This window comes from Benincasa hispida, chromosome 1, assembly GCF_009727055.1.
Source record: "Benincasa hispida cultivar B227 chromosome 1, ASM972705v1, whole genome shotgun sequence".
NCBI lineage: Eukaryota > Viridiplantae > Streptophyta > Magnoliopsida > Cucurbitales > Cucurbitaceae > Benincasa > Benincasa hispida.
In genome coordinates this window covers 64,473,247-64,535,220 of record NC_052349.1, presented here as the reverse complement: position 1 = coordinate 64,535,220, position 61,974 = coordinate 64,473,247, and the positions used below count along the sequence as shown (strand labels likewise).

The 61,974-nt window shown below is 32.1% G+C and overlaps 4 protein-coding genes across 5 annotated transcripts; 2 read left to right on the top strand and 2 right to left on the bottom strand.

Moving 5' to 3' along the window:
* Positions 1-10,153: 10,153 nt before the first annotated feature.
* On the top strand, positions 10,154-11,716 carry LOC120068575 (probable transcription factor MYB58). Its single transcript, XM_039020393.1, has 2 exons — positions 10,154-11,107; positions 11,275-11,716. The coding sequence occupies exons 1-2, from the start codon at positions 10,917-10,919 to the stop codon at positions 11,678-11,680; spliced, it is 597 nt and encodes a 198-aa protein (XP_038876321.1). The 5' UTR covers positions 10,154-10,916; the 3' UTR covers positions 11,681-11,716.
* Positions 11,717-12,976: 1,260 nt separating this feature from the next.
* On the bottom strand, positions 12,977-17,992 carry LOC120068547 (uncharacterized Rho GTPase-activating protein At5g61530). Of its 2 annotated transcripts, none has more exons than XM_039020374.1 (10): positions 17,895-17,992; positions 16,994-17,104; positions 16,641-16,903; positions 16,484-16,546; positions 16,387-16,405; positions 16,157-16,255; positions 15,956-16,033; positions 15,622-15,866; positions 14,242-14,407; positions 12,977-13,499 (listed from the first exon to the last, which is right to left on the bottom strand). In XM_039020374.1, the coding sequence occupies exons 2-10, from the start codon at positions 17,052-17,054 to the stop codon at positions 13,354-13,356; spliced, it is 1,140 nt and encodes a 379-aa protein (XP_038876302.1). In that variant the 5' UTR covers positions 17,055-17,104; positions 17,895-17,992; the 3' UTR covers positions 12,977-13,353. The 2 variants fall into 2 exon arrangements, with proteins under 2 accessions (XP_038876302.1, XP_038876295.1); XM_039020367.1 differs by having other exon boundaries at positions 17,905-17,992.
* Positions 17,993-20,056: 2,064 nt separating this feature from the next.
* On the bottom strand, positions 20,057-28,828 carry LOC120068538 (hexose carrier protein HEX6). Its single transcript, XM_039020356.1, has 3 exons — positions 28,491-28,828; positions 23,523-23,845; positions 20,057-21,310 (listed from the first exon to the last, which is right to left on the bottom strand). Exons 1-3 carry the CDS (start codon positions 28,615-28,617, stop codon positions 20,225-20,227), a joined length of 1,536 nt encoding a protein of 511 aa, XP_038876284.1. The 5' UTR covers positions 28,618-28,828; the 3' UTR covers positions 20,057-20,224.
* A 21,806-nt stretch (positions 28,829-50,634) lies between these two features.
* LOC120068566 (gibberellin 20-oxidase-like protein) lies at positions 50,635-55,298 on the top strand. The gene is made up of 2 exons (XM_039020383.1): positions 50,635-51,180; positions 54,565-55,298. Exons 1-2 carry the CDS (start codon positions 50,816-50,818, stop codon positions 55,148-55,150), a joined length of 951 nt encoding a protein of 316 aa, XP_038876311.1. The 5' UTR covers positions 50,635-50,815; the 3' UTR covers positions 55,151-55,298.
* Positions 55,299-61,974: the final 6,676 nt, after the last annotated feature.

Below are 61,974 nucleotides of genomic sequence, written 5' to 3'. Positions count from 1 at the left end.
TTGTTCTTCCCTTGTTTTTTTTTCCCATGCATGTCCCTCTGCCAACACCCCATAATTAGACAATGTCAATCGCAACAATCCTCTCTACTACACTCTTTTCCACAACTTCATCTATGGCTAGGTGATTCAACTTCTTGTTGCAATTTTTAGGGCCTTTTTTTATTCTCTTTACTTTGGTCGTGATTTGAAATTATTGTTCGGTTCAAGGTTTCGTGCAAGTTGGATAGGTAGATTGAGTTCTGTGTGCAGGAGATGTTATAGTGTAGTACTTGAATCAACAATGTGATATTGATTATAACTTGGAATCCAAAAAGTCATTCAATGCTCTGCATTTGATTTGGTTATTGCCAACCAGTTAATTTTTTCCGACTCTAGTGTACTTTTTGCTTTGAACTAACACCCAGTCCTTTCTCTTTTTCAGCCTGCAAAGTTTGTGGCTCGAACCTCAAAGTCCACTTTAAGGTTGTTTTATTCGACTTTGTAGTATTTGAATGTTGCATTTTTTATTTAAGATAAAAATCTTCTCTTAAAGAGTGATATAAATGAGAACACGTGTTGCTACACATGTAATTTTTTGTTTACTTTAATGTTTTGTTTACTGATCTTATTGAATGTCCTTGTAATAGTTTTTCTACTTCTATCTAATGTATAAAATGAAGGGAACTCGACATGAGGAGATCCTTGAGCGAAAGCGGAACGTCCAAATTCCATTAATTATTGAATATAAAATTTACAATAAACAAATAAATAGGCATGCATTCAAGATTAAATTATAGCATGCTTTTACAAAGAAAATAGGTTTCAAGAAATCTCACCTTTGAAGAAACTTTCTTTAAGTAATTCTTCGTACTATTCACGAATTGAACTCCTTTTTTGTGGATCTCCTTCACGCACGGACACTACCAGTCGAGAACCCTTTGTATTCTCTTTTAGGATTCAATGATTCAAGCAGGAGTTATGGGCTTTGCTTGAGTCCTAGGAAGAGGGAAGGAGATGGAGAGGATGAGAGGGAAGTTTTTTTTTTTTTTTTATTTATTCGGGGAACCTTTCTCTTAGATTGTGAAAATAAATTAATAAAATAGAATATATAATAACTACTTTATTATATATATACTATATGTTATATCAAATATAACTATATAACTTATAGTTTTATATTACATCAAATACAACATAAACTATAGATTTTATTCTCTCTTAACTATACATGGCATTTAATATAAATCATATTTATATTAAATCCACTTATATGAATCTCATTCATATAAATGATATTTGGATCATATCCAAATATTTTAATTTCTCTCAATATAAATCATATTTATATTTAATTACATGAATCTCATTCATATAATTGTATTTGAATCATATTCAAATTTCTCTCATAATGTATCAAATACATTATAATTAATTATACCATATATAATTAATTCCTTCAATTAATTTGAACACTTCAAATTAATCCAAAGATTAAACCCTTGTTGAGCTACTGTGGGGACCTTATGGGCCTGTAGATTGAAGCTCCAACGATACTCAGATAATTAATTAAACTCTTTAATTAAATTATCTAACATCCGTTAACTACCGATCACTCCACTAAAGACTAACAGCTACACTCTTCGCACTACAGATAAATTTTTGTGTCCATTGGATATAACCAATCAACAGTGTGATGACCCTTCACAATGTAAGTCTCTATTATTAACGGTATTATATAAAGAGACTAACAATTTCGTGGTCCGGTCTTAACAAACTCTTTGTATAGGATACCTCCATTCGCATATCTTCACATGAATGATCAGGATCAGATCATTTGTAGCACTTTACAATACTTGTAACACCTACAAAGCGGGTCGTATTCGTAGTGTCATCGGGATAAGATATCCAACCTTATCCATATACTACAGACCGTTTAGGTTATTTTTAAACAAGTTCCACTTGTATGTCTCTACTTTTTTCCCATCGGAATACGGATGAGATCAAAAAGGCCATCATTGGAGCAAACAATGCAATATACTTGTTTACATTACATGAAATAACCTCGGATCTTAGTTTATTGGATTGAGTATATGCTTATAAAATAACACTTATTTTATTAACAACAATATGTTTATACAGAGTTTACAAACTACGAGATTACAATGAGATTTAATACATCATTCCCAACATAAAATTGTTTGATTGAAAGCCATATTTCTTGATTGGTGAAAGAAATTCATTAGATTGTTAACAATATTATCGTAAAAGGTTTGTTTCTCGATCGAGGTTTTGTAATTTTTTGTTTACTTTAAAATCTCTCTTACTATTAACCTCTAGGCTTCATTGTCGAAGAGTTATGTATCAGTTATGAGTCTTATGATTTGGGATTCTATACGAAATTTTGGATAACTTCCTATTTCAAATAAGTTTCTTAGATTTGGATATGGCGTTTGTTTTTTGTTCATCAGTTAAGGATGATTCGTTCTTTTCAAGCTTTATTTTGAGTTTATATTTCCCTTGTTTTCAAGAGATGTATTTTTTAATTTTAATTCAATTTTGGTTAATGTGTGTGGTATTGGTGTGTGGCTAGTGGGACCATGAGTAGAGATTTGTGTAGGAGTTTGTTATGAAGGAGGTATGAATTTTTTCTTTACTTATCCGTTCTCTAGATTTCAATAATATTTATTTGAATGAGCTTGATTATTTGATCTCAATAGCGAGGCATGGGAGGCTTAAAACTTATTCCAGGTATGCCAAAATTTATTTCCATTTTTTATTCGGTTTCTTGCTAGCTTTTGTTCATATATGGTAGATTTTATTGACATATTCTCAAATCTCGAAAAGGCATCTAAAGTTATGAGACGTGAGTGGATGTGCCTTTTCTTTTATCTCTATATATGATTTGTATTATTTTAAAAACATCCCTACACGTAATTGATGTATTTGTTGTGGTTTTTTTTTTCCATATATGCTCATGATTACCCCTATGTATGATTTATATTCTCTAATGGTTGCTTTCATTCTATTTATTTTAATTTTGTCAAACGACTTAATGGCTTTGATTTGTCCTATAAACTAAATTATCTCAAATACAGCCAGTTTTGGCGGCTTTACTTGCCCCTTGGATGCCTATATATCTCCTTAGTGGTCCAGGTATTTTAGATAGTAGTTATTTTATGGCCAAGGAGGACCTACGATGATTCCTTCCCAAATAGGCTCATTCTATTTGCTTTAGAGACTTTGATGGTTGTGTTAATTTAATGCTTTTTCATCTGCATTTTTTTATGTGTTAGGATGTTCTTTGTTCAAAATTTGTGTATAGTATCTTCAATTACTAGTAGTCACTCGGTGGTGTTGAAGTGTTTTTGTTTTCCAATCTCGATGAATGGGTTCTTTCTTCATTTGGAAATTTATTTGAGTTATTAAAATAGTCGTGTTTAGGTTAGGTTTTGTCTTGCATTCAAGGTAATAGTTTTAACGTTTCTTAAAATTTTCTTTATTTAATTAATTTTCTATTGTTGGTATTCACATAATTATATAGTTATATATTTATTATAGGGAATTTATTTCAAATGGTAAAACTATTGAAAATATTTACAAAATATAGCAAAATTTTAGAACTATCAATGATAAACGTTGATAGAAACTAATAGACTTCTATCAGTGTTTATCAATGTCACTGAGAAATACTGATAGAAGTCTATCAGTGTCTATCAGCGTCTATCATTGATAATTATAAAATTTTGCTATATTTTGTAAATATTTTGGTTCATTTTTCTATATTTGAAAACAACTCTTTATTATATATATTTATGTAGGTGAATGGAATGCTATCTTACTCGAGTAAAGGAATCAAAGATGATAACTCAACTACACGATAATGAAAATTTGAATATTTGATGAATTTTTATTTTGTGAACAAATTTATGCCAGTGATTACATTTAGTAAATACTTTATTTTGTATCGTTTGGATAACTTCTTTTTTCTAGATAATTATTGACTACTTTATTTTGTAATGTTAATAGATTATGAATAAAAGTTCGTGTTATTTAATGTCTTATGAAGTATTTATTGTTTGTGGATTTAACTAAAAATGAGTACCTGGAGTAAAATTTATTAAAATTTAATTAATTTAAATGATATTTAAAAATAAAATGATTTTATTTTTAACATCAAAAATAAATTATAAATAAAATAATAATTGTTGAGAAAAAAATTAGACCTTTTATAGCCACGAGTAAAAGGTATAACAAAATTTATACAGCAAAAAAAAACTACTAAAAGGTTATTATAATAATTGTAGTAATTAGAAAAGAATAAAAAAAAAACTTATTATAACATAATATTAAAGCTCTAAATACAATATTATAGCGTTAAGAAAATTTTATTATAAGTCAACGATAGCATAGTATTTTAGCTATATAAACATACTATAGCTTTAATAAAAAAAAACTCTTTTAGATGTTTTTATAGCAATGTAAATAAGCTATACCTTTATACTCTATTATAGCACCCATTATAGCTTTACAAAAATGCTATAAAAAAGTTCTAGACTTTTAATAACATAAGCTGTTAGGACCTTCGAAAAAGATAAGAAAGTCCACCTCAATTCCCGTGGTGGAGAAGTCAGCTTTATCCTTTAGTTTCTCTTCCTTTTGCATAAACATCTCTTCCTCTCTGAAAGTGATATATCTACTGATAATGAATCTTTTCTCAGTTGGATGTCACATCTTAAATCCTCTGACTCCTTCAGTGAAGCCAACAAACATGCACTTAACAACCCTAGCCTTTAAGCTTTCCCTTGTTTTGGTGCACAAACCCCACACACCCAAATACATTAAGGTTATCTAGGTTAGGATGATGGTTAGACCACTTCTCTTCAGGGGTAAATAACTTTAGAGAAGTATGGGGGCACCTATTTAAGGTGTAGATTGTGTAAGCTGCAGCTTCTACCCAAAATTTTTCCCTTAAAATTGCATCACACAACAAACACCTCACTCTTTCTATTATTGTTCTATTTAACCTCTCGACAACCCCATTCTATTGAGGTGTGTACCTCACAGTCTTATGCCTTGTAATGTCATTCTCACTATAAAGCCTATTAAACTCCTTATTGTAGAATTCAAGCCTGTTATCTGTCTTAAAGTACTTTAGTTTCTTAGATGTTTGGGTCTCTATTAGCATCTTCCAATCTTTAAACTTTCCAACACCCGATCCTTGGTTTTTAGAAAGTATATCCAGTTTTTTTTTAGAAAAATCATCAATAAGAGTTAGAAAGTACCTTGAGCCACTTAGGCTTGGAGTGGTCAGAATGAACATAATCAAGTATGCCTTTGGTAGTATGTTGAGCTTTTGTGAAGCTTTGCTTAGTAACCTTTCCTATTATGCAGTGTTTACAAAAGGAAAGGTACTCATTGATTCCTTGGAGTAAAACTCCTTGCTTTGATAGAGCTTGCATTCCTTTAGCACTAATATGTGACTACCTTTTGTGTCACAAGTCTGCTTCTGTCAAGGCTGAAATAGCATAGGCTCCATTCAACATTTCTTGGAATCCTTTAAAACTTCTAGGACCTCATTCTTTCCTTTGCATTCACACGCTATGAAGTTTAATATACCCAAAGATATCAAATTTCTCGAGTAAAGATAAATATGTCTGACATTCCTAAGAAATTTGATTGATCCAACCTTCAACTTTAGAAATATTGAGCTAATTCCCTTGATCTTACAAGCTTCATTGTTGCCCATGTACACCAATTTTTCATCTAATTCTTTGTAAGTGTTGAACTAAGATCTAAAAGGTGGCATATGATAGGTACAACTAGAGTCTAGTACCCAATCAAGTTTCCCTAAAGGGTTAACTTGGTTGGATTTGTTACTTGTAGAGGTTAGAGCATCTAAGTAGAAGAATGAGCCTTCAACCACAGAAGCTTCAAATTGTTTTCCTTTCTATTTTTTCTCCTTTTCTTGATTCTTCCTCTTCAAACTATAGCAGTCTCTCATAAGATGTCCTTTCTTCTTACAGTAATTGCACCTCAGCCTAGTTTTAGGTTTACGTTCTTCACCAGGCTGCTACCACCTTTATAATGGTTTTGCTTGTTCTTGTTTTTCACAAACAACCCTTCTGCACTAGGTTGTTCTTTCTTGATGACTTGGAGCTTTGATTCTCTATTCCTTAATGTTGAAATAATAGCATCAATAGTTATTGACTATTTGCCATATTTCAAGGCATTTTCACCTCCTTATAGGCTTCGGGTAGTGAATTCAACAGGACATAGGCCTCATTTTCATCACTTATCTTCTCACCAAGGCTCTTGAACTTAGAAACTATCTTCTTAAACTCATCCAGATTGTCAGATAGTGCTTTAGCAGAATCTATTTTTAATGTGAAAAATTTTTCCTTAAAAACATTTTGTTAGGTAGATCTTATAAGTTGTGTATTGGTCAATTGTTTGTTTTAAGATACTATCACTGAGGTTGAGAACCAATGTTCCATAAGCTTCTAGTTCCATGTCTTCCTTTTCTTGAGCTGTAATCATAGTAGGTAGAGTGGATGGATCCAAGAGGGCCTTGTGGGTTTTCTGTTGTCCGAGAATTGCCCTGATTTTGGCTTTCCATAAGCCAAAATCACTCTTTCCATCAAATTTCTCTATCTCAGACTTTGTTATTGCCATTTGTAATATGAAACTTACTTGATCTTACAAAGATTTGTCTTCTTGATTATCTTGATGCTCTAAGAAAGCTTGCCAAATGATCTTTAACGCTCTGATACCAGTTTTGTTGGGCTTTCTTAATTTGTTTTCAGACCCAAAAAAGAATAAGTAGATGGAGGCCCAAGAAGGTTGGTGAAGAACTTGGTTGTGCAAACCACGTAAATAATCTGATCTTCACACACGTGTTGGGTAAGAAAATTATTTTCTTCTGATCAGATTTGAATAAGAGAATTCATTTTGGTAAAGTTACTCTCTCTCTCTACCCCCGAATGTTGTCTCTTATTTTTCTCTTGTTCTTGCTTTCTAAAACTAACAAATTAATGGTTATTTCTTGTTGTTTGAAGGGATGAAAGGAACATATATAGAAGTAAATATGAAGGGAAGGGGAAAGAAAAGTACAAATATATGTGGTTCAACTAAAACAGTGCCTACATCCACGAGAAGAAATCCTTTTTGAAGAATCACAGATAAGGGTTTACAACTTTTACAATTTTGTTTGACATATATAATAAAAATTGATTTGATATGATATTTATATCTTATATCAGTTGGAACAAACTCAGAATCCAAGAGGTACCTAAAGAAAAAGGAAACTCACCACTCACTGGTGAAAGAGGAGAAAAGATAATTGAAGGATATAAAGAAAAGAAGAGTCCTTGTTCTACCGATCAGGGCGGTTAGCTACGACGAGCCTGTTCCTCGTGTTGCTGTTCACCTTGTAGACGGAGGAGATATAGAAAGTGTGTCGTGCTTGATTCATAAGATTCTATAGTCAGTTACCTAAGTTTTGAAGAATAGATTTAAAAGATCCTCTAACTAATAAATCAATTAAAAATAAACATAAAATTAAGTAAATAGATGATGTGGCAAATGACTTGGAAAAACATATATTATTTTAATATTTATCACATCTCTCTTCTTCCTCTCCTATTTACTCCCTCTCTCTCCTCTTGTTCTCCCTCATCTCCCCGATCTCTTCTCTTCTCTCTAATTCTGACGAAGAAGATGCAAGTCGAATAAAACTTGAGTAGAATAAACAAAATTGTTCAAGTTTGATGTAGCCTCTACCTCAGATTGCCCACCTGATAGAAATTGTTCCACCACAAAAAAAAAAAAAAAAAAAAAAAAAAAACTCAGATTCAGTTCATCAAGGTAATTAACCCCAATGGGTCGTTTGTTTCATGGGCATCTGGATTACCGCGTTTATTTTGCAGTATTGTAAGGTACCCCATCATTTGAAGATTTCCCGAGCATCCTAGAATGCGCAGATGGTGGGCATCTAGAGAGTTTTAGATCTCTCCTGAAAGATGAGTTTTCTAGATTCTTGAGTTGAAAGCATCCCCATTTTCCATTTTTGTCATTCTTTTTTATTTTATTATATATATATATATATATATATCTTCATTTGCATTATATAATTAAAATAAATACTGTCAACCATATATATCATATATTTTTTATTATATCGTAATTATTATTATTTTTTGGTAATATATTTAATTTTAAATTTAAATAAATATTTATTTTATAAAAAATCTTAAATTATGATATATTATTTTGTTGAGGAAAATAACATATAAAAATAATATAAATTATACTAATTTTAAAAGAAATTCAAATTGATAAAAACAAATATGTTATATAAGTTCAAATTATATCAAATTGATTATAAATTACTAAATAGTCGTAAGGGCATTCTTGAAACATTATGTAAATTTAAGATATTTTCAAGTAGAAATCTTACGAAACAAATACAATTATCAAAATATTTTTAGATATCTGCAAAAATATTCTTACAAAACAAACATAGTAATCTAAAAAGTTCGGACATCTATAATTTCTAATATCTATAATTCTGGTTATCTACATTTCCAAAAGGTTTCCCTTAGGTAAAAAATCTTTAAGCTATGTTTTTAATGACTTGCCATAACTCCATTGTCCTGCAAATTGCAAAATTCCAATCCAAAATCAAAATCAAGAGACTTTACATTAGATGGGATTTCCCTTTTAAAGGGGTTTGATTTGTTGCTGCAAGATTGCAGCAAGAAAGGCCCTAGGAGCTTCCTTAATGGTGAGGGCTGATGGGCCATTGGGATGCTCACAACTGTGTACCAAAAAATTGCCATCGTTAGCGTTTTCAAGTTTTAAAATTTCAAAACAAAAGAATTTGATGAAGTAAAAGTAGGGTTGGCAACGGGGCCGGGGTGAGGTGGGGGGCGTCCCCCGTCCCCGGCCCCGTAGGGAAAATTCTCCCTCATCCCCGCCCCCGACCCCACCATTGGGGCGCATTCCTCATTTCCCCGTGGGGAATCCCCTACTAGTTCCCTGCGGATTCTCCATTTTTTTTTAATTAAAATTTGATTTCCCATTTTTTTGTAATTAAAATTTGATTTTATTTAAGTTTTTTAAGTTGACTGGCGGATCTCCACGAGAAATTTTACCTACCCTAAGTAAAAAATGAATTGTTAGTGTTTTCAATTGTGTGTTTGTGTAATGTTTACCCCTAATTTTGTTGATATGATCTATACTTATCATGAGGTATCATCTTTTCTTCTTATAATTGAGAGTAAAATCCATTTTAGAGAGAACTGGAGAAGAGAATAGAGATGGAGGGGCATGAGAGAGAATTGATTTATTAGTTGGCAGACTTTTTAAATCTATTCTTAAAAATTCAGGACTAAAATTATCCATTTTACCAAACACACCTATTCTTGAAAATCCAAGGACCAAAAAGGTATTTTTCACTAAAATTTTTAGAGGCTCAAAATTACGGATGTCTAACATTTTTAGATAACCATCTTTGTTCTACAGAAATATTTTTGTAAATATATAAAAATATTTAGATAATCACATTTGTTTATTATTATTTCTACTTGAAAATATCTTAAATTTACATAGAGTTTCAAAACTGCTCTGTGTGGTTATTTGTTATAAATTGAACTTATATAATACATTTGTTTTTATTAATTAGACTTTCTTTTCAAATTAATATAACTTTATAATTTTTACAGGTTCTTTTTCTCAACAAAATAATATATATTAATTTAAGATTCTTTATAAAATACATAATTTGAATTTGAATTTCTTTCTTAAAAAATAACCAAAAACGGTGAAATATATGGTTGATAACATTGACCTTAATTATATATTTATAATAATACTCTCAACATAAAAACCTGAAAAATCCATGTTTCAAAATGACATAAAAAACATAGAAGATGCATAAAAATCTCCAAATGTTAGAGCATTTAAAATTACAAATCCGATATTTACGTAAAAATCAAAATATATGATCTCCTATTGTAATTTAAATATTATTTGATAATATTTTCGCCACCAAAATTTCAATTTTATTTTCGAAGAAAGTTTACTCTACCTCTATTCTTATTATTATTATTATTATTTACTCTGTTCCAGATGTAAATCTTTCTTTGCTCTCCATTTTTGTCTGCCACTCTGATTTTTTGCTCTTTCAGATCAAATGTTATGCTATTCAATAATTTGATGATTAAATTCTAAAACAAGTATGTAATCATCTTTTTAAATATAATAAAATGAATCAAAATATTTACAATATCACTGTCTATCAATGATAGATACTAATAGACACCGATAGGCCAATGATAGATACTGATAGACACCGATAAGCCACTATCATCTAAGTATCTGTAGACTATGACATTTTACTATAACCTTGTAGATATTTTTAGTAGTTTTGTCATTTAAAACAATTTTCTCAAAAAAAAAATCTAATAATATCAAAATTTGATTTTTAAAGTTTTGAAAATGTAAATCCAAACATGAAACATGAAAGTTGAGGTTGAAGAAAAAAAAACTGTGATTAGAATGTAATATTCAGCCCAGAAGAAGGGTAGTAGAGTAATTTCGCAAATTTCAAAACCAATAACTCAAGCGGGCGGGCTTGTGGATCTTACCACTAACCGTCAAAACCGCTACTCATGTAAAGTGGGAAGAGGCAAATTCCAATGTTCGCTAGCGCACAGAAAGAGAAACTCATCAACTATTTGACTTCCAAAGTAACTAAGAAATGAAACACAATAACATCTCATCCACTCATCCAAAATCTAATGGCCAACCTTCTCAGACTTTCATGGAGCCAACCACAGATAAGCAGAAGCAAAAATAAAAGAAAGTTTCTTATTTGACGCCTGTTGAAGAAGAAAGTAAAAACAGAGTTGCAGAAAAAAGAGGGACCGTGTTTGAAAATGGAAAGACAAAGAGGAATTGTCATGAAGAAAGGGCCATGGACGGCTGAAGAAGATGAGATTCTGATTAACTATGTCAATAAGTTCGGTCCAAGAGACTGGAGCTCCCTTCGATCCAAAGGACTTCTTCCCAGGACCGGAAAATCGTGCCGCCTCCGTTGGGTTAATAGACTTCAACCTAATTTGAAGACGTAAGTAATGGGATTTGAATTTCAGTTGTTTCCTCAGTTTTCTGTTTCTGTATTGATTGTAATAAGTTGGGTACGATCATATTTCTTGGCTATGGCTTTTGGTGTTTTCTGAATTTTGGTTCTCTATCTAAGAAGTTGTGATGTAAAGAACATGCATATTTGTGCAGAGGATGCAAGTTTACAGCAGATGAAGAGAGGGTAGTGATTGAATTACAGGCACAATTCGGGAACAAATGGGCGAAAATTGCAACGTATTTGGAGGGAAGGACAGATAATGATGTGAAGAATTTCTGGAGTACAAGAAGGAAGAGATTGGAAAGGATTTTGCAAACCCCACCACAGAAATCTCAGAAAAACAAACGGAGTTTGGAACCTCAAAGACTCCATGAATTTCCTGCTTTAGAGGTAAATAAAACAGTTTTCTATTCAATGGAACATAATTGCTTTCTTAAGTTAATAGTTACCAATTTACAACTCAATCCTGTAGATGTCCAACCTTGGTCTGTAATGAAGATTGGACTGTCACTTTTGGTAATGTTTGGTAGTATGGATGATGTATTTGCAGGTTCCTAGCTCCAGCTCGTCTCGGCAGGATGAACAATCATCAACCTGGAAGGATCATTTCGAGAATGCTTTCCAATTAGGTAACTCAGAGATGCATAAAATGGCGTCACTATCAGTACAGTCAAATATGCTTACTATGGAAACTGAAAATCAAATATTTGGAACCCCAACCATACACATGCTAGCGCCCTTTGACCCTTTTTCTCATTGTTGTATCTCCCAATTTGCCCAATCCCCACAAGAGATCGGAATGTCTCCAGACTGCCACAGACTGGCACCAAATAACATTCCTTCCCATTTGCAAGATATGTTTGAGCCAGGCGAGACTTCAGAAACAAACAGTTCCCTGCAGTTCATGAACAGTTCAATACCTAAAGAACAAGAGATCAAAGCAGAAAGTAGTTTAGAAGTTCAGAATGAAAACCCTTACTATGCAACCGCAGATGATTGCTTTGATGATTTCACAGCTGATTTATTCGACTTCTTTGATGAATCTCCTCCTTCATTGAACTAGACATTTAATCATGACAAAACAAAACATTGTAACTGGAAACATTGATATCTTAACTCCACTAGCTCAAGAGGCAATACATCCATGTCTTAGATTATCAGTTTGCTATATTCCTGTGGTGGGCTTTGCTGATTTGTTTTGCTTATTTCCTGCACACTATTATTGGGGTATCTGGACTAAGGGTTCTACTAAATCAGCATAACTCAAGCATGGTAACTTATTCATATAAAACAAAGTCAACCTAGGAAATACTTTGAAACAATAGTTACAGGAGCCGACACCATATTTAGAAGGATCCATTGATGATAGTTGATGCACAACCACACCCAAAATCACTTCATCATCTCACATCAATATGGATTCTTGACTTGAAAGATAGTAGTCCAAACTCGGCCATAGAACATCAGAACTGGAAAAGAAGGAAATCACTCCCATTTGGTGCTATCTTCTAAACGTCTATATTATGCTAATATGCCTATCATCCTTATCAACGGTCTTCAAAAAGGACAATGTTGTTATATAATATGGTGGGTTAAATATGATTTTGAGATAAGAATACAGATGGTTAGATAAGACCAGTATTTTATTTAACTTCTAAGAATAACTAAATTCAGCTGAGGATCTAGTTACATTTTCTTCGGCATCTCAAAGAATTATTATGTTGACCATTAGGAAATTTCTATACCAAAAGCTTTCAGTAAGAATATTCTATACAAGTATGAACAGTTCAACGTAGTCAAGGGCCTCCCCCATTGGTCAATTACATAGATCCGATAGTGTGAAGAAGAGTAAAGTTATGTCAATCTTCAGTCGTAAATAGAATTATTATTCACACAATTAATATAATAGCAGTTTTAGTTGTATGTACAACTGAAATATCCATCTTCAGATCAATAAATTGAAACCCACGCAAATCCCGGTAGGTTATTACAAAAGAAAACTTGAAAACATTGACTAAAGCATCCTAAATGTGCTCCATTCTGTGCATCACAGTGTAGTTTCTCTCACTGTGCTAATTGTTCACATGCGAATAAATTTCGAGTTTAATTTACCTACCTGGTCAATCGAACTAAGAAAACAACTCTCAGATCTAAATCTTCCTCTAAGAGATAAACTTGTATCAGAATTCATCCAAGAATAATTGGTGCCTGAGGAAATAGGTGCTGCTGATTTATCTCCAAATTGTTTCATTAGCATCAGTAAAAATTTCATTATGATGTTCTATGAGGCACTGAATGACCTCGACGGCACTGAAGTCAACTGGTATGGCATCATCCAAAGGAATGTGAGAGGAAGCATCTGTATCATCACTCTCTTCTGCAGCCCAAAAAACAAAAATAGTGAGAACTGTCCTAGAGGACCATCATTCAATTCCGGCAGGCAACTTTGTTTGCTAATTATACTCAAACAAATTCAACTAACTAAAACTATTTTCCTTGTTAAAATTGTAAGTGTTGAGTGCTCAATTTTACAACATGAATAAGGCATAACGAACAGAAGGGCTAAGAGATTCAAAATGTCCTGACTCACTTCGTAAACTGATGAAGCCTAAAGATTCGCTGCAAGAATGCTCAAAGAGACCTTTATTCTATATATGAAAAGAGCTGGTTACAAAAAGAGAGCCATATTCTTTATAAGAAGTTCTAATTAACCACAAAGTACTAAAACAGTGCACTAACTAACGAATTAGCAGCAAACCCATGCAAAGTAACTACTCAAAACTCCTAAAATGCCGGGTCAAGATTGAAATTTGCCCAACCCTCACTATGTAATACACCCTTCACATTTTCTCAGTTGAAATATAAGACAATAATCATAATAAGTTTTTATTTACTAGGTTAAATCATTTGCATACAGAGGTGATAGGTCCTTTGCTACACTTCAGATTGTCTATCAAAGAGTAAATGGAAAATATAATTGATCACTATAGTTCTTGTTCCAAAGATAGTAATTGAAATTTCCATTCCAGAAAAGGAAAATTTGAGATCCATTTCCAGTTATGTGGTACTAAATTAAAGTACATTTCAAGAAATCAAACAGAAAGGATAGGCCTAGTTACCTGAAAGCATGTCCCATGCACTGTAAGTAGGTGGTGTATTATTTAAGGACTTTGCAGAAGAGCTTTTAGAATGATAATCCCAATATTCCCGATAAAACTCTGGCCGCTTGTCGTTTTGCCACATTATTATAGGAGTCATCTCCATAGAAAGGCTACGAGCATCCATCTATTGAAAGAACATAAAGATTAGCAACACAATTAAGAATGTGTTTAAGAACATTAGAAGATTAATGACTTTAAAAGTTGTGCAAAGAAATGCGTCAGATTTTCGGGGCAGAAAATTAGCAATTACACATCAGAAAGAAGTTAGCAATAGCTAAAAGCATACATATATCTAAATGGAAGTATAATGTGGATAATAATAGCCAAAACTCCCCAAACATCAAAGCCATACATCAATGGGTATGCATGACATTATGTCATCTTCATCACAAGAGAGGTTATGGATCTTGGCTACTGGCTAGCACCAAAATTTTATATTCCTGAAGGTTGCTTCTTACGATGTGAAATAGAGGCACATGACGTCATCAGCTTCCATAACTATAGAGGTTGCATTGTTGCAATAACAATGCATTTATTAGGTATCCAAACACCGAAAATACAAGTCAACACTAAAAAAAAAAAAAAAAAAAAAAACTACATTTCAATATCAATGAAGAAATTACAATATTGCCTTCCAAGAGGGCTACTCTCCCAAAGTCCTACAGTGGGAACTCTCACCAAAATGATCCCCCTCCCTTAAGGTTCTCAACTCCTCTTATTTATAACCAAGACATCACTTATTAACTACTCACAATACCCCTTACTGGTATCCTAGTAATCTATACCACTAACAGTACTCTCGCATCATTTTTGTGAAATATATGAAATTTGCAGCCTTACATAAAAGCTTTTCTATCTAAAATCTACATAGTGCTTAGATGCTGAGTATCATTAGCAAACAGTCTTTTTATGATGATAGTTAATTCTAGACAACCTCTGATAAAGCAGATATCATATCTGAGATCATCAAGTGACTTTTTCTAGGTTTGAAGTTCATAATAAAGCAGAGATCATCATATCAACTTCGTTCAAAAACTGCATGTTCTTTCATGCGTACTTAAAATCGTAAATTGACCTACATAAACATGAAGGCTCACATAGGTATGCATCCATATGAGAGAGAGCCTCTGCCTTGCTGAGGAACAGTAAACATAATATGTTCTTACATGCCAACACGAACTCAAAAACACTCCTAAATAAACAAGAGTGCACACAGGAACGCACACGAACATGTGTATGTGTATGTGAGAGAGAGAGAGAGAGATGCACTACTAAAAACTCATACATGGACCAATATAAACAAGAGTGCACAAACAGAGAGAGAGAGAGAGTCCCTGCCTTATTCAGCAGTGCTTTTTGGCTAATGCGGAGAAGTAGGGCAGTAGTAAACTCCAAGGTCATGTAGTTCACGTTTGGAAGTTTCTTAAAAACGTTTCGTAGGGCATTTATGCTTGTACGAGCACCCCTGATCTCATTATAAAGCTCAAACGTGACCAGTGGCTCAGGAAGACTGGCCAGGTAACATTTAGCTAGAGCTGCTACATCAACTGGATTTGTACCCTCAGGTAAGGGGGCATTGGGATCTGAAAAATGTACATCCAACACACATTTTGAAGTTATTCAAAGTAAATCATTAAAGACCGAATTTAATCATATAAACTAATTCCTTTACCTTGATTATACATTGACACCAACTGCTGAAGAACCCTTTTATCTCCGTCAGATTTGAACAAGCATGGTGAGTTTAACCCTAAAAGTGAAAATAAAGGGGAAGCAAAAAGGCAGACGTTAAATGGAAGCTTAGTTGCACGCAAAAAGTTGCATGTATAAACATGTACAGGTAGGGATATAATGTAATTGTGAAATTCAGTACCTGACAAGACGAGATAATCGGCACACCTAACCAAAATATGTGGAATGACCCTGCTTGACTGTTGTCTTTGTACAGTTACCTCAATTGAAACTCCAAACACTACAGTTCATAATAAAATAATAATAATAATTCAGAGTAGAACCAAGCAAGAAGATTTTGCAGAGAGCTCAAACGTGTAGAATACTCAATAAACATTAAATAAACCAAATGGACAAAATTCAGGAACTTACCATCAGTACTGGCTACCCCCTGCATAATTGTAAACAAATAGAAGTTAAAAATCGGGTATAATATATAAAGAGATGAACTGTATAGAAAGACTATTACCTTCTGCCATCGTTCAATATCTGTCAAAATTGTCTTGCTCTTTTGTGCAGTCTTTTTTGCAACCTAAAAACATACACAAGTTGGAAATGTAAGGTAATTATCTGCGAAGTAATATACAAAAAAAGAAAAAAAAATAGAGAAGTTTCACCAGAATTACCTCTTCAACTTTAACTTTCCCCACGACGACTTTGTCCTTCGTCTCTGACACGCCTTTTCTGAAGAATGTGCCAGTAGTAGCAGCAGCAGATATTAGACGTTCTTGCACAGCATGTCTTGTAGCTGGCTGCTGGAGGAGTGCCCAACGACTCTTGAACAAAGAACCAACCCGTTCAGCCACATCAGCAGCATTTCCTTTTGCATCCTTTGCAACTCCCTCAACAAAAGTTCCAGCTGATTGTCCAGCTTCTTTCAGCTTTACTCCTGGAATCGTATTGGATGGAAAACAGGACAGTTAGAACTGTAGGAGCGTGAACAGCAAAGACATGCTCATTTATATACTGAAAAGAGTACCTGATGAAGAAAAAAAACCACTAGCCTTCTCCTGCCACTGAGAAGAGTTAACAGAAGGCATTGAACCAATTATGAAACCAGAATCGTTTTAAAGATATGTATTGATTAAGCCTGTTACAGAACAATGCGCATCAAAGTTAAAAATAATTGCAGCTAGCAAGTAATATTATCAAATGATGTACTAAGTCAAAGATAAGCCAGTAAAAGCTCAACCAGACTTCGAATCAACCCATACTATCCCTTGCAACTATTCAATTCCATTCAACAGAAACTCCGATTGAGAAGAAATCCGGAATCCATCGGCTAAAATTTAATTACTGTAATTCAACCCATTTTCAGTTATACACAATCATCAATTATCTCGATAATCTCAGTCATGTTTCATTTGATATCCTTTATGCAAAAAATTAGAGGGAAATCTAATTTAGCCATCCGCCAAAACTGTTGATACATTTCACTTATATGTTCATCTCAGTAAAATTGATATTACAAACAACCTAGTCATATCCGCGACAGAAATCAAGGAACAATCCACTTTAAGTGGAAAACACAACTCAACCATAGCTATAAGAACTGACTACCCCACAAGATCATCCAATTATCATCACAAATTTAACAAGAAGTCTAATTCTCTGCTAAATTCCCTCACAGCAGAATACAAAAGAAAAGAATCATAGAGTAGCAGAATAACTAGAGATAACATCAAGACAATCTCACGAGCTCTGGAAAAGAAAACTAACGATAATCAATCACAGTTGTTTATATTGGTAAAACATGATGAAATTTCTAGCTGTATAGAATTATGACTGGCAGTCGTGATCGAATACGAAGAAAGCAGAAAAATCCCTAGAATTGCACAAGAATTTTATCGAGAAACACGAAGAAGAGAAGAGAATCGTACAAGAACCCACCGATTCCGAAAATCCAAAAACGCGCTCACCCTGCAGAAGCTGAAGAACAAACACAGAATGTTTCTCAAAGGCCAAAACTCTTTTAAATATAATTTTTAATAAAAAAAAAATTCAAAGTCAAGTGCTTAGAAAACTTAAAAAATTAATCGGACGGCTCTGATGTGATTGTTGTGGCAAACAAAAAGTCGGAGTTTAAACAAATAGAATCTTGCCACGTGGACAACTTAACTATTTCTAGAGCGTTCCAAAAAACAGTTGCCGAGTTGGGATTTCTAATTTCGCCCTTCCGAAATAATAAATTACCCTAAATAAATAGTTATTTGTAATTTTGTAAGATATTTTTTGGGTTTATTCTTTTAAATTTATTTTAAAAATTAATTCGCTAATTAAGTTTTATAATCTATAAATGCTTGCAAAAGTATTCTTATAATTTTATTTTCTATTTTTTTATTATTAATTAAAAAAATATTACACATTTCAATAAATTAAGCGTTGTATCATTAACTATATTCTTAAAAAAATACCATTAACTTAGAAAGAACGAGTCAAGGTAACCATAATAGTAATTGAAATACACTTTTTTTCATTCAAGTTGGAGATTTAGAGTGGATTTTGAATACATTTTTAAATGTTTAATTTAAAAAATAAGTCATTTTGAAAAAAAAAATTAGTACTTGACAATCGTTCAAAATAGTTTTGAAGTATATTTTAAGCCTTTTTATAAAAAATGTTTAAATAAAAATGGTTTTTTAAAAAAATATATTTTTTTTCAAGTTAATTCAAAATCACGATTAAAGTTTTGTTCCCTACCTTTGTTAAAATTTTGAAAGGTATAAAAGAAAAAGATAACAATTTTATCCAAATAAACTGCCGTACATAAAAATCTTTAAAAAAATGTACTTAATTTAGGAATTGAAATCCAAATAAACATTTTTTTTTCCGAAAATAAGTCCAATTAGACATTTTAACTATATGAAATTCATGTTAATTTTAAAGCTTATAAAATGAAATATTTTAAAACATTAATGCCCTATACTTCCATAACCTATTCTTGTACTTTAAATTTATTATTTTAAATATCATCCATCTCTTTTCTTATTTCGTTATATAATATAATTTTCATACATGTCATGCAAATGCTCTTCAAATGACTAGAGAAATATTTTGATTGTCAAGAATCACGTTGTTGATGACAAAGTTTAGAAAGGGAAGCATAATTGACGTTTACGTGGATCAATGATGAATTTGTAGTTTAAGAGGGTGAAATGACCTACAAAAGAAGAAGATTTATCCATCAATATGGTGTTTGTTACACACACTTCGATGCTTTAGTGAAAGAGTATAACAAATTTATGGTTTTGATAGTTTAGAATAGACTCACTTTCTTTTAGTCATAATAATGTATTTGTATGTAAATTGACCTATGGTTCTCGTTTCCTCTCGAACCTAGGTTAGATAATCAAATAGTACTGACCTTGAGATTCTCCAGACTAAAACATTCATTTTGCATGCCACAACTACTATTGTGCAATCCGAAGGCGAGACTATTGATTTGGGTCCAAACCTTTCTTTCCTAAAGTTTTCATCAAGGCAAGGGTATGCATTTGACATGCTGCATTTAGCACAGGGCTAGCCATGACCTTGAGTTTCATCCTCCATGCCCAGTTGGATCTTAAAAAGTAGTTCAAGCTCGATTTTCGTTCAATTTCTAGTCCAGTGTTCTTTGAATTGATTGAATCTTACTATTTTTCCTTAAGTCCAAAAGCACTACACACAGTAATTTGATTATATATGTAAAACAATGTCTTGTTTTTCAACAAATAAAACAATATCATTAACCATGATGTTCTTTTGTTAACGAATCACAAATATTTTTTAAAACATTAATATAAATAAAGGAGAGAAACATCAAACTTGCAATTGAAAAGGCACAAATTGACTATTTTAATTACACTATTAACTGTGAAAAAGGTACCTCGTATTTTAGAACTTTGTGAGTCTATTTACAATAATAAGATATCAAGACATCTTACTACTTTTCAATTCAAGTGGTATTAAAATGTGTTATATTAACGCGAGATTTGTGATTCAAATCTCCTATCCCTATAGTTTTGAATAGAGTGTATATATATTCAACCTGACTAAAATCATATAATCGTTCAATAGTAAAATCACAAATTTTAATTTATATCTCAGGCATCTTACTGTATAAAATCATTCTACATCATTCCACCATCTAATATAATGTTTGAACTCCTAGACTACCTTAGCTTTAAACGAAAACCCAATGGCAACCATGTGTGTGTGTGAAATTGAATCCTCAAAGTGAAGAATGAAAATCCCCCACCTTCCTCTCCTCCTCATCTTCCCCAACGATTCTCTTCCAAAACCAATGCTCTCTCCACACCCTCTCCACCTTCTCAATGGGCAAATTCTTAGTCTCAGGCAAAAAATAGTATACAAACACAGTCATCACCACCACCCACCCTCCAAAGAAGAAGAAAATACCTGCTTTTAAGTGGCACAACATTGTTAAAAAAGTCTGAGCAATAATAAATGTGAACACAAAACTAGTTGCGACTGTAATACTCTGCCCCGCCGACCTGATCTCCAATGGAAATATCTCACTCGGTACAAGCCACCCCAATGGCCCCCAAGACCACCCAAATCCAGCCACATACACACAAATCAACACCAAAAGCAAATAGCCATACCCTTTACTCACAGCCCCATGATCGCCCAACAGCGCTGCAAGCAGCCCACCAACAATGACCTGTGACACAAACATTTGCAAACCACCAGCTATGAACAGAACCCTCCGCCCCAGTTTGTCCACCACCAGCATTGATATGAAGGTAGTGACAAGCCCAACAGCACCCGTCATGATTGCGGAGAATAAAGACGCGCTTTCCCCCAATCCAATTGTCCTGAACAGGACTGGGGCATAGAAAGCGATTACGTTGATCCCAGTGACTTGTTGGAAGAAGGGTATGGCAATGGCCATCACTAATTGGGGTCTGTATTTTCTTCTCATGATGTTCTTGAATGGATTGTCGATGGATTTAGCAATTTCGCTGGCTTTGATGAGGTCAGCGAGCTCGGATTGGACATTGGGGGTGCCTCGGATTCGTTGGAGCATTTCATCGACCAGTTGGTGTGTATTGCCGCGCTGAATGAGGCTGTTGGGGGTTTCGGGAAGGAAAAGGGCACCAAGGGTTAAGATTGAAGCGGGGAAGGCGGCCAAGGCGAGGGAGATTCGCCAGCCATTGCCGGATTTAATCTTTTGGGTGCCGAAGTTGATTAAGTTGGCGGCTAGAGCTCCGATTCCGACGCTGAATTGGAAGCCATTGTTTATAGCTCCTCTGTAGTTTGATGGTGCCATTTCAGAGAGGTACAATGGCACAGCCTGCCAGTGTATGGATTGGAAAGGATTTGAGAATGGAAAAAAAAATTGTACTACACCCATCTACTAAAAAATTGTCACATGATAATTCCATTTTTTTAAAGAAATTATTTAAAAAATCTTTTTGTTTTATCGCACGCGAACGTTTGATAGATAAAGGATTAGCATGAAACTTAGACACAACTTAGAGAATTAGAACATTCAAAATATTTTCTCACCACAGACTTCGACAATCTAACCAAGATTCAAAATACTGATGTCAACGAAAATATCGAGTTAATTTTATAAAGATATTGATAAAATATCATTCATGATAGGTATTTTTGTAAAAATTATTAAAACAATAAATTCAAAACAAATACTTGAATATAAACATTTTTATGATTGTTAAACAAGCTAACATGTTTATCACTTATATTATATTTATATTAGTGACATTATGTTACTTATTTTTTATGTTTCGTGGATTTCTAAGATATAATGAAAATATTGATTCTACCTCATGTTGACGTCCAACTCAAGTAAATGTAAAATTTTTGATAAAAATATCGACATTTCGACAAAAAATTAACACCATGCATCTAACATATCATTGTTAGAGATAAATTCATAATTGTGGAGGGAATAAGTATACATATGATAGTGAAAAGATTTATAATAATAGAATTATGATTTCCATGGGTTACCCATCAATACAAAAAAGAAATCAACATTTTCATTATTTTATAAAAATAATCATAAAACATAAATAAATAAATAATAAAATATCATTAACGTGAATATAATATTTTATTCGTGGATAGTAAAGAATAAAAAACATAAAACAAAACAAAATTGTGATGACACCAAAATCATAACGATATTTACCTAATAATAAAAATATATTTTTTATTGATGTGGAAATTTTGAGTTATATATATATATAGATGTTTTTTTTTTCACTTATGTCATACTCTATTGTATGAATAAGCTATGTGATGACTCTATTTTATTTAATAATATAAACTCACATGGTTGGTCAAGACAAGAAAATCATTTTTCAAGAAAAAAAAATTGCAAAGCTAATGTGTACGATAAAAATAATAAAAAGATATTAATTATATATTTATAAATCAGTATCAATTTCAATCCTATAAATAAATCAGTATCAATTTCAAATCACAAGAAATGTCAACAAAGCAAAAAAGATATGACGATATGTTTCCTAATTTTTAAATAATTGAGTGTTGTGATTCATGCTTAGAAACTAATTTTTAATTAAAGCAGAAAATTTTATGGTAAATTTTTACCGATAAAAAAAGTCAAATTATTATAAAAATAGCAAAAAAAAAACATTCATAAATATTGATAGACTTGATAAGTTTCTATCACGGATAGATACTGACAGACTTCTATCAACTTTTATCAACCTGTATCAAAGAGATTAAATTTTGTTATTACGTGTAAATAATTTTTCTTATTTTTTTATTTTTAAATATAATTAAATTTTGTTATTCTCTGTAAATAATTTTTCTTATTTTTCTATTTTTGAAAATAACCAAATTTTATATTATTAGATTTTTAAAAGATAAATTTATCCAATAAGTACATGTGTTGAAAATCAAAAGTGTTGTTTGACTACTTCATGCATAAAAATGCGTGCTGTCTATGAAATCACTTCACTAATTTCAAAAGAATTTCATCTTATCTGAAAAAGAAAATCTTTTGTGAAAAGAAACCAAAGAATGAACCATCAAGTCAAATTTATTTCTTGAACATTCACAAACTACAATTTAACGTTGTCTCTTTTGTAGATTCCTACCATGTAAGATACTTGTTTAGATTCACGAATCAACTTGAATAGTCAAAAATTTATTCGATCTATAATCGAAAGTCCAAAAAACCAGTTAAATACTAAAAGCTTAGAAATCTATTAAATGCAACCCTTAATTTTATGGTGTATTTGGTCCAAGGAGTTTAAAAATAAGAGTTGTGAACTTCACTTCTTGTTTTTGTTTGGCTTAAAAACCTTGTGGATCCCACCACTAAAAGAAATTATATAGATCTCTAAGAGTTCACAACTCCCTATGTTTCATAACTCCTTAGAGTTCACTTATTCCACTCATAGACAAATGATTTTGAAATTTTGTGAACTAAATAGCTAATTCGAGAGTAAAATATATCTAATTAAACTTAATTAGGGCAAGTGAGATTCAAAATAAGAAAACAATTGTACCTGATTTGCGAAACCAACTCCGACTCCCAACAATACACGACCAAGTATGAGCATGTAAACATTCATAGCGGCACCGCCGAGCGCAGCCCCAGCGATAAAAACGACGCCGGAGAAGAGAATGGAAGGTCTACGTCCTAAAGATTTGGTCATAGACGAAGCAAAGAAGGAAGCTACAAGGCCTGCTAGGTACAAAGAAGATGTGAAGGATGTTAAAAGTTGGCTGTCAAATTTGCAATAGTTGCTTATATCTTTGTCTTCCTTCATTTTTCTATCCACTTCTGGAAAGAATTTCTTCAAAAATGATTCCATTGAAGTCACTCCACCTATATATAAATTATAATCATCATCAGTCGATTATTATGATTTTGTGATAACAAAATTTTGTACCTAAAATATTATTGTGTTCACTTTTCAAATGTGATTATAAAACAAACTAATATTGCTAGTAGCGAATATATTAATTAAATGTGACCAACATAGGTATGATATCATAACAAAAGGTTCAAAAGTTCAAATTCTAATTAATGGGAGTTGCAAAAAAAGGTATTAATTTACTTTGTTTATAAAAATAAGATACAATTATCGGTTTTTTTATGGGCTCACTTAAGTTTTTTAAGTCACATTCACATGACTTTTCCTCGTGCAAAAATCCAAAAAAAAAAAAAAAAACAGCCAAGAACTATACATCATTTTTATAATAAGGGGTTTCTACTCATATAGCTTTAATTCTTGACCAATATTACATTTTTGTCTTTAATATTTAATTTATTTAAAAAATAGGCCAATAGAATACAAATTTTCACTAAAGTTAGTATGTATTTACCATTTAGGTCTCATCCATGTTTTTTTATAAAATAAAAAAATTTTAAAAAATATTTGATTCTCTCTCTCCATGCATAATTTAAGGCTTCACGTCCGTTGATGTTGTTTTTTAAAAAAGAAAAATAAGTTGGAATCTTTTTCCACTTCCCTCATCCCTATTCTTTCTTCCTCCTTCTCCCTCCAACCTATTTTTCTTCTTCCTCCTTCCTCTCTCTTTGTCCTTCCTAACAATGTGGTTGTAGATGGATGCTCTGCATGGCCTCGCACAAGGCGAAACTTCCCGCGTCAGCCACAAGCAAATTCGATGCGGGCTTGAGTAGACGACGACGCGGTTGTAGATGGACAGTGTGAGACGATGTGGTGTGGGGTGAAGCTTCCGGCACCGAGTACAAGCAAATTCGATGCGAACTCGAGCAGATCCAGTCAAGAGTGGCGCAGACTCGAGCAAACGGACGACGTGAGATGATGTGGCGAAGCTTCTGGCACCAGATGTGAGTAGCTCCATGCGCAGACTCGGGCAAGATGGTTTTTTATTTAGATTTCTTGTTTTGTGATGTATACGCTTATATATATATATTAAATGTTGAACCTCAAGTCCATCTATGATTTATATACTACGGTGATATTTTTATTAGTTTTTGACTACTTTGAATTTATGATATATGATATATACACATTTGTATATATGTTCTGAAATTTATGTTCTAAGGTATATTTAAAAATCACCATAAATATTTGAGTAAATATCAAATATATTTATCAATATATTTTATATATTTTTTAAAATGTTTCCAAATAAACAATTGAATATATTATATGAAGTGAACAAATAATGGAACGTTTCACATAATATCAAAAATCAACATGAAAAAAGAAATGGTGATTTATGTCCAGAATTGAATCAATCTTTAATTTATATAAAGTGGTATATTTCATATGTTTGTTAGAATATTTTCAAATACCTAACAAAATGTTCTGGAGTATATTTTAAATAACCATGAATTCGAAGAAAAAATAAATACGTGGAACCAACCAAAATAGAAAATAAAATTTCATTAAATGCATTTTCTCCCTCCAATTAAACTAAATAAAGAGAACAATCTCAATAAATAAATGCATGAGGATGAGTATAGGGATGCATATTTATTTAGTATAGTTATCTTATGGTATGTTGTTGTTATTATTATATAAATATTATATTTAAATTTCAAATTTGATTATTTATTGGAAAAGATAATGAGTATGTTTAAATTGAATATTTAAATTTAGATTATATAATGTGAATAGTTTGATTTATATTTATTTCTTTCTACTAAAAAAATTAATTAGCTTTTTTAGGTCAAAATTTGAGTAATTTATCTTCAAATTCAAATTGTCATAATAAACAATTTAGTGATAAAGTTAATTATTTAATTAAAATTTAGCCAGGTTAGTGATTTAAATTAATTAGTTTTTTTTACAAGAAAAAAAAATAATGGGAAAAATTTCCTATAAAGAATTTTACGGGATAAGGAATGAAATGGGAAGCAGAGACGGTGATGAAGAATGACATCTCCGACCCTGCCCCGTGGGCATTTCTATTAATCCAAATGTGTGATGGAGTCCTTTGCCCACTATTATAGCCTCAACCATCCAACCAACTACCTTCACAATAATTATTTCTTCAATTTTTCATGATGAGAAAAAAATCATATCATGTGTGTGTGTTTTTAAAATAAAATAAAAAAAAAAACTAAAAACAAAATTGATTTATGAAAGAAAAAATTATTAAAAACATGTTTTGAAGTAGCCTATTTTCTTTTAGTTTGTTTTCATGTAAGGCAGGTTGAAATATAAATCGAACTTTTCCAAGCCAACAAGGCTAATTAACAATCAATAATATCATCAAAAAATATTCGACCCACAACGGTGGAAGAAGGAGAATTTTTCTAATAGTACCATACTCCCTTTGTAGTTTATTCATACTATAAAAATTAAATTTGTCTTATAAATATTAATAAACTCTACAATAATATTGTTGGATATATATATAGTAAAAGAAAGTGAAAAAATTGAATATTGAAACATAAAATTAGATTTAATTGTGTAGATTAAATTCATTGTTAAAAACTTTCAAATTGGATTGAAACTTTCAATTAATATGATGTTTTGTGTACAAATTCAATATGTATAAAAGTTAAATTTGTAGTTTCTTCAATTTGAGTAAGTTATGTTCGGTTTTTGTCAAGTAACAACTCAATTGAGTTAAAATTGATAAATGCTTCGATTTTTGTATTTATTTGATTTTATTTTGTATTTTGGAGAGTTATTAAGTCGCTAGCCTATAAATAATAACTCGGTTTTTTATTTGTAGTATCTCATTCCAAAGTGAAAAGTTCTCTCATTTCTTTCTTTCTTTATTTTGTTTTTGAGTTGAGTTGAGAGCAAGTATCCAAGAGTTCTACTAGATCCGAGTAGTTCGAGGTTGTAATTTTACCAGAGTTAGTCGTTCTATCCTGCTGAAATGATCGTTGTAGTCTGCTTGCAACCCGTGCAGAGCGAATAAATTGTCTTCAAGACAACGTTTATCAGAAGCGTGTCTCGACTATGTTTTGGAGTCTCCAAAGGTTTTGAGGTTATTTAACTCTTTGGTTATTTTCATATCCAAGCCTTGTTACATCATCTAACTTAAGTTTGAGTTTGAATACTATACAATTGTTTCTAGTTGTGGTATAAACAGCTTATTAGTGTATTCAGTTCATATATATTCCATTTCCCCCAACAAATGTCAGCAGGTCTCATCCTATTTCTAAAAGCATGTTAATGTGATACACAATAAATGAAAGGAATATGAAAACTTTTTCTTACTATCGTAGTATAAGAAATTTTCTCGTGGAGAAAAGTACGTAATCCAACAATAAAAGCATGGGAGAGAAAGAACCTAACTACAACTACAAGAGTTACAAAATTAAATAACTACTTTTCCAACATGATAAAGATAAAGAAAGATGTTTCAACTTTTCAAAAGAAAAAAAATCAAACTCTTTTTTCCTTTTCTAACTTTATGAGCTCTCAAAATAAACTATGATACGCAAATCAAAATAGTATTTAAACTTATAAAAGCGTAACTATCCTAGCAAGTCTTAATACCATAAATAAGTTTAGGGAAACAAGAAAAAGCTAGAAAACCAAAAGTAGTTTGATTTGGAAGATAAAAAGATGATTAATGGAAAGAGATACATATATATGGATAATGAATGGAACTAGAAAATTGGTTAGATTAGAAGTTTAATGAAAATTAATTTTGTATCTCTAGATACTTATAGGTCTACCGGATGGATGACCTAAAAATTAGGTTAAAAAAAAAGTGAAATGACCCGATTTTTTCAAAAAAAATGTCGAATGACCCTTTGCTAACGTCAAATTCAAGTGAAATTACCAAAATATATTCACGCACGCGGAAAAGCAGTCTTGTTCTCACTCTCGCTCGCCTTACTCTCTTTTCTTTTTTCATTCACAAATCACTATGTCTCTCGTTCTCACTCATCTCGCTCTCTTCTTTTTTTCACTCACAAATCACTATGTCTTGCATTCACTCTTTTCATTTTTCCACTTACAAAATCACTCCTCTCTCTCGTCTTTTGCTCACCGAAGTTGGTCGTGTCGAAGCTGCTCGCGTGGATTTTTCGTGTCAGAGAAGAAGAAGAAAACGTACAGAAGAGAAGAAGTCGGAGAAAAGAAAACGACGTACAAAGGAAGATTTCTCGCACCGAAGAAGAAGAGGAAAAACAAAAAAGATTGGCAATACCGTAATTTCATGTAGTCATGAAATCAGCAAAAGGACATTTGACATTTTTTTCAAAAACTGAATCATATACTATTTTAGAGCTTTAAAATTGGTCTTTTGGGTAATTATCTCCTGAAAATATCATTCCTAACTTTTATGTATTGAAAGATTAGACACAGTTGAAAAATCTAAAAAGATTATTATTAAACACAAAATTAAAAATTTTTTAGAAATCTAGACAATACTTTCTAAAGTTAAGAAGTATATTGACAGCGAGTACTTCAACCTATAACTAGAGATGGCAAGATTAAATTTATAATTTAACCGAGAAAATTATAAGGGTAAAAATAACCATAAATGAGATAGAGAGAGAGGGGAACCTGAAATTCCAATGTCATAGCCAAAAAGAACACCTCCCATGGCAGCCATCATGCAAGAAAACACCACAAATGGAGTCATCTTTCCATTGTATTGCCCTCCATTTTCTATTCCAATTCCCACTGCCATAACTCTTTAAATTTCTCTCTTTCTTCTTCTTCCTTCCTCCTTCCTCCTTAAACCTCTGGTTATTAAAATCTCTCCCTAATTATAACATAGCTGTATATATATTTATAAAGAAAGAAAAGAGAGAAAGAGAGAGTTTCTTCAAGCTCTCACAACTTTGATAATTTTACTTGAAAAAAAACAAACACAAGAAGAGAAGAGAGAGAATATAAAATTAAAGGAGCAGACTTGGTTGACTCTAAAAGGGAGTGGGGAGTGGAAAATCTTGTACAAGAGAATTGTGAAGATTATGGGCCATTCATTCATTCATTCATTTCAATTTTTTTTTTTTTAAAAAAAAATCAAAACTATTATTCCTTTTTCGACTTGTATTATTATGGTAATTTCCTTTTCTTTTTGCTTATTTTCCTTTTTTTTTTTTTTATTCTTATCAATTCATGAGTTTATTTTGGGAAATTAATGAGGTAGTATTAGTGAATAGATATCCAAACAAATCTTTCATTTTTATCCTTTGAATTAATTGCTAGGATTTATCTGAAGGAGAAACAATTAGTTTTACATTTTTATATATTAAATTTGAAAAAGAAATAAATATACAAGCTTTTAATATGATAGGCCACTTCATTATTTTTTTTTTCTAAATTATATCTAGTGACCTTGAACTTTCTCATTTATTTTAAAATTACTCATATACTTTTAAAAATTGTAATATTACATCTAAACTATTTTCATAAATATTTCAAATCTACCCTTCAGATACAAATCCTTGAAAAATTGTATAGAAATCGAGGCTTAAACTGTGTGACGATGTCCTATAAAACTATATAATGATCCAAGTTTTCATTCTATGTCACTACTACATCATTTCATGTCTCAATATCCATCCAAAATTTTAAAAAATTTATACTCAAAAAATACTTTGAAACATTTGTAAAATTTTAGGGGAATGTTGCAACCTTTTAAACAAATTACAATATTCAAGGTATTTTTTAAAATAAAATAAAAGAGAACAGGTTTTAAAAATGCAAATGGGCAGCAAATTATTAAATCCAATACATTTTATTTTAAGAGATAAAATAACATTTTTTTTTTACAAAGTTTACGATTTCTTGAAACGAAAATATTAATTTTCATTTTATTACCATTATTATTTTGTGTTGTCAATATTTCTTCAAAAAAAAAAAAAAAGCCTAAAAAAGGAAAAAGAAAATAGACACGTGGCACATTTAATTCGTAGAAGAGTGTAATGTAAATATGTAATTAAATACTTGATTTGGAATTGAAAAATAAACGGAAATTTTGTTTTTTTTAGTACAATATTAAACACAAATCATTAGTAATAAAAATAATAATAAATCATTAGTTTTCCGTATAATAAAAAGTCTAAAAATTATTTTTTAAAAAAAGGAGCAAACAAAGAGTAATGATAATTTATTATATGACCATCTGTAATGCAAAATAATTAAATATATAAATAATGGTACCCGTGAGACCTGGGATGTGGGATCCATTAAATAGTCACAATTACAAGTATCTTATCCATTGAGGACAAAAACATGATGTTGAAAATCAAGATGGTGTCCCCATTTTGTTTATTTATACTTCTCTAAAAAGAAAAGTATTTTGTTTATTTATATTTTATTGTTTAAGTTTAACACGTAAATTTTGACTTTTTTTCTTCTTTTGAGTACCGTAAAATTTGAAAATTTGATTTCTGATGCGTGTGCAACAGACTTTTCCTCTGATCTTCCATCCAATAATATATATGTTCACTTGCTCCGGAGTTTTTTTTTTTTTTTTTAATATTGTGAATATGAAAACAATTTAAGAAATATAGTGGTTCTGAAACTATTTAGAAATCTATAATTGTTTTGGAGTTTTCGAGGCGGGATTTTGTGTAAAATATTTTATCGAGGGTTCAACCCTCAACCTGTCGAAAATTAAAAAGAGATCGAGGGTTTGACCCTCGACGTAAAAAAAATTGAAGAGGACGAGGGTTCAACCTTCAACCTGTTGAAAATTAAAGAAGAGTCGACCTAAAGGAAATTAAGGGAAGAGGACAAAAAATTTGAAAAAGAGGTCGAGGGTTGGAAAATTAAAGAAGAAACCCTCGACCTAAAGAAAAATAAAGAAGAAACCCTCGACCTAAAGAAAATTAAAGAATTGTTTAGTAATTATACACGATCGCACACAATCGTTTAGTAAATTACAATGCGATCGTTTAGTAATTATACACGATCGCACATAATCTTTTAGTAAAATTACTATGCGATCGTTTAGTAATTCTTTATTAATGTAACAATAGGTGCAAACTTCTAGAAAGAATAAGTGAACGATGAACAACTTCTTTATTAGACGATAGGAATCAATCAAGATTAATCGATCGCTTATGAGACGCTAAACAATCGTTTACAATCTCTCCACGATCACTCAGTATGACTAAACGATTGCTTACTAAATCCTCTGCAATCGACCATAAACTCCTAGACGATCGCTTAACTATTATTATTACATGATCGCCTTCTCAGAACCTATACGATCACATACCTTTTACTATACGATCGTATACCAAATGGTACACGATCGTTGAGCTTTACTACACAATCACCTAGTGGAAGTAGACGATGAGCGGCATGCTACGATGGCCTCTCCACGACAGCGTCTTCCGAACTCCCACTCTCGAGAGTTCTCTTTCCTCACTACACGATCGCCCAAAAACTCCTACACGATCGCTTAGCTATTACAATTAGACGATTGCCTTCTCAAAACTTATACAATCGCCTACCTTTTACTATATGATCATCTACCAAGTGCTACACAATCGCTGAGCTTTACTACACGATCGCCTAGTGGAAGTAGACGATGAGCGGCACGCTGCGATGGCCTCTCCACGACAGCGTCTTCCAAACTCCCACTCTCGAGAGCTCTCTTTCCTCACTATACAATTGCCCACAAACTCCTACATGATCGCTTAGCTATTACAACTAGATGATCGCCTTCTCAAATCCTATACGATCGCCTACCTTTTACTATACGATCGTCTACTAAGTGCTAAACGATTGCTAAGCTTTATTACACGATCATTGAGCTTTACTACACGATCACCTAGTGGAAGTACACGATGAGCGACACGTTGCGATGGCCTCTCGAGAGCTCTCTTTTCTCATTACACGATCGCCCAAAACTCCTACACGATCGCTTAGCTATTACAATTAGACGACCGCCTTCTCAAAACCTATACGATCGTCTACCAAGTGCTACATGATCGTTAAGCTTTACTACACGATCGCTGAGCTTTACTACACAATCGCCTAGCGGAAGTACATGATGAGCGGCACGCTGTGATGGCCTCTCGAGAGCTCTCTTTCTTCACTACACGATCACCCACAAACTCCTACACGATCGCTTAGCTATTACAATTAGACGATCGACTTCTCAAAACCTATACGATCGCCTACCTTTTACTATACGATCGTCTACCAAGTGCTACACGATCGCTAAGCTTTACTACACGATCACTGAGCTTTACTACATGATCGCCTAGTGGAAGTACACGATGAGCGACACGCTGCGATGGCCTCTCGAGAGCTCTCTTTCCTCATTACACGATCACCCACAAATTCCTAAGCAATCGCTTAGCTATTATAATTAGACGCTGCGATTTCTTTAAAAACGAATCCGAATCTCTACAGCGCACGTCAAAGTGATTTGAACCATCGATCTCTTTTAAAACGAATCTGAATCTCTGCAATCTGTCAGCGTCTCGTCGTCCCATCCATATTATTTTTCCAACACTGAACTCGTGGGTCAAGTTTTGAAAACTCAACCTTTAAGCTTATAACCCCCTCCTCTCCTCTCATTTTCTCACTGCCTTCACCCTCTCATTTTTTTCACATTTTCTCACTGGCCTTGTTCTCTCATTCTCACTGCCTTCAGCCTTTGTTCTCTCATTCTTACTGTCTTCAGCCTTTATTCTCTCATTCTCACTACCTTTAACAAATCTTCTTCTTCTCCCACATTCTTCCATTAAATTGTGAGGTTTGTACCTCTACTATACAAAATTTCATTTTTTTAAAGAACTATACATTTTGTTCCTATTCTCATACTATTATATTTTTTTTAATAGTTTTTGTTGCTGTTTGGGAAACAAAGAACTAAAAAGGTAAGTTAAATTTGTGAGTTTACTATTTATTTATTACTAGTTTTATTATATTTAGTAGATCTATCCGGTTGAATTCAATAATATTTACATATTGATGTTAGTAGTTCTTTCTCTATTAGTGTTAATCTTAGTAGTTGTTATTAGTATTAATCTTATGGTTGGGATGTTATACTAACATGTTAATCTTATTTATATTTTGTTTGTTTTTATTTATATTTAAGTATAGTTTATTGTTATGTTTAAAAAGTTGATGTTTATGCTTTAATATTTTTAGTTTAATACAAAATTATTATGATTTTTTGAAATATATTTCTTATGATATTTGATTTTTCTAGTATTAACTTTGAAAATATAGTTTAAAATAGTTTGAAAAAGTTCAATTTGTTGTTATGTTTAAAAATGGTTATAAAAAGTTCAATTTATTGTTATGTTTAAAAATTTGATGTTCATAAACCTTAAAAAGTTGATGTTTATAAATTAAAAATTTAATATTTTTAGTTTAACACAAATTATTGTGATTTTTTAATATACTTCTTATAATATATATTTTTTTTGTATTAAACTTGAAAAAATAGTTTTAAAAGTTTACCTCATTGTAATGTTTAAAAAGTTGATGTTTATAGTTTAAAATTTTTAATTTTTTTAGTTTAATACAAAATTATTGTGATTTTTTTGTATAAATTTCTTATGATATTTAAAAAGTTTAATTTTTGTTATGTTTAAAAATAGTTTATAAAAAGTTTAATTTATTGTTATGTTTAAAAAGTTGATGTTCATAAACCTTAAAAAGTTAATGTTTATAAATTAAAAGTTTAATATTTTAGTTTAACACAAAATTATTGTGATTTTTTAATATACTTCTTATAATATATTTATTTTATTTTATTTTGTATTAAATTTGAAAAAATAGTTTAAAAAGTTTACCTCATTGTAGTGTTTAAAAAATTGATGTTGTAGTTTAAAAACTTTAATATTTTTAGTTTAATACAAAATTATTATGATTTTTTGTATAAATTTTTATGAAATTTGTTTACCCACAAACTTCTTATATTTCTTATACATATTTCTTATTATGATTTTTATTGTGGTTTGTTTTTGTTTAAGTTTGATAATTAGTAAGAACAATTAGTAATGTATTGTTTTTTGTTTGTTTTGTTTTTTTTTTTTTTTTTTTAGAAAATTGCAGACAAATGCTTGGGAAGTTTTAGCATAAATGTGAACAGTAGAATTGTATTTGAACAATTTATTGAAATGGTTGGGATGTCACTTAGTGTAGATATGAGAACAAATCAGTTAGAAATAAAATATAGACATCCCAACCTAGAACCATCATGATCAATAAGGTTTATATCATTCCCTATTTCGAATGCACAAGCTATGAACTTGATGTTCTCAATCGCAACGCTACTGCCGAATTTAGTGCATTTGTATGTAAATGTAAATAGGATAGGGGTGGATATAAACTTGAATACACCATTTAGTTTGTTGGAGAGTGCACTATTACTCTACAAGACATAGAAGTGTTGTTGAGGTTACCTGTTGACGATGAGCTGGTCACTAGAGTAATGTACGATGAATGATCACAAGTTTGTCAACTTACTTCAGTGTGACCCCACCTACCGAAAAAATTAAATGATCGAGGTTAAGTTTGATATGGTTAGGAACACAATTCCGTGAGCTCGCAGATGATGCAGACGAGGAAACCGTCATAAGATATGCGCGAGAATATATACTACAAATGATGGGTGGAAGTCTGTTTTCTGACAAATCAAGTCATTTTGTTTACTTGATATTCCTACCACTATTAGCTAACCTCTATGATGCGAGGTGGTATTCGTGGGGTGGAGCATGTTTGGCATGGTTGTATTGACAACTATGCAAAGCAACAAGACCTGAGGTTCATGAAATAGCCGGGCCTCTCATACTTTTGTAACTATGGGCTTGGGAGTGATTTCCAACAATGACTCCACAGCTACAACATGTCAATGACGCTCAGTTAGTTGGACGAGCCTACAGTTCTTGGTATGTTATTTTAATTCAATTTAATTTTTATATTACTGGTCTAGTTAATTTAGAATCTATATTATCAATTTAAAAATTTAGGTGGAGAGACAAATTTTGTATGACTAGGATAGCCACACATGTAGTCAGCCAGTACAGATACATGTTTGATCTGCTTAACCTGATCAGGTACATTATACTGTACCAAATTGATTATTTTATATACATTTTTATTGTATTTGTCTTTAATGTTCTCCAATATAATATTTTGTGTTTCGGGTTATTTGAGAGTCGTACAAAATTATTATGCATACTTTGCCCAATTTTTGTATGAATGGTCAAAACATATGGCGGATGATGAGTCCTCTCTTATGTTTTCACATTGGTGAGTGGCATCTTCCTGATAGGGTGATGAGACAATTCGGTTTTCAGCAGGAAGTCCCATCGCCTTGCAATACTAAACCCCTACTGCATGATATCGACTTAAGGACTGTAAATTGGTTAAAAAAAGTTGCACATTTGGTAGTGCGATGACACTATAGTGCAAGGTTTATTGTAGTGGGGGTGTTTCTTTTGACAGAGATGTCACTCAAGACTACATTCATTGGTATAATAATATCACAAGACGCTACGTCACTCGTCCAGGAGCAGTTGTGGGCCATCTGGTAAATGAATGAATATTATCTAATTATTTTAAATTTAAATTTATTTTAAATATTATCTAATTGTTTTATAATTCACAGAGATCGAACAACAGTTAGACTCCGTGATGTTGCAAATGATCCGAACCAGGTCTTGTTATATATAGTGACAACCAAGGCTATATGGTGGAGATACATATATGTACGATATAACTATTGTTCTTCCACCAGCTCCTAGACGTAGAGGACCTGTTCGGGAAGAGGATGAGTTTGATGAGGTTGTCCATAATGTGGAAGAGTTGCCCTATGATGCAGACGCAGAATCAAACTGATTATGTTAGTTCGATAATGATGATTTCAACATTTGGTTCAAATTGGTCCTTCGTCTTTATATGTGCATGGACATGGTTGAGGTCGTGGAGAGCATAATGAATATTTATATTATGAAGCGCCTGCAGAGGTACCAGAGCAATATCAAGAAGAACCAGAGCAACATCAAGAAGAACTAGAGCAATCTCAAGTTTGAAGTCGACGACGACCAGCTCGAAATCGACGACGTCCGCCTTGTGGGACAAATTGATTTTTGTAATTATTTTTATATAAATGAGATATTTTAATTTACACTTTTTTATTTTTATGAGATATTATTTTTTAATTTGTTCTTTTTAGATTAAGTTAAATAAAATAATAAAATAATAAAAATTATTTTAGAATTTTTTTTTTTAATAAAATGGAAACTTAAAAAAAAAAGCAAAGATTGAATGTTGTCGAATTTTCAACCTCGACATATTAAAATATATTATATATATATTTGTAAATAGTTTCAATATTTTTATAAATTGTTTTGAAAACTACAATATTATTTTAATTTTTCCCGCTTGCTCCATCTTCCATAGGTTTTTTTAATTGTATTTTCTTTGGTTTCAGCTTCGGCAAAAATATTGGATGGAAAGTCTGTTGATACAGATGTTCGTGTTCAAGATGAAGCTTTACATCCATCATGTTCCTGGACTAATCAAATTGGATGTGTTTTTAATTTAGTTTTGTCACTTCTGAAAATTATTGAAAATTTTGAATTGTTTGATTTGATGACTTTTTTCCCTGAAATTGTTATTTGAAACTTCATGTTTTGTTTTAAATATTTTTGAATGATTTGATTGAAGCTATTCGGATATGCCAATTTCTGTATTTTGATGATTGTATGTTATTTTGTTGTAGTCAAATTTGGACTTTACGGTATATGATCTAATTGAAGCTTTTTTTTTTGTGAGAAGATACATTTTTGTGGTTTGACATTATTTGGAATGAAGATTTATGTGTGTTGCAATCACATGGTCTCATACTTTAGTAATTTGACTGTTGTTTTGGTCAATTGTTAATAGACATCTCTAACAGAATGAATGACGGGTTTAAGACGGATAACCATATATGTTGAACTACTTCAACTATGCATCTTTCCTACTTTGAAACAAAAAAGGTGTGACTAAAAGACTGTTTTAGTGGGAGTTTGACTTTTGTCCAACGTTGGATAAAGAGAAAGCAAATGTTTTGCTTATTTGCGACATGTTTTTGTTTTGAAGAGAATGTATTATGAATTTGTTGTGGAAATTTCTTGTTGAATATTTTTGTACTCATCTTTGTTTTTTAAAATGTTTTCAGAAAAAGTGCTAGCGATAGCTTTGACAATGATCGAAGGGTTAGCATTCTGACTTAACATAAGGAATTTTATTATGACCTCAAGAATTTAAACTTCTGCTGAACTTTTGTTGGATTTGGTTGTTCTTAGTCCATCAGGATATGGTTGTTCATGTTTTCGAGATGAAGCTTTGCATCCACCATGTTCGTAGACTAATCATGGTATCTATTGCAGACAATAATCTAATTGTCTACCTTTAGAAAGAATTTATTCAAGAATGGCTCCATCAAAGTTACACCGCCTGAACAATGATGAATTGTTGAAGAAAGCTAATGAAACATCAAACTAAAATCAATGGCTTCAGATATGACTTGTATATTCTGATTACAGAGAGTTCAAGTTTTCTGCACAATCGTCATAACTTTCTTGAAGGAATAAGAGAAACTATATTTGCAATATAATCATAAGACGCCATGTTCCATAATTTTGGTCGACAATACCTGAATTTCCGATGTCATAGTCGAAGATAACACCTCCCATGGTGCCATCATGCAAGATAGAACGACAAAATGGGTCATTCTGCCATTGTATTCTCAAACAAACCACGGTAAATTTGTATGGATGACTCAATTTTTGTGTCCAAAATGTCAAATGACCAATTTTTAAAAAATAATGTCAATTGACCCTTTGCTGACATCATCGCCATACCAAATTACGTAAATTGCCCTTATACCAACCTCACGAGGTAAATCTCGCTCTTTTCTGATTAAATGCTCTCGCTCTCGCTTGAAATTCCCTGGTTTGATGTGATTGCTCGTTAGTGTACGAATGATTTGACAATATTCACGACAGAGGCCACAAATCAAATCAATAATACCTAAACACAATATTATAATGGTGATTTCACCTCTAAACTCCATTTCAAAGGTGATTACTTCTCTGGTTTTCGACGGTGTTTTGTTGAACGGAGATTTTTCGAACGGGGATTTTCAAGACGAGGCTTTTTCAGAACAGAACAAGTTTTTCAAAAAAGTGTTTCATTATTTTGAGTCTGTTTAATTATTTTTGTTGTGTTATTTTTGGAAAGGTAGCATTACGAAAATTTGTATTGGGAGAGAGTAAGAAAGAGCAAGAGTAAGAGAGAGAGCAAGAGTGAGAGAGAGCGAGATTACGAGAGAGAACCAGATTTTGAGAGAGAGCGAGATTATGAGAAAAAGCGAGATTTTGAGAGAAAGCGAGTTTACTGGGTTGTTAATGCAGATAAAGGTTAAAGAGGGTACTACTCTTTTCATTGTATCACTGTATCAATGGTATACATGTATCGGTCTTTAGGCCATCCAGTGTCCTCCCCCTATAAAGAAGTAAGGGCGAGATTGAGAGAGCAAGATTAAGAGAGGGAGCGAGATTGAGAGCGAGAGTACACTTCAATTGCTTGTACAATTTAATGACAAGTGTTCTCTTGCTTTGTAGGATGATAGAAAAGTGTCTACTTATTCAATATGAAGGTGATTGGGATGAGAATGAAAAAGTTCGTATATTTGGGGACAATTGACAGGAATCATTGTTCCTCATATATTGAAGTATGAAGAACTTAAATCTCACATTTACAGGGTTACAAATGTCAATTCTTCAGAGTTTGATCTTATATTGAAAATTAAATATAAGCTTGAATTTGAAGCCCCTCCACAGTATATAAGGAATTATGATGATGTTCGCTTCCTTCTTTTGTGAGAAAGCTTAGTAGACTTCAGTTAGCTGTAACGTTGAAATCGAAACAGGATGAAAATATTGGAATGGGGTTTGGAAATGTGAGTTATGATGATATGATTGTGGACAGATAATACGAGGAATCATATCAGTTTCGTCGGGAAGAGGATGATATTCCATTGTCTACCAACACTGTACCATCAACATTATCTAGATAATGATCGCACTTAACCAGCAAGATTGAATTCAGAATTGGGCGGTACTTCAGTTGTTGGTAATGAGAGACCATCTACATTTGATTATATGGATTGTGGTTCTTCAATGGATGTGAATGAGCAATCAACAGGATTGAATGAAATGGATCATGATCATGGAGATGTGCGTCGTTCTACAGCAGCTTCAGTGGTTCCACCATCTGTGTCTTCAAGTCATAGGACAGAGTTGATTATGTCTGGCATCTCTCCATCTGACGTTGAAGTTGATCAACTATTTTTTGAGCAAAAAGGACTTGAAAATGAGATTATCTATTCTGTCCATCAACAAAAATTTTGAATTTAAGGCCAGAAAGTCAACCAAATTTTGTTCACTGTCAAATGTATTGGGGAGACATGTAAGTGGAGCCTTCTTGCAATCAAAATGGAAGGGTCTAATACATTCAAGATCACAAAGTATTGCAGTTCGCACACATGTTCCATTGGAATTCTGAATCACGACCATAAACATACAACTGCTACGATTGTTGGTTAGCTCATTAAAGATAAGTTCACAGGAATAGGACGTATTTATAAACCTTGTCATATCGTTGAGGATATGAGGAGAGATTATGACGTGAACATAAGTTATGATAAAGCATGGCATGCAAGGGAAGCTGCGTATGATCTCACTAGAAGTACTCTAGAATACTCATACTCCATACTACATGCTTATGGAGAAGCGTTAAAAATAGAGAATCCAGGTACAGTCTTTGAGATCGAACTTGAAGATGAGGTGCATTTTAAGTATATGTTTATGGCATTAAGGCCTTGTATTAGAGGTTTCGCAAGCTGTCGGCCTTGTATTATTATTGATGGGTCGCACTTGAAAGAAAAATACAAAGGCACCATGTTGGTTGCGATTTCTATGGACGGGAACAATCAATTATACCCATTAGCATATGCATTAGTGGACAATGAAACTGATCGATCATGGAAATGGTTTATGTCAAACCTGAAATGTAGTATCCGAGAACCCGATCGACAATGCTATTCGTGCATTTTTTTTCCATCGCATTTCATGGATTGTGCACATGGCATATAGAACAAAATCTTGTTACAAACTTTAAGGATAGCATGGTTGTGATATTTAGAGATGCATCAAGACATTTCGCATGACAGAGTTTCAGATAAAATGGGACGAACTTCGTAGTTTTTGAGACGGTGCTGTCATGAAATATCGGGAAGACATCAGGTTTAGTTAGAGTTTTTTTCCCCTTAATCAATGAAACCAAAATGTTGGGGAGATAAAAGGAAGAGAAATGATAATCTGAAAGATGAAGAGATATAGATTAAAGATTTGAGTAAACTATGCAAAAAAAAATACATATGAAGAAAGAAGTTGAAACTATAATCTTCCTAATTTTAGATTATATTGTATTCATTGTCCCTTTATTTTTAAAGGAAATTTGTTTGAAAAGTTTTAAAATATAATTAAATCAGTTTTATGAAAATAAAATGGTATTTACTAAAGGGCTGTTTTTAAATATAGGAAAATTAACTAAATTCTTTACAAATCAAAATATCACATTCTATATGTGATAGACATATAATAGTTTTGTTGGATAAATTGTGATGTTTTACCATTAGTTGTAAATATTTTTAGCATTTTTGTCATTTAAAATAATTTTTCTTCATTAAAAACATAATAATAAGAATAACGATAATGTTTTTATTTCAAACAAAAGATACAATAAAATTATAAAAATAGGAATTCATGTAATATGTGAAGCAAAAAAAATTACTGTATTTTTTGTTAAATAACTTATACATGAAAATTATATTTCATAATTTTAAATATAAGACATAATATCCTTTTATGGAAACAAGGAATAATATTTATTTATAACATAAATAAACTTTAAACAATAACTAAACATTTCTAAGTTACTTGAATCAAAATCACAAGATTTCATATGTTTTTTTTTAAACATAACTTTCGAGAAAAGTAGTTATTTTTCTAATTTTTGAAGATCGATGTCTTCCAGATATTTCGTGACAGCACCGTCTCGAAAACTACGAAGTTCGTCCTATTTTGTCTGGAACCCTGTCATGCAAAATGCCCTTGCTGCATCTCTAAATATTCCAACAACTGTGCTATCCTTAGAGTTTGTAACAAGATTTTATTCTATATGCCATGTGCACAATACATGAAATGTCGTGGAAAAAAATGCACGAATAGCATTGGCGATAGATACCGTCCGATCAGACACAAATACCAGATTATCGAGTTCTCCAATACTACATTTCAAGTTTGACATAAACCATTTCCATGATCGATCGATTTCATTGTCCACTATTGCATATGCTAGTGGGTATAATTGATTGTTCCTGTCTATAGAAATCGCAACCAACATGGTGCCTTTGTATTTTCCTTTCAAGTGCGATCCACCAACAATAATACAAGGTCGACAGCTTGCAAAACATCTAATACAAGGCTCTAATGTCATAAACATATAGTTGAAATGCACCCCATCTTTAAGTCGATCTCAAAGACTGTACCCGGATTATCTATTTTTAACGCTTCTCCATAAGCATGTAGTATGGAGTATGAGTATTCTGAAGTACCTCTAGTGAGATCATACGCGGCTTCCCTTCTACGCCACGCTTTATCATAACTTATGTTCACGCCACAATCTCTCCTCATATCTTCAACGATATGACAAGGTTTATAAATACGTCCTATTCCCGTGAACTTATCTCTAATGAACTGACCAACAACCGTAGCAGTTTCTTGTTTATGGTCGTGATTCACAATTCCAATTGAACATGTGTGCGAACTACAGTATTTTGTGATCTTGAATATATTAGACCCTTCCATTTTGACTGCACAAAGGCTCCACTTACATGTCTCCTCAATGTTAGATTTTATGTCCTAAAACTCGTGGTTTGTAAATATTAGAACTTATTCTGAGAATTCAATAAAGTTGTTGTTGAATATATTGTTTTTTTTAGAAATCCAATAAACCTAAGTCCCTTGACTATTATATGTGTAACTTGAACTTTATGTGGAGACATACAAGTGGATCAGATTCGAGTAAATAGTCAAAATGATCTATAGTAACACTATTGGATATGGCCTACTCTGCAGTTGTTACAAAGAGTTGTAAAGTGCTACATATGAAGTGATCCTAATTCGTGCATGTTGAGACATGAGGAGTGAGGGTGTCCTGTGCAAATGAGTTTTGTGCAAGATCGGACCACGAAACTAGTCACTCTTACTTTATAACGATGTTTACTGTTTAAGACTGACTATTTCAAAGCGATGACCTAGGTAACTTAACCTTAATCCTGAGCTAAGTATGAAATATTATTTGTTCGGGATTATACTTTGATCTGCAAACGACGAGAGTAGACTAATTGCCTCTACTCAATAAGCTTACCATTTTGGGATAAGACCAAATGAATAGCTGGGAACATAGGGTGCAAGAGGGAATTCACTCCTACCCGATTAGGGTTAGTAGAGAGGTTGTTCCTTTCAAGTGTTGATTATAGGTCTTGAACAAAAGGCCTCACCCTCTCATTGGTCTGAGAGGGATTTGATTTGATGATAGGATTACAAATCAATTGTTCATTAGAGGATCGGTGGAACTTAAGAAACAAGAGGTAATTTCGGGGGTAAAACAAAGATTCGACCCAACCGTTATTACAAGCAATCTGTGAAAGGTTAACTTACTAATTATGGTTATATCGAGTGGATATAATATATCTACAGTGAGATGAGTTCAGCTATGAGCTTTAGTGAAATCACCCGTTAGTTAACGAATGTGGGTTAGATCGATCTAATGAGTTTAGCCGATTAATCTTGGATCGTTGGAGCCCATGATCTGTGGGTTTGCAAGGTACCCCTACTAGCTCGTATATGGATAAGCTTTAGAAATAGCGTGATAAGTTAATTTGAAGTGTTCAAATTAGAATTAAATGAATTTGGAGAAATAATATTTAAATATGATTTAAATATTTGAAGATGGAATTGTGTTAAAAATTAATTTAATATTTGATATTAAATTAATTAGAATTATTTAAATTGTTTAAATAATTATTTATTAATTTTATTAAAGAAAATTAATTTATGAAATTAATTTTTTAAAATTAATAATATTTTCAGTTTTATTAAATAAAATTGAAAAAGAAAACAAAAACACAAAGTTGGAAAAATTGATTCTCCATTTACTTCATGAACTAGCTCACCAACAACCCACTTTAACTCTTCATTAACTCTAAGCATGAGCTGCATCTCATGCAACAAACTTCTTTGCATGAATGTCTGCAATATATAGAAGAATTTGGAGTATTTTGAAGTGATTGCAACTGAACAAAATTTTGGAGAAAAATTTGAGAGAAGAAGGGTGTTTTTCTACTTGGTTGCTGTTGTGAGCTTATCTAAATTCTCTTAATTCCAGCCTTTTTTGAGTCTCACTACTCAATCTTGAGCTCCAAGAGGATAGTAGGGAAGATTTTGGGGTGGTCTACAACAAGATTTTGTGGAGATTTGCAGCTGAATCAAAACTTAGAGGAAGTTCTTCAAAGGTATGTTATGAAACATTTATTTCTGTTGAAGCATGTTTTCTTTTCTACCAAAATTAATGAATTAAAGTGCTTATAGATCCTGTTTTCTTCCATTGCACATTGGTACCTTCCAACACCGAATACATTTGATAGTGAACAGAGATTTGGTTGACTTCCTGACCTTAAATTCAAAATTTTTGTTGATGGGTAGAATAGATAATCTCATTTTCAAGTCCTTTTTGCTCAAAAATAGTTGACAAACTTCAACGTCCTCTGTCCCAGATGAAGAGGTGCCAGACATAATCAGCTCTGTCCTATAACTTGAAGACACACATGGTGGAACCACTGAAGCTGCTGTAGAACGACACACATCTCCATGATCATAATCTATTTCATTCAATCCTGTTGGTTGCTCATTCACATCCACTGAAGGACCACAATCCATATAATCGAATCTAGATGGTCTCTCATTACCAATAACTAAAGTACCACCCAATTCTAAATTCAATTTTGTTGGATTAGTGTGGTCGTTGTCTAGTGATAATGTTGATGGTACAACGTTGGTAGACAATGGAATATCATCCTCTTCCTGACGAAACTGATATGATTCCTCGTATTGTCTGTCCATAATCGTATCATCATAACTCATATTTCCAAACCCCATTCCAATATTTTCGTCCTGTTTCAATTTCAACGTTACAGCTAACTGAAGTCTACTAAGCTCTTCTCGCAAAAGAAGGAGCGAACATCATCATCATTCCTTATATATTGTGGAGTGGTTTCAAATTCAAGCTAATATTTAACTTTCAGTATAAGATCAAACTCTGAAGAATCGACATTTGTAACCCTGTAAATGTGAGATTTAAGTTCTTCATACTTCAATGTATGAGACATAATGATTCCTGTCAACTGTCCCCCAATATACGAACTTTCATTCTCATCCCAATCACCTCCATATCGAATAAGTAGACATTTTTCTGTCATCCTACAAAGCAAGAGAACATTTGTCATTAAGTTGTACAAGCAATTGAAGTGTACTCTTGCTCTCAATCTCGCTCCCTTTCTTAATCTCGCTCTCTCAATTTCGCCCTTACTTCTTTGTAGGGAGAGGACACTAGATGGCCTAAAGACTGATACATGTATACCATTGATACAATGATACAATAAAAAAGAGCAATACCTTATTTAATCTTTATCTGCATTAACAACCCAGTAAACTCGCTCTCTCTCATAATCCCGCTCTCTCTCGTAATCTCACTCTCCCTCAAAATCTTGTTCTCTCTTAATCTCTCTCTTACTCTTTCTCTTTCTTACTCTCTCCCAATACAAATTTTCGTAATGCTACCTTTCCAGAAATAACACAGCAAAAATAATTAAACAAACTCAAAATAATAAAACACCTTTCTGAAAAACCTGTTCCGTTTTAAAAAAGTCTCATCTTAGAAATCTCCGTTCAACAAAACACCATCGAAAACCAAAGAAGTAATCACCTTTGAAATAGAGTTTAGAGTTAGCGAGAGCGTTTAATCAGACGAGAGCGAGATTTACCTCGTGAGGCTGGTCTAAGGTAATTTATGTAATTTGGTATGACGATGATGTCAGCAGAGGGTCAATTGACATTATTTTTTAAAAAATGGATCATTTGACATATTGGACCTAAAAATTGGGTCATCCGTACAAATTTCCCGAATCTGCAGTAGTTGCTTATTTTTGTATCTTCTTTCATCTTTCTATTTACTTCGGGGAAAAATTTCTTCAGAAATGGCTCAATTGATGTCACTCCACCTTCATGAAATAGGTTTGTTCATCACACACAAATTTTGTGTGAAACTCGGAAATAATTTGTGTTTTGTTTTTTCATTCCTACAATGTTGTTTTTTTACTCACTTTAATCAAAATTAATATAATCGAAATAAAATTTCATTGATCAATTAAAATAAATCTGAATAAAAAATATAATTAGATTGCTTTGAATCGTGTTTATCTAAAATTATGAATCCTTCACATTTATTGTTACCAATACTACTTGATTCTAAAGTAATAGTAAATATAACGATAAAGGTGGCAAATTCATAATTTTCATACTAACAACGATGATGGTAAAGGTAGTGAGTCCTCCATAATTTTCAACGACGATCCCATCACTCTCCATTCTATAATTAGATCGGAAGATTTGATTATAGATTTTGAAGCAGATCCCACAACTCATTACGATTAGAAACGCATATAAATAACAAAAATAATCTACTAAGGGCCATTTTTTATATTATTATTGATGAATTACCTTTCCTTTGATATAAACGTGACCTAAATTCTACTTTCATATTATCCTTCGTAAATATCTTGATCAAATAGGGGATTACGTGGACAATTTTTGTAACCCCACTTATTATAAGAATATTGTATGATACCAATTGTTCGTGGATGTGACAATATGAAACATGTGACATAAGTAAAAGAGTATGAAACACATGTGATGCCAGGAAAATTATGAAAATTGAGAGAAATGGTAAATCCAGTTAATGAGGAAATAATACAGTTCATAAACAATGAATGTAGCCACAACTATTATTATTATATAACAACTTTTATTATTATTAGTAGTGGGCAAGATTTAAAATGGCAATCACGCTCTCTAGATCTCAATTTTATGGCATGATGATAAAAAAATATTGATTAACAAAACAAATAAATGAATGATTTAATTTAATAAATAAACCTTTTATATTTTTTAAACCAATTAAAATATTTATTATTTATAATATTCACATAGCTGACATTTTGTTGATTATTTTTTATGTTTCATGGATTTTTTTACAATATAATAGAAATATCGATTCATCCCTCATGTTAATATCGAACTCATAAAATGTGAAAATATAGAGATGTCAAGAAAAATTTAATACCATGGTAGCGAGAGAGTTAAACCTCTAGTCTCAAGTCGTAATCATATCTTGGTCATTTGAATTTTATTCATATTGTTAACAATGTTTTTTTTTTTTAATACTTGAATTTACATTTTTAGTTAATGAATTTTTAATAATTTGTTTGCTCCCTCGAGTTTTAAAATATAAGTTTTCCGATTTTAAAGAATAGGTTAAAATGTTCAATGTAACTTCTTTTTTTTTTTTTTTTTTTTTTTTTTTTTTTTAATGTTTACATGACATTTTAAATTTAAAAATGCATTTTTTTTCTCTCTTGTCCCTCCCACTCTTTGTGATCCATTTTCTTCTTTAATTATTATTTTTAATTTACAATGGCATGTCAACGTTTAAAATAAGGTACAAAATGTTACTCAATGACTTTTTAAATTTATTATAAAAAATTCAAGAATTAGAAAGGTATATTTTGAAACATTAGGAATCAAATATGTGTGTTATGTAATCAACTTGATCTTAACTCAATTAATTAAAGTAAGAGATATTCATCAAAATATTAGAGATTCGATCTTTCATTCCTACGTACATATTTAAACTCAGAAGATGAGAAAAATATCCACATGGATAATTTATGATTAACCATTATATGCATAGTTGTTTGTCATGCATGATAGCTTTTAAATCTATCTTGTGAGATTCTATTAGCACAATCTTTTACGAAGTTTTAAAGTTTTTAAAAGCTCGTCCACCTAAGTTAAAAAAAATTTAGAACTTAGAATTTGAAAACAATAGATTAAAAAAAAAAAGAGTTTTATTTCATGTTTTTAGATATATATTTGATAGCAGATTCAAAAATTTGATTTTAATTTAAACAATTGTTTAAAATATATTTGATATTATATATTTATAAATCATAAAACTAGTTGTAGTTACCCAATAATATTTAGTTGACAAAAAATAATTTATAAACTTATTTATGAATATGATTTATGTTAAAAAAAATTGTGTAATTATTATTTTATAATATAATATAATTTATAAGAAAATTTTCACAGATAGAAAAAAATGTCAAACTATTTATATAAATAGTAAAAAAAAACTTATAGACACGGATATCTATCAACATCTATTACAAAGCTTCTATTAGCCTCTATCGGTCTCTATAAAAAAAGATTAAAATTTTCTATTTTGTGTAAATAGTTTCCCTTATTTTTCTATTTTTGAAAATTTTCCTAATTTATAATACATTACACAATACATATTATATTTTTTAAAAATGAATTGAGTTTATAAGACGACATATTGTATTTTTACATGCTTTATTTCTATTTTAAAATTTAAAATAAAAAAAAAACTTGATACAAAATTTGCCCTATATAGATCATGAAATCCAAAAATAATTTTCAGTCTGCCAAACATATATTTGCTAAACTCAATAAATCTGAAAATATAAAATAGAATCTGGATTTTTTACTAAACAAACACAAGCACTTAACTTTTAAGAACAACTATCCAAACTTATATTATTCAAAACTACTACAAAAGAACTTCTTATGATAAGATGCTAAAACGAGCATAACTCAATTATGTTAATGACTAAGAGCATGTTTGGGAGTGATGATGAGATGACTAAAATCACTTTTATCATTTTCAAAATTACTCTTAAATATGTTTTAATTGTTCAAAACTAATTTTGATAATATGAAAATTGTATTTAAAAGTGTAAAATTAAATATCAAATTAATTTTGAGTGATTAAAAGTATGTTTTATAATGATTTTGAACATGATAGAAATGATTTTAACCATTTAAAAATCACTCCCAAACAATCTTATCACACTTAAAAAAAATAATAAATAAAATAAAAATGAAAGGAGAGGCCTGAAATTCCAATGTCATAGACAAAAATAAGGCCTCCCATGGCAGCCACCATACAAGAGAACACCACAAATAAGGTCACCTTGCCCTTATAATCCTCAAGACCTTCTCTGCCCTCCACAAATCCACCACCTGCCATTTTTAGAATTTTTCAAAGGAAAAAAAAAGGAACTATATATAGAATTAATAAATCTAAGAAGATGTCCATAATAAGCTTTTAACAGCCTTTATTGACTTGTATTTTCAAATATCAACATCAATATGTTAGTCAATGAAAGCTACTATTATATTTCATTCATTCATTTGGAAAAAGTAATGTAGTTACGTTGAATGTTGAAATTTGGTGACAGGGCCTTTGATTCTTTTAGTCACTCACGAGAGCAAGGTGTGTTGCTTTAGTTTTTTTTTTCTAATGAAAAAAATTAGTTTGTGAGGAAAAAAGAAAGAAAGACAGACAAATATCAATTACGGTGTTACACTAATAATTGTGTTGGTGCTTGGATTTTGTATGTGTTTCTTGTTGCTACAAGATTGTTGAGGGATTGACTCCCCCTTCTCTTAGTCTTATTTCATTTTTCAAGTCGACCTGCATAAAAAATCATTGTACAATTGTGGTATCGAGCCTAACTGACTCTGATATCTAAGTTAGTACCGTGTACAGTTCAACTAAATACATCTTTTCATTGGAGGTTACCTACTATTTATTTAGAAATATTTAACCTAACAAATTTTAAAGGATTGCTAAAGATATGCTCATTTTTGCTAAAAAGAATTGATATTTACTACTTATACTAACAAACACGTCTTCATTTTTTGTGATTCGATCATAAGAATTCTAAAAAGTATATTAGACTTGAAAAAATCATATGTTGAGTAACTTACCGGGAATGTGAGCCTATTAAGTGTCAAATTCATATCAATTTTTGAAAACACACCCAAACAAAATAAATTAGTGTTTGTAAATTTAATTCTAAAAAAAAAAAAATTGGTTATTATGTGAGACATCAAATCATTACAAATCAAGGTTTAGAAATTAAAATGGTAAGTTAACTAAATCTAATATCTTTTCAAATTAAAGGTGTATTTTGTTTAATTTGTCAAGTTCTTAATTTTGAAAAAAAAGTTATTTTGATTAGAATTGAACTGCTCGACAACTACCCAAAATAACTTTTGAGGGTATATTTTAAAGAATTTTTATCAAAAGAGTTTTAATAAATATGATTTTAAAATATATATATATATATTTTTTATTAGTCCAAACAAGTCCTAAAGTTGGTTAAAAACACTTTTAATCTTAAACTTATATAAAAGTAACAATTTAATTTTTTAATTTTAGATTATAAAGATTTAGTTTCTATACAAACTTTACTTTTGGTCATAAACTTGTATAGAAGTAATAATTTAGTTCTTATACTTTAAAATTTATAATAATTTAGTCTTTATCTTGATTTTTTTTCAAAATTAAGTGTCAAATTTCACGACGTAGTGACTTAATTTTCATAGTTTATATAAAAAAACTTATTATTGAACAATTTATTGATCTACTTATGTAATAAATTTCATTAAATCATCACAAAATGCAAATTATAGAGTCAAAATTATTATTGGTTTAAATACTACTTTCGTTGATTCATGTAATTAACTTTGGTTCATTTTGATTTACTTTTAAAAAATGACCATTTTGATTCATTCGCTCTCATTTTTAAGGGATTAAAGACCAAAATAAACCAAAGTTAAAAGTATATAATAAAAAACAAACATTTGGAAAATACAATGATCAAAATAAACAAAATCAAAAGTATAGAGACCAAAAAGTAATATTTAAACCATTGTTATTTATTAAAGTTCAAAAAGTAAATTGTTATAAATCATAAAGCCCCGTTTTTTGTTTATAAAAATTAAGCATATTTTATCACATTTTCTTAGAAGGGTTTTCATCTTTCAAGGTACAATAATGGAATTATTTGTCAATTTTTTTTAAAAAAAACATACTTTTTTTTTCTTTTCAAAATTTAGCTTAGTTTTTGAAAATACAGGTAAAAAGTAAATAACAAAACAACAAATTTAGGCCACATTTAGTAAACATTTGGTTTGTTGTTTTTGTTTTTTAAAATTAAGTCTATCTATTTCATCCACATATCAATGATTGAATTTTTAACAAAATTCTAAAAATAAAAACAACCTTTTAAATGATAACAATCAGAAAAAATTTGGAAAGGGAAGTAATGTTCATAAATTTAATTTTTAAAAATAAAAATAAAAAATTAAATAGTTACTTGTCCGTATCTGGACTAAATTGTTAGTTTGCTTCTAAATACAAAGTATTTTTAAAGTTTTAACCCACCATTAGTGGTCGAGCTTCACGGCCGCAATTGTTGAAAGTAAAAAGATAAAAAGAAAACCCGACCATCAATCACATGTCGTACGGTTTCAGATCAGCATTATATATCTTCAAAATCAGAATCGGTTTAATACACACATATCGCATAGAGACACAAACAAAGTGAGTTCAATCCCCAAATTCTAGGGTTTGCAGAAATGTCAGAAGAATCAATTGAGATGTATGAGGAATTACCAGTAATGGACATACATTGTTGCGATGATCTGAGCGAATCAAGTCGATCGTGTCTGTACAAGGCGTGCAATGAATGGGGGCATTTCTACATCAGAAACCATGGCGTCTCGAAGGAGCTTTACCTGAAATTGAGAGCCGTCACCGATGAACTGTTGACGGAAGAGAGGAAAGAGGGGAAACTGAAAGAAGGAGTTTCTTGGTATACTCCAAGATTTATATTGTCGCCTTACATTGAGAGCTTCAAGTTTTTGGGACCAAATTTCTCTGCTTCTGCCTCCGATTTAGGGTTTACGGAACAAGTCTTCGGTCAACGCGTCACTCAACTCAGGTAGGTCCACTTTATGGTCCTTAACTCTATTTGGAACGATTTCAAATCATAAATTATGTTCATTTTTAAGATAAGAATTAGTGGTTTTGCTTTTACATATTGTTTTTTAGGTAAAGAATTAAGGTTAAATAATTTACCCGAAATAATTTAGTTGATGGTTTATAATTATAATTTGATTATAAAACTTCTAAGGTTTGTTTGTTTTGGATTGGGATTAGATGAGTTAGACATCTTTAAGCTTAATCCTTATTTGGGATAAGAATTCCGAAAGTATTGACTCCCTACATCTTCTTCTCGTGGGTTTGAATAGTAAATGCCCACTTTTTTTTTTCTCTAATTTAATCTATGAAGTACAACTTTTAGACACTACCTTCGATGACCACCGCGACCAACTCCGGTTGCCTCCCTTCGACGATTGCTGTCGGTCAACTCCAGTAGCTACCTCCGATGAATGTCATTGGCCAACTCCGGCTGCCACCTTCTACCATCACCACCGGCCAACTTCGATCGCCACCTCGGCGATCGTTGTCGGCCCACCTCCGACTACCATTAGCCAACTCTGAGCACCATCGACCAACTTTTAGCAACCCCTTTTCCCATACTAAACTTGAAAAACATTAGTAAAAACACTATGTAACAAACTAGATAAATTTGTATATAAAAATATTGCAATACATGTGTGTTTTTTTATTTTAATGAGTTTTTATTAAAGGTGTTTAAAGAAAAATGAATTTTTGAAATATATTTTTTCTAAGTCATTCCAAACACGCCAGCATAATGCAATTGTATAATTATATTTATTTAGGCTATATGTGTAGAACTATATGTGTAGAAAGCTTTAATTTAATTTAATAACATTTTGATTTTTTGTGTTGGTCAATTTAACTAGCTCGAAGACTTAGGATCTTTTTCTAAAAGTAAAGGTTTAAAATGTTTAAAATAGCTTAGCGACCAAATAAGAACTAAAACTCAAAATTTATGATGTTTTATTCCTCAAATATAATTTGATAAAAAAAAGAGTATAGTTTTTCATAATTGAATTTAATATTAAAATACTAGTTTATTTCAATTTTAAGTTAGCGTATTATGGTAAAAAAATGAACATTTTCCAATTAGTTAAATGACAAAAGTTTAAAAAATTTATATTTCAAAATCTAGTAATATTAAAATATCAAATTATTAAAACAATAGATTAAATAAAATTATAATTTTAGTCAAAATCTCTATTTCAATATTTTTTTAAAAAAAATATTCTTCTAAATTTCTTTGGTTTATTTTAAGCTTAACTATATTAAAATAATTAAGATGACAAATTTAAAATAATCTAAAACCTAACAAGTGATTAAATACAATAATAGTATATATATATATATTATATTGTCACCAAATTAAATATTTATAAATTTAGACTTCATTCAAACACTCCAAACACAGACTTCTTAAACCCAGACTTCCATAACCTACATTCCAAACACAACTTTTTTTAACTTATACTACCTAAACCTTCCCGCCTAATCCCTAGACTTTGAAGATTCCAAACATGGGCACCAAATATCCCTGCTTAGTGTCACAAATTTTACTATTAAATTTCAGATAGAGATAACGTCTAATATCTTTGTTTGTTTCACATGATTTTACTCTTTAAAATATAAAGTATTATTATTCAAGGAACTTTGACATGACTTTTCTAATATCCTCTATATTAGTGAGATTTTTATACTTGGAAGATGGGCAATAAAAACATAGTCTCATTAATTAATAACTTAATGTCAATTAATCATTACTATTAGTTATTAAATATAAATATATTAGAAAATTTTTCACATATAAAAAAAACGTCAAACTATTTACAAAATAATATATATATATATATAAACATTGATAGACTCTATCAAAGAAGATTAAAATTTTGTTTTCATAGACACTAAAGTGATAGACTTAATCAAAGAAGATTAAAATATTGTTTTCTCGTGGAAATAGTTTATCTTATTTTTCTATTTTTAAATATCCCCCCATATATCATTCAAACTAAATAAATTTCAACCAATGCATTTGCAATTGGTATTTTATCATCTAACTATTTAATATGGTTGTTATTAATTATTAACATTCTAATTAATTAAATAAAATAATTTAATTAATGTTTAATTAAAAAATATTAATTAAACATTATATTAAATAATGTTTTAAGTGATTAAATAATTAATTAATATGATAATATATTAAATAATGCTAAATTTAAGTTATGACTTGTTTTCTTATATTCAAGTAAAATTATTTAGTTTTGGTTTCTATGTACAAAATTGATAAATTAGAGTTGATTATCTTGCATATTCAAATAGACATTCTTTTAGTGACTAGTGTGAAAGACTACTTACAAAGATCTTATCAAGTGATAAGGACTATTTATAAGGTTTCATCAAAACTTATAAACCAAACTATGACTTTCTCTAAATTATAGGGATCAAATTTGTAATTTAACCATGGTGGCTAGCTACCTATGATTTTAATATTCTACAAGTTTCCTTGACTCCCAAATATTATAAGGTCAAACAGATTGTTTTGTGAGATTAGTCGAGGTGTGTGTAAACTGACTCAGACACTCATAGATAAAAAAAAAGAATTGTAATTTAACCATTTTTTAATTTTTCTAACTAAAATTGTAGATAATTTTAAAAATATTTTTTTTTGAATAAATAATGACGATTACCTATATGATAATATTGAGGGTGTTTTCAAATATAGGAAAATGAACCATAATATTTACAAGTAATAGTGAAATCACAATCTATCTATGATAAACCGCGACTACTTCTATGTCTATCATGATATAGACATAGATATGGTATTTGGTAATTGGACAATTTTTTCTCTTAGAAACCACAAGGGAAAGCTCATATTTTCTCTTCTCTTAAGAATAATATGGTAAGTGGACGGTTCGATCTGTTTGAGCCTCTCCAACTAATCACTTATAGCCTACCAACCGAAGTTGGTTTAGTTTGTCGGCTTAGTTTGTCACTCCTAACTTTATGGTTAACTAAGAAAGACATTTTTTTTAATTTATTTTTTTTAAGTAGGTCTAAAGAATATATTATGGAGGAGTTCGATAAATTTTATTTGAAAATGTAATAGAACAGTGAACGAAGTTAACCTCTAAAAAAAGTTAATCAAAGTTATCTAGTAAAAAGAATTTAAAATTAATTTGGCCAATTACATTCTAACTTTGTAAGTTTAAAAATAAATGAGAGATTATTAAATACAAATTCGAAAGTTAGTTCGTAAATTTATTATACGATACAACTAAATGAAAGTATAAGAACTTACCAAAATGTTTGAATTGTTCTATTTTCTTATTTCCTAATAAACTAATATCTTTATTTGTAGCAATCTACTTGATGAATATGGGAGTATAATGATAGAACTATCGAGGAAAATAATGAAGCTATTACTAAAGATCATGGGAGATAATTTGGAGAACAAATTCTATGAGTCTGAGTTCAGTAAGTGCAATGGTTATATAAGGATAAATAGGTACGCTCCTCGAAACTCTAACGAAGAAATCGAAGCATTTGGAAAGCACACCGACATCAGCTGTGTGACGATTTTATTCCAAGACGAAATCGGGGGACTTCAAATGAAATCAAAACAAGGAGATGAGTGGATAGATGTAAAACCTTTGGAGGATGCTCTTTTGGTGAACATTGGGGATTTTATGCAAGCTTGGAGTAATGAGAGGTTGAGATCAGCCGAACATAGAGTTGTTTTGAAGCAAAATGTGAAGAGATTTTCTTTGGCTTTCTTTTTGATATTTGGGGATGATGATAGGGAAATATATGCCCCAAGTGAGGTTGTTGGAGAAGGAAATACAAGGCTTTATAAGCCATTTTCAACTAAAGAATATAGGGCGTTTAGGGAATATAATTATGGGAAAGTTGTTGGAACCCCATTGAGAGAATTTGCTGGATTTTAGAATGATATCTTATCTCTAGAATCATGAAGTATTGAATAATCGATATTTGAAATGGTAATAGTGTTTCATTCTTGTATTAGTACTGATTGGCTGATAATAGCCACTCTATCTAATATCATTAAATATCTATTTTAGTCTTTGGACTTTTAACATGTCTATTTTAGTTCATTAATTTCTAAAATGTCTAGCTATATTGTACCTTTTATGTTGGTCTATTTTAGTCTTCGAGAGATAGTCGAACAAGCGACTCATGAATGCTACTGGGTTGGACAAGCCAATAATTCAAACGCCTTTAATCTATTTTTTGAGCTAGACTCACAACGTTACTTTACCTTCGTATAATACGTACTCTAAGTTCTTATGGCGAAGCATGAGGATATATATGTATGGATGTATGTAAGTAAGTAAGTATGTGTGTGTGTATATATTTGTTAAATGCTCGTCTTTAATATTTTTTTTAATACAATAGGAGTGGGAGAATTTGAATCACGGCTCTCTTGATAGGTAATCCATATATATTGTATTCCAGTTAAGTTATGCTTATTTTGGCATGCTTGTCTCTACTTGATGTGACATAAAATAATAAATAAACAAATAAAATATTTAAGTATCTAAGATATTGAAAGTTCTTCTCAAGAAAATATTTAAATTAATACATATGCATTATATATATTTTTTAAAAAAATATATATTTTTCATCCGTACAAAAAACTCTTAGCAATTTGCATGGACTGTTTGGGAAAATTTCACAAAATGACCCAAGACCCAAGACCCAAAACTTTTCTATCAATGACCTCTTTCTAAAAATTTTTCTACCACTGACCTTTTCCGTATGCAAAATATCAAAATTACCCCTAATTTTTAAAAAGCCTTCAGACCGCCACCTTTTTCTTCTTCCTTCTACGATTCCTCAGCTTTTCATTCAATGTGCATTCAATACACCACCAACATTCCACCAAAACATTTATTCCCAACTAATATTCTGAAGAGAATGGAACTTCTCTCTCATTATTCACTTTCTGAGTAGTAATTATACACCATCGTTTAGTAAATTAGAATGATCATTTAGTAATTACTATGCGATTGTTTAGTAAATTATAGACGATTGTTTAGTAATTTACTATGCGATCATTTAGTAATTTACAATGCGATCGTTTAGTAAATTACTATGCGATCGCTTAGTAATTTATACATGATCGCTTACTTATCAATGATTTGTTTATCCAATTGTAGATCAATGCCACTACTTCGCATCTTTGTATGATTTGGTGGGAATTGGGGTGAGTCCATAAGAAATTATGTTTGTGGTTAGATGAAAGGTCTGAAAGTCCGAAATGATATAACAGTCCGTGAATTAGTGAGTAAGATGCATCAACGACTGAATATCAATTTGGATATGTTTGATATACACATCAAATGTTGTTACAATCTGTTGGTCCTGACTCCCCCAATTGACATAGTCGACGATGAAGATCTTAGCTTCTTTTTAGAAGGCAGTGAGGCATCTCAAATGCCATTATTTGTATCAGTTACACCTGCTAACAGTCATGGAGTACAACAACATTGCAATCCACCCAATCAACCTAATCCAATGCATACCATGTCTTCAATTGATGATCATATTGAGCCATGTAACTTGGGAGGATGACCGAAGTGAAGCTTGGTTTGGTCGAAACAGTGAACCTAGATGTACTTCACAATTCAATATTGAACATGGATATGGACAAACTTCTTCAACACCTAACATCCATATTATAACCTGTTGATAATTTTTAGGGAACGACTTTGTTTTATTTTATTTATTAAGGACGGATGGGGCTGTACATGAATTCATGTGTTAGACATGGCTCATGCGTTCGCACCCATGCGTCTGAGGTCATGCATCAGAATGAAGATGCGATAATCTAGTATGCAATGACCACGCGTTCCTATCATAAGTTTTCTTACGCTCGCGCCAAGTATAACGCAAACGCAAGTTTCTCGGGTAATTCGAGGTCGAATACAGGGACTTGTCACTCAATAATTGTGAAGCAATGCATTTGAGGTGATGAAAAGAAAAATAAAAAGAAGTTAAATGGATGTACACATTATTCCTACTCCTAACTAAACAGATTGAGCAATAGAAGACTTGTAATGAGAATAAGTAGAGACACAACAACCATTAATGCATAGTAATGTTTATTATCTTAAATCGCCCGAGTAATCCCAGCTCATTGCACTAACATGTCGCACACCTCTCGGTGGTCAGCCGCATGACTATATCTCTATAGTGCATGGTTGAGTCGAGCATAAGATTGTGCCTATCTCTAGGAACAATGCGAACTTTGCTTTAGTACGTTCCATCTCTTACCTTCTTAGGCAGTTAGACGCGACTATTGAACTTATAGACAAATAATGAAACATCCCATAGACAGGCGTTGCTACAGTCTTTCACCAAGCAAAGAGGATTAATTCACTATACTCGCACAAAGCACACCTTTCGGTGGATTTCTTCATGCGTCCTATCTCTAGGCTACACGATTAAGCATGCGATTGTCTTTGATAAATAAACGCTGAAGATAAACTATGATAGAGATGAAGATGATGAAGAAGACGACAATGAAGGAGTTAAGATTTGCATTGATCACAAAATATCTTAATAACTTAAGCTAAAATGTAATACAACACAGAGATTAGAAGAGAAATGAAGGACTCTGTGTCAAGGCTGCCGGTGGTGCTATGGTTGAATGGTTGAGATGTCTTTCTCGAGCTCTATCTTCGGCGAATGCTCCGATCGTCACTCGGTCTGGGTTGTGGAGATGAAGAATTCTCACTAAAAATCCCTTTCAAGCTCTCATCTGTAATCACAAACCTCTGTCTTGAGGCAGAAATTCGGATGTTTTAAAATAAAGGTCCCAAGGGCTATTTATAGAGTTTAGACGCCGACAGCTATAATGATGACGGTATGGCTCATTGTTGCTTTTGTCGCAGTATGGCCATTGTCACATCGCCTTATCTTGTTGATACTCCCAAGGTATGCGTACGAGCTTGATTCAACTGAAGCATCAACACGTTCTACCCATCTTGCGATCGTCCTTCGATTATGGTCGTCACTCCGTGGCTACAATTTCCAATTGATCACCATATTCGCTTGATCACCGCAACTTCCATGCGTTGGACGCATGTGATTACCATCTGCGATTGCTTAGCTCATGCGTTTGTCTTTGCGATTGCCTGGCTTCAGTGCATACGTTTTCTACGATAGCTTATTTTCAAACGCATGCGTTTGATTCCTGTGATAGCTACAAAAATAGACACTTTGGCATGGAGTAACGCATAATATTGGGGTCAGTGAGGGTTTAGGTGCTAATTGACGCAAAACTCAATTTTTCGCAAATTCTAAGTATTATCACCGCGTTTTCTACTTATTAGCCCTCATGATTCTAAATAAAAGGCTTATAATAACTGGCATTTCTGCCAGTTATCACCCCCAAACTTAGAATCATGCTTGTCCTCAAGCATGCGTTATACTTAAGAAATTCTTAACTCACCTTTCTGCGTCTCTTTGCGATGACCATCTTCCCAGAATATAATTTACTCGTGCCTCTAACTATGGATGTAGTGCTCTCCTCTACTCTAACTGGTTCTCTAAAGAGATCTTTTCTAAGTTAAATTCGGCAAGCCTTTGCTCAAAAACTTTTTATTCATTCTCCACAACTTTGCGTTCAGCTCATGAAAATGCGTTCGTTCAAAACAATTCAAGCTTATGCGTTTAACGCGCGTTGAACCTGGTTACACTCTTCATTTTGGCTTATCCCCACGGGTGTCATGCGGGCATCTAACTTCAGTTGCGTTCCATATTCAACTCAACTCATATCTTGCTTGATTTGGCTTGCGCCAGACAGAGGAGTTGCACTTATGCGTTGATCCTGGCGACTTACCTTCGTTTTGGCTTGCCCCCACGGGTGTCATGCATACATCCAACTACGGGTAAGTGCCTTTCACAACTCAACTCTTGTCAACATGGGTTTCCCCATTGTGTTGGCAGTGGAGTTGTTATTTCCAAAAGTTCTTTTTTTCTTCTTTTTTTTTTTTTGATGAAAATGATCACAATGTGATGAAGGCAATTCTCCGAGACCGCTGCCACCCCCCCAAACTTAGAGGGTGACAGCATTCTCACTACAAGCTAAAAGAAAACTCAACAGGAATGTGATAACAAATGGTTGAGCAAAGGTTTGCACATAATAAACTATAGACTTTCACAATTTGAAGAGACAATTAAAAGTAAGGGGTGCCTTGCGATATCAATTAGAGTACGTGGTGAATTATTTGTACCATTATAGACGCATCGCAAAGAACCGCAGTTAGACAAGGAGAATTTCAAAAGAATAATACATAAAAGATAACAAGAAAAGAACCTTAAGTAGAAGAATGCATGCGGCAATGTGTTGGAGTTCATGCGATTGAAACCATGCGTTGAAGGACGTGGAGGATTCTTTCGTTGTAACTGTGCACCGAGGAGAGTTATTATCGCACCTACAAGAAGCAAACGCACCACAACCAAGGAAGTAGTTGCATGTCCAAAATAACAATAAATAAAAATAATAAACTAAATTAAGAAAGCAATGTAAAAGATAGAGTAGAAGACGTCCCTGGAGAAATTGGAGTGTTGTCACCGCAAGGAGTCTCTCATGTAGGAGATGATTCTCAATTGCTTGGGTCAAGGGGGCTCGCCCTGACCACTGGAGCTTCCAGCAATTGTTGGACGCATGATGGTTGACATGCGTCTAAGACTGCTTTCAGCTCATGCGAACTAAACTAAGAAAGCAATGTAAAAGATAGATAGAAGACGTCCCTGGAGAAATTGGAGTGTTGTCACCGCAAGGAGTCTCCCATGTAGGAGATGGTTCTCAACTGCTTGGGTCAAGGGGGCTCGCCCTGACCACTGGAGCTTCCAGCAATTGTTGGATGCATGATGGTTGACATGCGTCTAAGACTGCTTTCAGCTCATGTGATAGATAGCCTTTCTATCTCGGGGTTAATATTTAACTTTCGACGCATCGCCTATACTTCAAATATTGCTTGCAGCTTGGTCGCACAATCTACAATACACCTAAGATTGAAAGGGTGCATGCGAAAACACAAAAAATTCACAAAACATTAGCTTCCAAGTCCCCGAAAACGGCGCCAAAAACTTGTTGATAATTTTTTTTAGGGAACGACTTTGTTTTATTTTATTTATTAAGGACGGATGGGGCTGTACATGAATTCATGCGTTAGACATGGCTCATGCGTTCGCACCCATACGTCTGAGGTCATGCGTCAGAATGAAGATGCGTTAGACTAATATGCAATGACCACGCGTTCCTATCACAAGTTTTCTTACGCTCCCGCCAAGTATAATGCAAGCACAAGTCTCTCGGGTAATCCAAGGTCAAACACAGGGACTTGTCACTCAATAATTCTTGTGAAGCAATGCATTTAAGGAGATGAAAAGAAAAATAAAAAGAAGTTAAATGGATGTGCACACTATTCCTTCTCCTAATTAAACAAATTGAGCAATAGAAGACTTACAATAAGAATAAGAACCATTAACGCATAGTAATGTTTATTATCTTAAATCGCCCGAGTAATCCCAGCTCATTGCACTAACGCGTCGCACACCTCTCGGTGGTCAGCCGCATGACTATATCTCTATAGTGCATGGTTGCGTCGAGCATAAGATTGTGCCTATCTCTAGGAACAATGCGAACTTTGCTTTAGTGCGTTCCATCTCTTACCTTCTCAGGCAGTTAGACGCGGCTATTGAACTTATAAACAAATAATGCAACATCCCATAGAAGGTGTTGCTACAGCCTTTCACCAAGTAGAGAGGATTAACTCATTATACTCGCACAACGCACACCTCTCGGTGGGTTGCTTCATGCGTCCTATCTCTAGGCTACACGATTAAGCATGCGATTGCCTTTGATAAATAAACGCTGAAGATAAACTATAATAGAGATGAAGATGATGAAGATGACGGAAATGAAGGAGTTAAGATTTGCATTGATCACAAAATATTTTAATAACTTAAGCTAAAATGTAATACAACACAGAGATTAGAAGAGAAAGAAAGGACTCTGCGTCAAGGTTGCCGGTGGTGCCATGGGTGAATGGTGGAGATGTCTTTCTCGAGCTTTATCTCCAGCGAATGCTCCGATCGTCACTCGGTCTGGGTTGTGGAGATGAAGAATTCTCATTGAAAATCTCTTTCAAGCTCTCATCTGTGATCACAAACTTTTGCCTTGAGGCAGAAATTCGAATGTCATAAAATGAAGGTCCCAAGGGCTATTTATAGAGTTTGGACGCCGACAGCTATAATGATGACAGTATGGCTCACTGTTGCTTTTGTCGCGGTATGGGCATTGTCATATCGCCTTATCTTGTTGATACTCCCAAGGTATGCATCCGAGCTTGATTCAGCTGAAGCATCAACGCGTTCTACTCATCTTGCGATCGTCATTCTATTATGGTCGTCACTTCGTGGTCGCAATTTTCAATTGATCACCGCATTCGCATGATCACCGCAACTTCCATGCGTTGGACGCATGTGATTATCGCAACTTCCATGCGTTGGACGCATGTGATTACCGTCTGTGATTGCTTAGCTCATGCGTTTGTCTTTGCGATCGTCTGGCTTCAGCGCATGCATTTGTTTGCGATAGCTTATTTCAAATGCATGCGTTTGATTCTTGCGATAGCTACAAAAATAGACACTTTGGCATGGAGTAACGCATAATATTGGGGTCAGTGAGGATTTAGGTGCTAATTGACGCAAAACTCAATTTTTCACAAATTCTAAG

Excerpts from the sequence above, each read along its gene's own strand:
- LOC120068575 (XM_039020393.1), top strand. The coding sequence starts at position 10,917 with ATGGAAAGACAAAGAGGAATTGTCATGAAGAAAGGGCCATGGACGGCT. Across the intron at positions 11,108-11,274 it reads CTTCAACCTAATTTGAAGAC|AGGATGCAAGTTTACAGCAG; the intron begins GTAAGTAATGGG and ends ATATTTGTGCAG.
- LOC120068547 (XM_039020374.1), bottom strand. The coding sequence starts at position 17,054 with ATGCCTTCTGTTAACTCTTCTCAGTGGCAGGAGAAGGCTAGTGGTTTT. Across the intron at positions 16,034-16,156 it reads CGATTATCTCGTCTTGTCAG|GGTTAAACTCACCATGCTTG; the intron begins GTACTGAATTTC and ends TTTCACTTTTAG. Across the intron at positions 14,408-15,621 it reads AAAAAGCACTGCTGAATAAG|ATGGATGCTCGTAGCCTTTC; the intron begins GCAGGGACTCTC and ends TTCTTTCAATAG.
- LOC120068538 (XM_039020356.1), bottom strand. The coding sequence starts at position 28,617 with ATGGCAGTGGGAATTGGAATAGAAAATGGAGGGCAATACAATGGAAAG. Across the intron at positions 23,846-28,490 it reads CTATGACATTGGAATTTCAG|GTGGAGTGACTTCAATGGAA; the intron begins GTTCCCCTCTCT and ends ATTTATATATAG. Across the intron at positions 21,311-23,522 it reads GAGTTGGTTTCGCAAATCAG|GCTGTGCCATTGTACCTCTC; the intron begins GTACAATTGTTT and ends ATACACTGGCAG.
- LOC120068566 (XM_039020383.1), top strand. The coding sequence starts at position 50,816 with ATGTCAGAAGAATCAATTGAGATGTATGAGGAATTACCAGTAATGGAC. Across the intron at positions 51,181-54,564 it reads CAACGCGTCACTCAACTCAG|CAATCTACTTGATGAATATG; the intron begins GTAGGTCCACTT and ends CTTTATTTGTAG.